General features: G+C 36.1%; 3 protein-coding genes and 2 long non-coding RNA genes across 5 annotated transcripts; 2 read left to right on the top strand and 3 right to left on the bottom strand.

Annotated features, from left to right (window-relative positions):
- Nucleotides 1–12,727: 12,727 nt before the first annotated feature.
- LOC131613738 (uncharacterized) lies at nt 12,728–16,347 on the top strand. The gene is made up of 7 exons (XM_058885386.1): nt 12,728–12,833; nt 15,083–15,219; nt 15,323–15,514; nt 15,601–15,711; nt 15,811–15,892; nt 15,985–16,080; nt 16,166–16,347. The coding sequence occupies exons 2-7, from the start codon at nt 15,107–15,109 to the stop codon at nt 16,268–16,270; spliced, it is 699 nt and encodes a 232-aa protein (XP_058741369.1). The 5' UTR covers nt 12,728–12,833; nt 15,083–15,106; the 3' UTR covers nt 16,271–16,347.
- A 12,551-nt stretch (nt 16,348–28,898) lies between these two features.
- Nucleotides 28,899–30,938, bottom strand: LOC131613733 (uncharacterized). Its single transcript, XR_009287617.1, has 3 exons — nt 30,514–30,938; nt 30,111–30,421; nt 28,899–29,565 (listed from the first exon to the last, which is right to left on the bottom strand). It is a non-coding gene; the product is annotated as an uncharacterized LOC131613733 (long non-coding RNA).
- A 5,378-nt stretch (nt 30,939–36,316) lies between these two features.
- On the bottom strand, nt 36,317–38,431 carry LOC131613729 (uncharacterized). The gene is made up of 3 exons (XR_009287616.1): nt 38,007–38,431; nt 37,604–37,914; nt 36,317–37,058 (listed from the first exon to the last, which is right to left on the bottom strand). It is a non-coding gene; the product is annotated as an uncharacterized LOC131613729 (long non-coding RNA).
- A 5,614-nt stretch (nt 38,432–44,045) lies between these two features.
- LOC131613722 (membrane protein PM19L-like) lies at nt 44,046–45,054 on the top strand. Its single transcript, XM_058885370.1, has 3 exons — nt 44,046–44,242; nt 44,337–44,514; nt 44,618–45,054. Exons 1-3 carry the CDS (start codon nt 44,116–44,118, stop codon nt 44,844–44,846), a joined length of 534 nt encoding a protein of 177 aa, XP_058741353.1. The 5' UTR covers nt 44,046–44,115; the 3' UTR covers nt 44,847–45,054.
- Nucleotides 45,055–65,035: 19,981 nt separating this feature from the next.
- On the bottom strand, nt 65,036–67,631 carry LOC131613712 (trihelix transcription factor ASR3-like). The gene is made up of 2 exons (XM_058885363.1): nt 66,547–67,631; nt 65,036–65,499 (listed from the first exon to the last, which is right to left on the bottom strand). Exons 1-2 carry the CDS (start codon nt 67,382–67,384, stop codon nt 65,171–65,173), a joined length of 1,167 nt encoding a protein of 388 aa, XP_058741346.1. The 5' UTR covers nt 67,385–67,631; the 3' UTR covers nt 65,036–65,170.
- Nucleotides 67,632–72,089: the final 4,458 nt, after the last annotated feature.

Here is a 72,089-nt window from a genome sequence, read left to right as displayed (position 1 = left end):
TTTTCCAAAGGTTTTGTTTGGGTATTTTGCTTGTGTGAAAGATTCTAACCCGAATCTCGAGATACCTTAAGTATGTGGCAATAGACCAAGGAAACTGTACGGCATGTACCGATACGGTTGATCTAGTAGTCACCGTTAGTGCGATACTTTGGTTTATACTGATGTCCCTTGAAAACGATCAAGGAGTATATTAGGCTTCTGAAATGTCATTAAACACTAATTTGTCTTAGAACCTTTTAGTTGAACTTGACTTGTGGCCTATTAAGTGGCTAGCTTTGAAATTGATCGAAGTTAGTTATCCTCGAGGAATATTTTTGATCGGTCGTCCGAGCGCCGTATTGAGATGTTGTCTCCAAGGATCATAGAACCCAAATACTATTCTAGGACAGGTTATAACCAACTCAACTTCAGTGTGGAGGGTATCACCTATGAACTTCATGCAAACCTTTAAACCTAAGGCTATTGTTTGATTTGTTTGTGTTTGCCACATGTTTGACATCATAATATCATAAGCATCATAAGCATATCATTTTCTCACTAATCATTTCAAGGATCAAAGAGTTTACCTTTGTTCTGTTATTGCAGGTAATGGCTCCCGCCACCAGAGATTACATCTGAATCAACATCTCAACGGTGTCATCTGAACTAAAAGACTTAGTATCAGAGTTTCCCAGGAATGCTCAATTCACCGAAAAGCACGGTCACCTACTTCATTTGGTTACCTCAAAGTTTGAAGAAGACATGATACGGGTCCTGGTCCAGTTCTTTGATCCCGAACATCATTGCTTTACCTTTCCTGATTACCAGTTAGTACCCACCTTGGAAGAGTTTTCTGAACTAATTGGATTACCTGTTCGAGATCAATTACCTTTCACTGGTTTAGAAAGGATTCCAAAACCTGAAATCATTGCTGCTACCTTACATTTGCGAAAGTCAGAAATCGAGTCCAATTGGGAAACAAAGAGCGGAATCCAGAGTTTGCTTGCTAAGTTCTTAATGGAAAAGGCTCGATTACTACTAGAAAACAAAAGTTATCCAGCTTTTGAGGAGGTTATAGCTCTTTTGATCTATGGGTTGGTTTTATTCCCTAATCCGACCAGTTCATAAGTGTGCACATCATCAACCTTTTCTTAACCCGTAACCCGGTACCAACCTTGCTGGGAGACATTCTATATTCTCTATACACTCGTACCATGAAGAAACGAGGAACTCTTATGTGTTGTATACCACTACTGGCTAGATGGTTTACATTTCATCTTCTCCGATCAGTGTTGAGAAATGAACAAAGAATGCAATGGTCTCGCAGGATTATGTCTTTGTCTCATTCAGATATCCGGTGGAACAACTTCTTTCAAAGAGACATTACTATGATTGACCATTGTGGAGAGTACCCTAATGTGCCACTACTTGGCATCAAGGGAGGCATCACTTACAACACCTCTCTAGCTTTACGCCAATTCGGATATGCACGGAGAAACGGTCCTCATGACATGATTATCCGTGGCATTGTGTTTGATTACGAGAATGATTCCCACAGACACCGACGAAGGTTCATACATGCGTGGGGCAGTGTCTATAGAATAGAAAGCAAAACTTTGGGGCAATGGAATTCTATCCCTATGGAACCTTACCTCAGATGGGTGCGTACTCATGCTCAGAAATTCATCATGCCATATCCCGCTATTCTACCTGTGACTATCGAGCCAGAAGTCGAAGGAGACGAACCTCAAGTTATTCTACATCCGGATATGCCAACTGACCTGGAAGAGTTGCAGAAATCTTGGGTTCAACTAAAAGAGGAAAGAGACACCTTCAAAGCACACTGTCAAGACTATGAGAGAAGATTATTGGAGCTCACCGGACAACTCCAAGAAGAACAGCAGATCAACACATTCCTGGGTGCAAAGAGAAAGCGTCCATGGGAGACCTGAGGGATCCTTCATTTTCTTTATTTATTTCTGTTTTGTAAGCCCGAATGAGGCAAAAGAAAAAAGAAAAAAAAAGAGAGAAAAAAGAAATAAACTATTTAACTAATAAATGTTTGTTTCTCCCTTGTTTTAACAAATCTAAATTCTAAGATCCTTGAAAACATTGCATATACATTTCATTCATTGCATATGCATTTCATTCATACACATTGCATAACAGGTTCTCATGACGGATTTCTCATCTCCTCGCTGTTTATTTCAGTTGGAAGAGATGGAATCTGAGACAAGCATCAAGAATCTCGAAGCACAGAACGCCCAAGTTCAAGTAGCAATTCTGGAACTGGCAAAGGGGCAACAAGAACTGAAAGCCCTGATAACCAAGAAGAAAAAGAAGCCCAAAGGATCTGTAGGCTTGATTCACCTGAAAAGGAAGATCAAAATCCCAGTCAAAAAGTCCAAAAAGCCACCGATCCCTGAAATAGTCGGTGATGGTGAACAAGGAGACAATCACAGCAGCCAGGGTTCTGCCAAACCCTCCCTCTCTTCTAATGAAGAAGATTATCATTCTGGAGACGAACAGGATGATGACAAATACCAGCAGTTGGAAGAACGCATGAAAGCTATGGAGATACAAAAAATACCTTGTTTAGATTTCGATGATCTGGGACTCGTCTCATATGTTGTTATCCCTCCAAAGTTCAAAGTTCATGTCTTTGCAAAGTATGATGGAGTTTCTTGTCCAAAACTACATCTGAAGTCCTATGTAAGGAAGATACAACCTCATACAGCAGATAACAAATTGTGGGTTCACTTCTTCCAAGAAAGCCTGTCGGGTACACAACTCGAGTGGTACTACCAGTTGGAAAGTACAAAAGTTCATACCTGGGAAGATTTAGCTGCTGCTTTTTACAAACAGTATCAATACAATGCTGATCTTGCACCAACCCGTACTCAACTAAGGGGCATGTCCATGGCACCAAAAGAAAGTTTCAAAGGATATGCACAAAAGTGGAGAGATATGGCTGGAAGGGTTCAACAACCCTTATCTGATCGCGAGCTAGTCGACATGTTCATGGGCACTCTAACTGGTCCTTTCTATAGTCATTTGCTGGGAAGCTCATCATCAGGTTTCACTGACCTGATATTGACTGGAGAACGTGTCGAAAGCGGCATTCAAAGTGGAAAAATTCAAATAGGCTCTTCCTCTGGTACTACAAAAAGGCCCATCAGTGGGAGGAATGAGGTTAATACAATGCAAAGTCTGAAAGGTCGCAAAAATGAGCATCACCAATCTGTAGGGGCAGTTCTGATCTCCGCATCTGCGCCTCAAAAAGATCAACCGCCAAAATATACGCGTCGACCAGATGCGCCAAGAAGAAATTTTACCAGAATCAATATGCCAATCTCTCAAGCATTGCAGCATTTGTTAAAAGCAGATCTGATCACATTAAAAGACCCTCCGAAGAATGTCAACACTTCCTCTCCGAGTTATCGCCCTGATGCAACATGTGCGTATCACTCCAACTGTCCAGGACATGACGCAGATCACTGTTGGGCCCTGAAAAATAAAATATAAGACATGATAGATGCTGGGGAAATTGAGTTCGATCCCCCAGAAACGCCAAATGTCATCACTGCACCAATGCCAAAGCACGACAAAACTGTTAATGCTATCCTGGACACTGTTTACATCTATGATGTGAGGGCATTGTCGACTCCGCTCCTTGAAGTCAAAAGAAAGCTAATCCAAGCTGGTTACTTTCCAGGTTGTGACCCTGATTGCTTTTATTGCACACACCTACCCAATGGTTGTGAAAATCTGAGAATGGGAATTCAAAAGTGGATGGATCGCCGTATCATTATGTTCGAGAGGCTACCTTCCATGGACGTTTTATGTGAAGTCTTTGCAAACGGGATGAGAATAGAGGACGTCTCAGTGGTTTCCAATATACCATTGAAAATCCCTAACAAAGCTCCTTTCAAAATTTCTGCTACACCCAAAGTGGCATCGGTAATCATTACCAGTCCAACTCCATTTCCATACTCCTCAGACAAAGTTGTCCCGTGGAGTTATGACACTAATGTTTATGTCCATGGAGTTAAACAGGATACCTTGACCGAAAAGGCCCTGAATTTTACTACTCCAACTGTTGATAATATTGTGGGTACCAGTAAAATTACGAGAAGTGGAAGGATGTTTTCACCAGAAATTTCTCCAAATGTGGTCACTAATCCAGTCCAGGTCCCAGTTCCTAATCAAGATGTCAACGCTCGAGGCAAAGAGCCACAAGTTGAACCAGTTCAAATACCGGTGGAAGTCACTGTTGAGGATCCATCAAAGCAAGAAATGGAGGAAATATTGAAAATTATCTGCAAGAGTGATTACAATATGGTCGAACAACTGGGGCATACTGCTTCAAAAATCTCAATGCTGTCTCTGCTAAAGTATTCAGAAGCTCATGCCAAAGCCCTGATGAAGTTCCTGAAAGCTGCGCATGTACCACAAGAGATTTCAATCGATCAATTTGAAAATTGTGTTGCCAGTCTAACAGTAAATAATGGCCTCGGTTTCTCTGATGTTGATCTAACCCCTGCTAGAAAGAATCACAATAAAGCCCTACACATCTCCATTGAATGTAATGGCACCACTCTATCTCATGTGCTGGTAGATAACGGTTCTTCTTTGAACGTATTACCAAAAACAGTACTAGAAAAGCTTGACTTCGAAGGAATTGTGTTACAACCAAGCGATGTTGTGGTAAGAGCCTTCGACGGGTCAACAAGAACAGTGTACGGAAAGGTGAATCTCCCAATCAAAGTGGCCTCTCAGATCTTTGATTCTACCTTTTATGTAATGGAAATTCACCCAGCATATTTCTGTTTACTAGGACGCCCTTGGATACATGGGGCAAATGTTGTAACTTCTACCCTGCATCAGAAGTTGAAATATCCAGTAAAAGGAAAGATTGTCACAGTTTATGGCGAAGAAAAATATTTGGTTAGTCACCTGAGTAACTCCAAGTATGTTGAGTTGGATGACGAATTCATCGAAACTCCCTGCCAATCTTTTGAGGTGGTCTCTCCAGATGTCTCTACTACCAAGCATATTTCTGCTACTCCAACTACAGCTATGGCTTCTCTCAAAGATGCCAAAACTGTGATCGAAAAAGGTGGTTGCACAATATGGGGACAACTCCTCGATGTACCTTACAAGTCCGACAAGTTAGGCCTGGGCTATGCTAATGGAAATCAAAAGAATGATCAAAGTCCTTGTTCTGGAGGATTAATGTCACATTTCATCAGCCAAGGAGTAAATGCTATTGAAGACGATGGAGTGTTCTTGAACCATATCATCCAGCCATACCCAAATGAAGTTCCACCTCTTCCCATGGGAGTTTGGGATACTTTGGGAGAACCAAGCGGCGGATATAATTTTCAGTATACCGCACCTCAGAGTTCTTTTATTGCTACAGAAGACATTACCCCAACTGGATGGGGCAATCAATTTGAAAATGGCAAAAGTTTCACAAGTTCCATCAATGAGCAATATCAAAATCCACCTAAAGAAGTTTGGGATACTTTAGGAGAGCCAAGTGGCAAATATGACTTTATGGTGAAATATTCCGCTCCTCCGAGCTCACAAGTCGCCATTGAAGACATTGTCCCAACTGGATGGGATGAACATTACGACGACAATTTCACTCTTGAAGAAGCCAGGGAAACACCAAATAACGAGGGTTATTTTCTGTCACAGTACACTACTCAGCAAAATGCACAAGTCTCCCTCAAAGACATCATCCCGACTGGATGGGACGGCCTTATCGAGTATCTCGCTCAGCCAACAGAGGTACCTCAACCTGGATCCTCATATCCAACAGATCATCCTACTTATCCTGAAAGATCACCGACTCATTTCCCCACCAATGAAATCAATGCTGTGGAAGATGAAGAAGACAACTGCAACTGGAATAGCTGGATACTCCCTGCTCACCACAATGGATTGAACAACTGGGAAGCTAAGGATGTGATCTCCTTTGATCAGGAGTAAATGCAATTCCCTGTTTTCGTTGTTTATATCGTGCAAAGATAAAAATGGTTCCTGTACTATCGAACCATGAACTTGAAAGCCGTGTGCCTTGCCCGAAGCACACTGGTCCTTTTATAAGGGTTTTTCATATCATGATCATGTTCATTCAATAAAATCATGGGACGTTTGCATATTCAAATTTTGTGATCCTTTTTTCCTTCTTTGCTTTTTCAAATAGCTATGTTTTCTTACACACACCCACATAAATAAATGCAGATTCACATTCACTTTGGATCCAGTTGATAACGACTCTGCTATTGCCCGTCATGACTTTGAAAATCCGATCTACCAAACTGAGGACGAAAGTGAGGAAGATTGTGGGGTACCAAGAGAGCTTGCAAGGCTGCTAGAACAAGAAGAAAAGACTATACAGCCACATGAAGAACCAATTGAGGTCATCAACTTGGGCAGCGACGAAGAAAAGAAAGAAGTCAAGATAGGGGCTGATCTAGAAAACAGTGTCAAGCAAAGACTGATTCAAATGTTGCAGGACTACGTCGAGATATTCGCCTGGTACTATAAAGATATGCCTGGCCTTGACACGGATATTGTGGTTCATCGCCTGCCAATCAAAGAAGGTAGCACTCCAGTTAAGCAGAAACTACGGAGGAGTAGGCCCGATATGTCAAAAAAGATCAAAGACGAGGTTGAAAAGCAATCCAATGCCGGCTTTCTGAAAGTTGTGAGTTATCCTCCTTGGATAGCTAACATAGTACCTGTGCCCAAAAAAGACGGGAAAGTCAGAATGTGTGTAGACTATAGAGATCTGAGCCGGGCAAGCCCCAAAGATGATTTCCCTTTACCTCACATTGATGTACTGGTTGACAATACCGCACAATGCAAGGTATTCTCCTTCATGGATGGATTCTCAGGGTACAATCAAATCAAGATGGCACCCGAAGATATGGAAAAAACAACTTTCACAACACCCTGGGGAACCTTTTGTTACAAAGTAATGCCCTTTGGTTTAAAGAATGCAGGAGCTACATATCAGCGTGCAATGGTAGCTTTGTTCCATGATATGATTCATCAGGAGATAGAGGTGTATGTCGATGATATGATTGAAAGGTCCAACACCGAAGAAGAACATCTGGGTCATCTACACAAGCTGTTTGACAGACTCAAGAAATACAGGTTGCGACTGAATCCGAACAAGTGTACCTTTGGAGTAAGATCCGGTAAACTCTTAGGTTTCATCGTCAGCAGCAAAGGTATTGAGGTTGATCCTGCCAAGGTCAAAGCCATTCAAGAAATGCCTATACCCCGTACTGAGAAACAAGTCAGAGGATTCTTGGGACGTCTGAATTACATAGCCAGATTTATTGCCCATATGACTACTACTTGTGTGCCGATCTTCAAACTATTAAAGAAAGATCAAGTGGAAAGATGGAATGACAAATGCCAATTAGCTTTTGACAAGATCAAAGAATATCTCCAAAAACCGCCAATCTTGTTACCACCAGTGGAAGGAAGACCTCTGATAATGTACCTTACTGTGTTAGAAGATTCAATGGGGTGTGTACTGGGGCAACATGACGAGTCCGGCCGAAAGGAGCATGCAATCTACATCTTAGCAAAAAGTTTACCGATTGTGAAACAAGATAGTCACTACTCAAAAAAACTTGCTGTGCCTTAGCATGGGCGGCTCGCCGACTAAGACAATATATGCTAAATCACACCACTTTCCTGATCTCCAAAATGGATCCTATCAAGTATGTGTTCGAAAAACCTGCTCTCTCTGGAAGAATAGCACGATGGCAAATGATCTTAACAGAATATGACATCCAGTACACTTTGCAATAAGCAATCAAAGGAAGTGTGGTAGCTGATCATCTGGCTCATCAAGCGGTGGATGATTATCAAGCATTAAACTTTGACTTCCTAGATGAAGACATTATGCTAGTCACTGACTACAAACAACCAGGACCGGAAGAAGGACCCGAGCCAGGATCCCGATGGACTATGGTTTTTGATGGAGCTTCTAATGCACTTGGCAATGGCATCGGAGCTGTGATCATTTCCCCTGCAGGAAGTTATACACCATTCACTGCCAGATTATGTTTCAACTGCACTAACAATATAGCCGAGTACGAAGCATGTATTCTAGGTCTCAAAGCTGCAATTGATCTAAGAATCAAATTCCTGAAGGTCTACGGAGACTCGGCGCTTGTGATTTATCAAGTCAAAGAAGAATGGGACACGAAGCACCCGAACCTAGTTCCATACAAAGAATATGTGCTGAGTTTGATTCCTTACTTTGAAGAGATCACTTTTGAACACGTCCTGCGCGAAGAAAATCAACTAGCTGATGCCTTAGCTACCATGTCATCCATGTTCAAAGTCAGGTGGGACAACGAGGCGCCAATGATCACCATTTACAGACAAGACGAACCAGCCTATTGCAATAAGATCGATGCCGAAGGAACGGAAGACAAACCATGGTTCCATGAAATAAAAAGGTATCTCGAAGCTCAGGAGTACCTTGAAGGGGCATCCATTAACGACAGAAAGTTTCTAAGAAGATTTGCTGCCAAATTCTTCCTAAGTAATGGAACCCTGTACAAACGCAACCATGACTCGACTTTACTTCGTTGTGTAAACAAGAAGGAAGCAGAACAGATTATGGAAGACATACACGATGGTGCCTTTGGTACTCATTCAAGTGGACATACAATGGCTAAAAAGATCCTAAGAGCAGGTTATTACTGGTCTACCATGGAGACAGACTGCCATCATCATTCCAGAACCTGTCACAAATGCCAGATATATGCCGACAAAGTACATGTACCTCCAGTCCCGCTAAACGTCCTGACGGCTCCTTGGCCTTTTGCAATGTGGGGTATTGATATGATTGGAGAAATCAAACCTACTGCCTCCAACGGACATCGCTTTATCCTGGTCGCTATTGATTACTTCACAAAATGGGTAGAAGCAGCTTCATTTGCTTCTGTCACCAAGAATGTTGTGGCCCGTTTTATCAAGCACAATCTCATTTATCGGTATAGCATCCCTGAAAGGATCATCACAGACAATGGCACAAATTTAAAAAACAGAATGATTACTGAACTCTGCACACAGTTCCAGATCAAACATCATAATTCCTCTCCATATCGACCAAAGATGAATGGCGCGGTGGAAGCTGCCAATAAGAACATCAAGAAAATCATACAAAAGATGACAGTAACCTACAAAGACTGGCATGAGATGTTACCTTTTGCTCTTCATGGTTATCGCACATCTGCGCGTACTTCAACAAGGGCAACTCCATTCTCCTTAGTCTACGGTATAGAGGCAGTTCTTCCAATTGAAATTCAGATTCCTTCCCTAAGGATTATGAAAGAAGCCGATCTAGACGAAGACGATTGGATTCAGACTCGATTGGACCCGATAAACTTGATTGATGAGAAGAGGCTCGCAGCTATTTGTCATGGCCAGTTGTACCAAAAGCGTATGATCAAAGCCTTCAACAAGAAAGTCAAAAGTCAGGCATACCAAACTGGTGGCTTGGTTGTCAAACGCATCATCCTACCACAAGGTGACCCCAGGGGCAAGTGGACTCCCACTTATGAGGGACCGTTTGTAATCAAGAAAATATTCTCCGGCGGAGCCATGTTGCTTACCACCATGGATGGCGAGGATTTTCCACACCCTGTGAATGCGGACATAGTCAAAAAGTACTTCGCTTAAAGAAAAGCTCGCTAAGTTGAAAACCTGAAAGGGCAACTTAGGCAAAAAATGAGCGTCTCGGTGGATTGAAAACCCGAAAGGGCGGTCCAGGCAAAAATTAGAGGCTAAATAAAATTATCCCGGTAGGCTGAAAACCTGAAAGGGCAGCCTAGGCAAAAGTTAGGGAATAAAGCGTACAACTATGTTCCGTTTATTTACCTACTAACCTTCAAGATTCAACACGTCAAAGACACCGATCAGTCCAATTACTTTCTTCCAACAAGTGAGGGATGAGATGCTCGAAGACAGATTGGCAATAGCAGAATTGAAACTCGACTGGATTGTTTTCACATAGCTATTTCTCTTTATAAATACTTTTCAAAACTTTATGACAATTTCCTACTACTAGGATTTTTGTCTCCTTGTACTAATCAGCCTATCATGGCTCTTTTTCAAAAAATCAATGCAGCTTAGGCTCAAAATCAACATTTTCACTTTTTCTGTTTTGAATACGTAAACGTCCCAATGATAGTTTTGAATGAACATGTGCATTTGAATATGATTGATGTTTACCAGGAAAAACAGGAATAGCATTCAAGTAATGTCCCAATCATTTGGACATCATCCTGAAACCAGCATCAGAAGAAAAATCCCCAACAGAGATGCATTTCTCGGCAAATTCCTCAATGAGATTTTTCTCTCCAACAAAGTGATTCGAGAAATCTTATTCCCCAGCAGGGCTGTTCCAGATTGCTATCCCCAGAAGGTGTGATCTCCACACCAGGACTTGGTTAAATAGTGCATCGGAGGATTATGCATCTTCCTCATTCCCACTTTAAAGGGCATCAAAATCAGAACTTTCAAATTACTTTTCATCCCCGAGCGGTAATCAAAAATTCTTCAACAGAGCACCATGGTTCTCAAAAAAGGTTCCCAGCCGAGGGTACTCAAACAAGACGACAAAAATCATCAACAATCACAATGCCTTCATTTCCAGATGGCTAGCAGGGATTTATTTTCCCAATCAGAAGCTTGATACGCTCAATACATCACACATCATACATCATACATCATACATCATACATATTCATACACAACATAACATGCATATTTCTCCTTTAGTTCGAGAATCTCATACATTACATACATCATAAACATTGCATATCACTAACTTGATTTTTTTCAGGCAGACGGATGTCTTCAGCAAAGATGTTCTCAATCACATGCAATGTTCCCCTTGAACTCTATTCAGAGATCTAAGCCGATGCCTCAGACGGTTCAAGAACGATCTACCATCGAAGATCTAAAGCTGATACCTCAGACGGTTCCAAAACGATCTACCATCGAAGATCTAAAGCTGATACCTCAGACGGTTCCAGAACGATCTACCATCGAAGATCTAAAGCTGATACCTCAGACGGTTCCAGAACGATCTACCATCAAAGATCTAAAGCTGATACCTCAGACGGTTCCACAACGATCAATTTTCAAAATCTAAAGCGGAAAAACTTTGGACAGTTCCGTAACGATCATCCTCCAAGACTTAAAGCGGTAACCTTGGACGGTTCCAAAACAGTCAACGCAGAGGTTTTCAAATCCTTCATCAAGATATAATCAATGGATTCATTCTGGTGAACAAACCATCAAATACATCTGCCAGATGGCATCTGAAAGCCCATCTCAGGTAATGTTTCAATCTGCCAACAACATTTCTCATACAACATTCAAATGCAATTTCCAACATCACGTCCAGTGGAGGTAAGTGCAAATTTTCAGGGCATCTAAAATATTCAATCATCTTCTACCTTCAGATTTCAAACAATTTCTTCAGGTTTAAGAAGATTGAATAGGGGCAACTGTTATACCCCAAAATTTGCCCGCATCTTTTTTCAAGAAAACTTCAATCTAAAAATTAAGAGTTTCATATAATCTTGGATTTTCATATCCTGATTTATGAATACTTGGTTTTTAGAATTTTTCTTATACGGTATTTTGGCTCGCTGTTGAATTTATTCTTACGCAAACGCCAATTACTGTTTATTACTTCACACACGCTATTTATTTGATATTTATTTACAGATAAATAGTACTGACGCAATTGGTACAGAGTTAAATCTTTTGCAGGCGCATAGTCCAGGGATTCAGACTGTACTGGTAACAAGTAAATTATTATTAATTTTTTGTTTCCCACTAATTTTTGTACTATATTCCATTATTTTCAAAATCTTTTCCTTTCTTTTCAAATCTCTTCTTTCAAAATCAAATCCTAACTTTATTTTATACATCTCTCTTTTTTCCAACACTATCATACACTTTTTTTCAAATATCACTTCCACTCAAATTTTCCTTTTGTACGGAATCACTTCATTCCCCAACGTCTCTATCCTTATTTTCATTCAATAAATACCTCTCATTTTTTCCATAAAATCTCACATCAAATTCTAACTCATCTCTCAAATTTCTACTTCATATTCATTCTCTCTTCTTCCCCCGGCAAAAATGGCGAAGCGGATAGAGACGTGTTTTCTTATCACTACGCCAAATTTGGCTTTTAGCAGCACCCCTACGAAAGCGCTTTTAGGAAAAGCGCTGGCATAGGCTTCGCTAAAGACAAAATTAAAAAACACGCTAAAAAAGCGCTCTAATAGTGGGGGGGTATGAAAGCGCTTTTAAGAAGCGCTCTGGTAGGGGGGGTTATGAGAGCGCTTTTCAAAAGCGCTCTGGTAGGGGGGGTACGAAAGCGCTTTACAAAAGCGCTCTGGTAGGTGGGGGGAACGTGGGGGGGAACGAAAGCGCTTTTCAAAAGCGCTCTGGTAGGGGTGTTTAATGAGAGCGCTTTTTGTCAAAAGCGCTGGTATAGCCCAGGCTATGAGAGCGCTTTCCAGAAGCGCTTTAGTAGCCTTATTACTAAAATTAAAACCAAAAACACGCTTCTACTGTTTCTCACTTTCTCTCTTTCTTTTTCTCTCTGCACGCGAACCAGAAACCCCACCCCTCACCGTCGTCGGTCCTCCGTCAACCTTATCGGTCCTCCGTCAACCTTATCGGTCCTCCGTCCACCACCATCGCGCGAACTTCTTCTCCTCCGTCCACCACCATCGTTTCGTCTCCGTCTCTTCTCCTCTGGTAGCAACTTGCTTTGCGCCACCCAGGTATCACACTTCTCATAGCTTTTAACAAAACCCTAGATGTATCAATGTATCCTTGTGATTCTGAATTTGATGGAATGCTCTTTTCTTAAGGCCTTTGATATATATATATATATATATATATACATAATATTTCTGTTAGCAATTGCCTAGTTCCAGAAACGTGTGATTTTAGGTGATAGGGTTTGTTCCAGAAACTTCTAAGTGATAGGGTTTTGAGTTCTGTTGAACTGTGAAATGGTGGCTGTTGGATTGTTTGGGGTCTGCTTGTATGGTTTTCACAAAATATAAATTTAACCTCTTCTTATCTTTTGAGTTCTGTTCCATAGAGAGGCTCTTATTCTTAATTTGTGGTCTCCATTTATGTCCTTAGCCTCTTCTTATCTTAGTACAATTGAAATTGTGAGTCTCTTGTTATCTTAGTAGAATTGAAATTGTGAGTAAAGTTTCTTGACTGTTGTATAAGATAGTGGAGGAGGTGCAATATTTCTCTACCAATGATGATATATGTAGTGGATTTTGAGGCATGTCGGTATATACATACGTGTAAAGTTATATAACTAGCTAGTGGCATAACCGATGCCCATCATATATTTGGGCATAAAACTGAATATAAATTAAATGATATAAAAATGAATATATAATAGTATCAGTATGAACATAATTAAAAATTAAACATCTCATGAAACAGAGACCAGCACTAAAATCATACCATTCCCTCCATATGCCATAAAACTCACATTACAGACAGTTTTTCATTCATTAGAATTCACATGAAGTTATCCTACAATATTTCTTAATTTAGTGAAAAGGTAGTTACTACGAAGTTTCTAAGAAATAGCGCAGTTTCTAACTGTTACTACGAACTATTTGATGAATACATATCTGGAAGTTTGAGATGGACAATACTGCACCAAACAGTATTATGCATATATATAAACTATATAATATATAATATATATTATATATTATATACTTTTATTTATATATAATAACAACAACAATAACCCTAGCTAGTACATACATAGCTATATAGATTTTGGAATTTGATAAAATATATATTATATACTTTTATTTAACTGCATCATGAGCTATTCACCCATTCTTATTATAATCATACATTGAATTGAATTTCTTGTATAGGTCTGACTGGATTGATAACTTTGGATCTCTTTGGAGCTCGTATCATTGACTCTGGTACTACATATTTAGGAGTATGTACACACATCAAACTATTGTTGATTTCCTTTGTTCAATCGATTTTGTCTTGGTGGTTACTAACTTTGTGAATTTGCTATAGGGGTAACTTGTGTATAGTGAAAGTTTGATCGTTTCCCAGCCTAGTTCGACGTTTGGCGTTTTCTTGAGTTCGGTAACATCCGAGGTAAATTTCTTTCTCAAATTACTGGTATTATGATGAATTTGTCTGAAATTGTGTGATTATATATGTTACGTTTTATTGCTTCGGATTCATTCCGTTTATACTTTGCGTTTTGACAGAAACACATTAGTTTTATGTGTTTAGAGAGTTAATATAGGAGGTACTTACTAACTTTGTGAATTGAATTCGCCATAGGGGTTACTTGTGAAGAGTGGAAGTTTGACCGTTGTTGTTTAGCTTAATTAAGACATGGATACCGAATTATCGACTAGTTGGCAAGGGAAAAGTGCACAACACTTCGGGAGATTTACTTCACCACAGACCGCTCCCGGATGGACACCTGAAAGTATCGGTGGATGTTGTATTAGATCGTGATGCGATTCTACCGGTACCTGACATGGTCTCAGAGACGACATTGCTGCGAGATGCAATAGGATCGTTTGTTGCATGGCCCTCGGAGCTCATTACCATTAGTGATGAGGTAAATTGAAAACGATTATGAATCATTTAGTTTTCGAATGTCAATTCTAAACCGTTTATTAATTATGTTTTACATTTTATTTTTAGACTGCTCCTATAAAACCCGCAATTAAGGGTAAAGGGATTTTACAGGAGGAGGAGTCTGTTGCATCGCTAAAAGAGGTACATTTAAAGTGTTAATATATAATCTGAATCAAAATATGCATGATTTTATATTTTACCTAACTTATATGATTTTTAGGCATCCGCTCGGGAGTCACAACAAGTGACGCAGCAGGTTCGTAGCGTACCACCCAGTGGTCCTCCGAAGCAAGCGGCAAGAAAAGGCGGTGCTTTTGTGCCTCGATACCGGGCGACACTCGCAACAATGGTTGATATGTCCGATATGAAGGATGGTGCTTTACGGGAAATCGATATGGATGAAAGTGTCTTCGGTATTGAGTTCAAGTCACATATTACAATTGACGACTTGCAAGAGATTTTTGACCAGGATCAACTAGGCGTCAGTAATATGCAATCATACATCCGGTAATATTCACTCATCCGATATATTATTTAATTAGTCCCACAATATAATTTATTTACACTTTTCAATAAAAAGAATCTAATGTTTATTATGTTTTTATTTAAGGTTGTTGTATGACAGAGTGTTGCGCGGGACTGCATTGTCTAACAGATTCCGGTTCGTGTCTTCCGCCCATTGCAGCGGAATGGAAATTGTTTCGGATCCGGAATCTGTTAGACAGCGCTTAGTCGATAGATTCATGTCCACCGGCAATACAGAATGTCTGCATCTTTGGGCGTATAATACCCGACCAGTAGGGTTAGTTTCTCATTCTTTATTCATCTAATCTCTGTTTCTTTAGTGTATAGCAATATTTTCATATAACCTATTGTTTTAATTTATAGAGCACACTGGTTGCTGCTTGCTATCAACCCGATAAGGGAAGTCGTGTATTATCTGAATTCGGTAAAGGGTGAATGGACCAATTATCCGGCCATGAAGGAAATCGTTGATTTGTAAGTGGGATCGTTCTAAATATATATTCGTGTATATTTATATATTTACTTATTTGTGGGATTGATCTAAACATATGCTTTTATATATTTGTTAATTAGATCAATACAAGTATTCCGTAGTCAACGGGACGCACAGGTATCCCGGACTAAATCAAACAACATCACCTGGATCGAAGTGCAGGTACATTACTTTTCACAAATTTGCTTATAATATTTATGCTACTTGGTAAAACAAGACAACTTATATAGAATCTTATTTGTTTTTCTATGTAGTGTCCGATACAGCGTAACAGTTCAGACTGCGGATACTTTGTATTGAGGTTTATGAAAGAAATCATTCAGGCGAATCAATTAGAGATTCCTCCCACGGTATAAAGTTATAACTTAAGATAATTTCATATAATTTATTACATTTACCTAAATATATTATTCATATTATGTTTTTGTTTTATAGTACCTTGACGAATTCCGTGCTGCTGGGTACTCGAAGCTAAAGTTAGAAGAAATCAAAGAGGAATTGTGTCAATTTTATATTAAGCAATTTTTCATGCAGATTTGAACTATAATATTGTTGATTTTGTAATGATGTATATATATAATTTTGTAATGATGTATATATATAATTTTGGATATTATAATGGTATATATTAGTATATATATTGTCTTACTGATGGCTGAAATAATATAGTCGAAAATATATTACAGGTCGAAAATATATTACAGGTCGAAAATATTACAGGTCGAAAACATTACAGGTCGACTGGGAGGATTAAATTATAGGCTGCACATAAAAATACCTCATTTAGCAACTACAGCGCTTCTAAAAAGCGCTCTTAAAGGTCCACATACTAGAGCGCTTCTTAGTAAAAGCGCTGGCAAAGACCAGTAAAAAAGCAAAAAAAACTAAAAAATTACGCAGCATACAAAAGCGCTTTGGGAAAAGCGCTCTGGTAGGCCCCCCTATGAGAGCGCTTTGTCTGGAAAAAGCGCTCTCATAGGGGGGCCTACCAGAGCGCTTTTCCAAAAGCGCTTTTGTATGCTGCGTAATTTTTTAATTTTTTTGCTTTTTTACTGGTCTTTGCCAGCGCTTTTACTAAGAAGCGCTCTTAAAGGGGGGTCTACCAGAGCGCTTTTTCCAGGAAAGCGCTCTTATAGGGGGTCCTACCAGAGCGCTTTTTCCAGGAAAGCGCTCTTAAAGGGGGGGTCTACCAGAGCGCTTTTAAAAGCGCTTTCGTAGCCTACGCCAGCGCTGGCTTTGGCAGCGCTTTAAAGCGCTGTTAAAGGCCAAAAAAAGCGCTGTGAAAGCCCTTGTACGGCGTAGTGTATGATCATCACCGTCGTGGTGGTAATCATGTCCTTCTTCTGTCTGCATAGCCCTGAAAAATGTGGACCTGGGATGTTGACACTCCCAATCATCTACAATTTATTGTTTGTAGCATGGGTTATTAATCGTCATTCTTAAAGTTTGCCGTATCTCTTATTTCTTAATGTACCGTTTACTCGTCGTACTGTTCATTATAGTATGTAATATTTGTACTGTCAGTATTAAATGTCGTACTATTTGTCATATTGTTGCTTGATTATCCAGATAATATTTTGTGTGTTTTCTTCCAGTTAAATATTTATTTTTCTGTGCATTAAATGATTTCCAGGGTCATTATCGGTAATTTTGCTCGCATACAGTATTTATTATTTATTTACTACGTCTGTGTTTTTCTAACAAGTCATGTAAATAAATTTTCATCATTAACACAAAAACAAAACAAAAACAAAACAAAAACAACAAAAATATTAACTTTGACTGTTGAATTTTCACTCTAAACAGTCAGTTGACAATCAAACCGCTGACAGTGCAATTCTCCGTGTTTTTGTACCATCAATCAAATCAAACTTTTGCATTTCAAAATTCCAAGATTTTTGTCCTAGAAGTCTTCTAAATATCACATGATTAGCAGAGACTCAGCACTGCACAAAAATCAGGTACGCTTAACTGTCTCCTACACAAACAGTCCCTAACTAGGGTTTCTTGTTTTTTTTCAGGAGAACAAGTTTTTGAGACCTCAAATGGATTTCATGGAACTCCATATATCTCAAAGTACCATCATAAAAATTTTCAAACTTCAATTCGCTCAGACGCACAGTCAGCAGCTCAAACAGTCAACAGACGACCCGTTTGACCAAAAAAATCAACAGACAGTCAAAAATGAAATTTTTTGTCAAAGTCCATAATTTGTCAAAGGATTCATCATTTGATCATTGGATGATCATAATTCATCAAGGAAAGATCAAAAATCAACAAAACCCTAAGTTTCAAAATTAGGGTTTTCTCCTAAAAAGTCAACTGAACTTTGACTGGTCATAACTCTCTCATCCTTCATCCAAAAAATTCAAACCAAAGCTTATTTTGAAGGAAATTCAATTATCTTTCAAATGCAATTGGTCCCATGGTCATTATATTCACCATTTGAAAAATATGAATCAAGACATTACAGGTCATTTTCAAAGTCAACAAAAAGTCACTTTTTTCAAAAGGACACACAAGGAGCATGGAAAATCATTTTGACATGAGACAAAAGACATTGGTTAGAGGACTCTTTGAGGTTTCCAAAAAGTGCAAGAACTCCTTCATATGACAAAAATTGAGGGATTTACACCTTGTTGAAGTTGGCTAAATTTTGGGAAAATGCATGAAATCAACATTGATCAAAAATGTTCTTCTTCCAAATGAGACCCAATTTCCATGATCCAAACATGTTTACCATGATGTAAAGGGCCTCCCACGACCAAGACAAAGCCCACATCATTTTTGTTCTTTTTTTGATTTAATTTTATCACATTTAAGATTAAATTTAAAAAGGAAAATGGAAGGATAATGCATATCTTAGTTTCTAAGCATGACTCATCAAGGAATCTTCAATTTTCTGCAGCAAAAGGAAGTACAAGGCAAGAGAAGTGAAGAAGAGCAAGACTTAGTCAAAGTTTCAAAGATTTTTAATATTTAAAAATCAAAGTTTCAACAAAGCTCATCAATGCTTCTAGCTTAGATTTTAAGCACCTCTTGGCTTATAAATGAAGCAGCATACTCCACAACAAAGAAACACACGAAAAATAGCCAAGAGATAGCAAAGAAACTTATCAAAATTCTCACAAAATACCAAACACTTTGTAATTTTCGTTTTGCTACTTCTAGCTTACTTCAATAAAAAATAATCATTCAAATCATCCTTTGAGGTCACATAGAGTAAGATTGATGCACTAAACAAGTCCCATAATGCTTTAAATACGTGTATCATCATCTTCATGTTCATAACTTCATAACTTTCGTTTTCCAAATTTTAACGTGTAATAACTTAATCTAATCTTTGATTTGAGTTCCTGACATCATTTAGAGTGGATCCAATGTAGCTCATGCAAGGAATCACTCCTCTAACACCTTCCACCATTGTTGGTTGTCCAAACTTGAACCACTTCGAGTTGCATCTTCCAGGAACTTTTAGCAAAAACTAATGCCACTAATGAACTCAGAGGGTCTTAATTAGGATATCTGGGTTGTTTGCTACCATTTATTTTCGTGTTTGTGCAGGTTTAAAGAAGGAAGAAATCGGAGACCAAAACCGTTGCCAAAACCCTTGAAAAAACCGTTGCCTTAGTTGTGAAGAAGATGATGAACAGTGACCGAGACTTGTTGACCTCCACGCGTGCGTCCCTGATTGGCTGGTCAACCTTCAGTGCTCTTTCCCTTGTTTCTATTCGTCCACGCATGCATAGTGGGACCCGCCTGACTTATTAAAAGTCTATATGATCCCACGTGACTGGTTAATACAGGTGTACCATGTTCTCATCAATTTGGGCCATAGATCTCCACTAAAAAATGAATCCAACGCACCAGAACAAGCAGTCCATACCATGGACTCACCAGCATAACACACCTGATTATTTTATTTTCTATTTTCTATTTTTATTTTAATTTCTTTACAAAATTAATTTAAATAGTTCTAAAAATCCAAAAAATACACAAAAAATATTTTTAAGTTGATAAAATAATACTTTATTTTCTGATATAAAAATATTTTATTTTTCTTCATAATTTAAATATTTTGCATAATTAATTAGTATATATTTATATATTTGCTTTTTAATTATTTCAACCAATCAAAAAATCATAAAAAAAAATTTGTTCTTTATATTAAATATAGTTTATATATTATAGGCTAATTTTGTACATATTTAGAATAATTTTCTCTTTAAGTTTAATTATTTGTATAATTATATGATTATTTAACTTAATAACTTCAAAATCTATTTCAAAAATTCAAAAAAATTAGTTTTATCTTAAAATTAATTGACAAACATTTTGAACATATTTTAAACTTAATTTTTAGGTTTAAATTTTATTTCCATCTTTTTCCTCATTTTAATTAAATTAATCATGCATTAATTATAATTAAAATCAATCATCAAAAATCCAAAAATATTTCTTTTATTTTCTTGCAATTTAAATTCATAGATCAAGTGTATAGGTTGTCAAATTCATGTAAATAGCGTAGTTTACATTTCCTGCACAATCGATGTAATAGCGTAGATTTACTTTCTGCATTTTACATTTCCGCATTTTAAATTCCGGCACATATAAAACTGCGTGTATGTCAAAGATAAAAATTGAATCGTTAGATCACTAACTTCAAAGATAAAATATCTGAATCAAAACACAATCACACTTGCACCTCTTAAGGTAATCCCTCTTTTACTCTCTTCAAAAATCAAGATCAAATTCAAATGCAAAATCGAACTTTTGTTTACATCCGGTAAAAGGATAGTTTTTTAAAGGAAATAGGATAAGACCTTATAACTTAGGGTAGACCTCCTAATTTGCTTGCTCAGATCAAAACAAACAAATCTCTCATATATCATTGTTATTTAAAATAAAACTTTCAAAAAGACAATACTTTGTATATATCCAAACGAGGATTATTACGAAGTTAAAGTTCTTTTTTTCAAAAACATATTTTGAAAGATAAAACACTTTGTATACATCCGCACAAGGATCATTACAAAGTCAATTTACAAAGGTATTTGAAACCACATACAAGCATTTCAAGGCAATAGAAAAGTGATTGAAAACAAGTGAGCTAAGCAAATTAAAGAGCCCATGGATAACCATGGATACAAAGGGTGCTAACACCTTCCCTTTGTATAACCTACCCCCTTACCCAGAATTTCTTAAAGGTCTTTTTCTGTTTCTTTTATAAACCTTTCCTTAATTGGATAAAATAAAAGTCGGTGGCGACTCTCTGATTTTCAAAAACACAAAAGCAGAAAGAAAAGAGTCAGTTCGCGTATCTCTCCGCGAGAGGTATGGTAAAAAACCGAGGGCGACAATATGCATGAGCATAAGCATTATCTCATACATCAAAACATCCAAGTCATTACTCTGGCGCTAAACCACATTGTCCACCTGCTTCCCGGTAACCTTACTGATGTCAGTAACCTTATTGTTTGTTTATTTCCAATCACCTGATTGACGCATCCCGGTAACCTTACCGATGACAGTAACCTTTCTGTTGGTTTATTTCCAATCACCTGATTGACGTATCCCGGTAACCTTACCGATGATAGTAACCTTATTGTTCGCTTATTTCCAATCACCTGATTGACGTACCCCGGTAACCTTACCGATGACAGTAACCTTATTGTTTGTTTATTTCCAATCACCTGATTGACGTATCCCGGTAACCTTACCGATGACGGTAACCTTACTGTTTGTTTATCCCCAACCACCTGATTGATGTATCCCGGTAACCTTACTGATGATAGCAACCTTGTTGTTCATTTCACTCATAAAACATATACATATGCATTAGCATATACATATCATCTAGCGCATTCACATACTACAAAAATCCCAGTTTCCAACCCTCGTGTTGTGATAGGTTTGTTTTTCGACCCTCGAGTCGTGAGTTTCCAACCCTCGTGTTGTGATAGGTTTGTTTTCCGACCCTCGAGTCGTGAGTTTCCAACCCTCGTGTTGTGATTGATTTGTTTCCCGACCCTCGAGTCGTTATTTTCCAACCCTCGTGTTGTGATTGGTTCATTTTTCGACCCTCGAGTCGTGAATGTCCGACCCTCGAGTCGTGAGTTTCTACACATATCATTTCCTTTCGAACCTCGAGTCGTGAATATTTGACATGCTTTTTTTCCGACCCTCGAGTCGTGAGTCTCCAAACAAGTGAATCTTTTTCATGCAGGCAAACGTGCTAGAACTATAGCAAACAATCTTCTATGCAGGTAAACTTGTCCGAACCGGGGCAAGTGGATCCCATTGGTGCAGGTGAGCTTGCTAGAGCTATAGCAAGTGATCCTTTTGGGATTACTCAAACTACGATAGTAAGTAGGTATGGCTAACTGCGACGACTTACTAGAACGATAGTAAGTGGGTCATACCATCTACGATAAGCTTACTCCAACCACGATAGTAAGTAGGTGTGACCAACTGCGATGACTTACCAGAGCTATGGTAAGTGGGCCACACCATCTACGATAAACTTACTCCAGCTACGATAGTGAGCAGGTATGGCTAACTGCGACGACTTACTAGAACAATAGTAAGTGGGTCATACCATCTACGATAAGATTACTCAAACTACGATAGTAAATAGGTATGGCTAACCGCGACGACTTACTAGAACAATAGTAAGTGGGCCACACCATCTACGATAAGCTTACTCCAACTACGATAGTAAACAGGTATGGCTAACTGCGACGACTTACTAGAACGATAGTAAGTGGGCCACACCATCTACGATAAGCTTACTCCAACCACGATAGTAAGTAGGTGTGACCAACTGCGACGACTTACCAGAGCTATGGTAAGTGGGCCACACCATCTATAATAAACTTACTCCAGCTATGATAGTGAGCAGGTATGGCTAACTGCGACGACTTACTAGAACAATAGTAAGTGGTTTATACCATCTACGATAAGCTTACTCAAACTACGATAGTAAGTAGGTATGACTAACCGCGACGACTTACTAGAACAATAGTAAGTGGGCCACACCATCTACAATAAGCTTACTCCAACTACGATAGTAAGCAGGTATGGCAAACTGCGACGACTTACTAGAACGATAGTAAGTGGGCCACACCATCTACGATAAGCTTACTCCAACTACGATAGCAAGTAAGTATGGCTAACTGCGACGACTTACTAGAACAACAGTAAGTGGGCCACACCATCTACGATAAGCTTGCTCCAACTACGATAGTAAGTAGGTATGGCTAACCACGACGACTTACTAGAACTATAGTAAGTGGGCCACACCATCTACGATAAACTTACTACGATAGTAAGCAGGTATGGCTAACCGCGACGACTTACTAGAACGATAGTAAGAGGGTCATACCATCTACGATAAGCTTACTCAAACAACGATAGGGAGTGGGTATACCAACCGCGACGACTTACTAGAATTATAGTAAGTGGATTACCTATTATGAACGGCAAACCCTTGCTAGCACCATAGCAAGCTAACTATTTTCTACACAGCAAACGGCGAACCCTCGCTATTGCTAGCTACGTTCATGCATCACGTTAGTCCCTCAGCAGTGATCTCTTCAAAACATCACCAATAATAAACAAGGTTCTATTTCTCTTTTCCAAATTTACTAACTTCAACTAGCATAACTAACGGTCATGCATCATTCAATTGCATACCTCATTCATACATAATGCATACACATACATCTCTCTCATTTATTTTGAGAAGCTCATTGCATCATACATCGCATGCATCATAACATTGCATAAAATTCAGGTTGCCTTTTCAGGCCATGCTACAATCAAAATACGTGGTTTCTTCCAAAAAAGCGTTTTCTTCACATTCAAAGAAAGAGGGGTATTTACCTTGGATGGCATCTTTAAGCCCATCTCCCACGGAATTTCTTCCCAACAAATGCAAATTTCAGGGCATTTCAGTGTTCAATCATCTTCTACCTTTAGATCACGATAGGCAGACGTGCCTATCTGACTCTTTAGGTTTAAGAAGATTGAACAGGGGCAGCTGTCATACCCCAAAATTTGCCCTCCTCATTTCATCTTTAATAGCCCAAGGGTCAAAGGTTTTCTCAAGTCACTCCCTCCTAATCCAAGATCTCCAAAACTAGGGTTTGCATTTTTATCAAAGGAATTTGAATCTCTAAGGTATCAAATAGATCTCAAGGTATTTCATATGTCTCAAGGTATCTCCATGTCAAAAGTCCAGCCTTAATTCCAAGGATTGCTCACTCAATGACTCAGATGATCGACAATCGACTATGTTGACCTAAAAGACAATTATAGTCAGAATACAGTCAAACTTCAAGACTTTTGGTCAACATCAAGTATTTGAAGTTATATCCATCATTTGATCAAAGGATTGACTATGATCCATTAATAAAAAAACTCAGAAATGAACAAAGTCAAAAGCTTCAAATTAGGGTTTTTTATAGGAAAAGTCAACTCAACTTTGACTGGTCATAACTTTCACATGGAGTATTAGAAATTTCTCACTCAAAGCCTGTTTTGAAGGAAATTGGATTCTCTACAACTTTATCTCTCACAAGCCAAGGCCAGAAATGCATCATTTGGGAGATCTGGTACAAGAGATTATAGGTCCTCAAAAAAGTCAATAAAAAACACCTTTTGGGTCAAAGCTCATAACTTGAGCATGGAAGCTCCAATGGAGATGAAACCAAAAGGAGTGTTTAGAGGACTCTTTGAGCTTTCCAAAAAGTCCTATAACTCTCCCATACAATAAAAATTGAGAGAGCTGTGAATTGTTGAAGTTGGCCAATTTTGGAGAAAGTACATGAAGCCAACATTGAGTAATCTTGATTATTTCTCAAATGGGCCTTAATGTTTAACTTATCCACGTGATTTAAGGCCCATAAAGAGTTCATTGCCCAAATATTATTATTTCTTGTAATATTATTTTATTTATATGAGATTTTAATTATTTAATTTCAAATAAAAATCAAATAAAATCATGGAATAATTATATGGTTCATGTTCTAATTTTTCCTTTGATTTAATCAAATCCTAGCTTGATCCAAGGGCCAAGAAAGAATTGAAAATTGCATGAAATAGATTAAGTTCAAAAATAGAAAGCTTTGAAGCAAATTTTCAAATCAAATTTTCTAAATTAAATCATTTGATTCTTTCCCATATTATTAGACCTAATCTATCCCATATATAAAGTGGAGGGATGCAGCCCCCAAGGGGACAAAAATCTGCCCTCAAAACCCTATTCAAGAACTTTCAAAAACTTTCCAAAATTAGGGCACGATCAAAGAAAGGTTTGATGTGAGCTTCAAGGTAAACTAGCTATCTCATTCTCTTTCTGAGGTATAGAAGGGTAAGGTTGGATCAATAGGTAAGTTGTACTAAGCCTGAAAAACCCGCATATCATAGTCATCTTTATCATGTATGTGTAATCTTCATAGCCTGCGTTTTACCGTGTTTTAATCTAATCTAACTGCATATTTGAGTTTTTTGTGTGATTTAGAAAAGATCTATACCGTTGGAACAAAGCTATAGTGCGTATAATGGAATTCACCATTGATAGGGCAATATGGAGCTCCTCGTCGGTTTCGTGTTTATAGACGCTTTCAGACCAAAACGAATTCACCATTGGACTCAGAAGACCTTGTTTAGTGGATCTGGGCCCTTTATGTTTCCGTTCATCGCGTGTTTGTAGGCGTGTTAAATTTGCATGAATTCGAAGGATGAAATTCGCAGGTAATATTGCAGCTAAAACTGAAGCTAAATCCGCAGGTATGGGGAAGGAGATGATGAACAGTCTCCTTGACCCCTTGACCGTAACGCGTGGATGTTTGGTGAGAGGTTATTGGATGGTCAGCATGATTCAGACTTTTCCCTCTCTCTCCAGACGCGTGGACGATACTGAGTGGCCAGTCAACATTATTGCAGTTTTCTCTCTCTTTTTCATTGGTGGTTCAACGCTGAGGAGGGGCCACGGTTGACTGCTAGTTTCAAGGTTGGATTGTTTTCTTTTTTTTATTTAATGCAATGTGTTACATTAACAGATGATGATAATAGCCTGGATGGTAAGCAAGGGCCACACGTGATTTAAAGGGAGGGGGTTTGAATCCCAGGTATTGTACCTTTCTCCTATAACTTTTTGTAAAGGGCTATCACATTATTTCCCAAGATCCAGCGCGTTGCTATTGTGCATACTCATGATGCACTCTCACCTGTGAGCCCTTGGATCTTAATCGAATCACATATGAAGGCTCAAGAATGCAGCAACATACCATGGATCTCCCAGATGCGCCACACAGGATTTCGCCACCAGGTTTCTTTATTTTATATATATATATTATTTATAATTGTTTAATTATCTTAATATATTAATATATATATATATATATATATATGATTTAATTTTTAAATTAGGATTAGGATGTGAATTAGGATTAGGGCCATAACTATATTCTCGATTATTTTTCCGATTAATTCGATTTAATTAATTTTAAATCAACTTTAATTATAAATCACAAAAACCCTGGATAGGTGATCAATGCATTAGGGTTTGCCCAATCTCACTGGCCATTTGGCCAAAGTATTAGGAAATTAATTTATTATTCGTTTCGACTGAATTAATCGGTCGCGGTGTGTAATAATTATTTAATCATTTAATTAAAGACACTTCAAATAACCTTATTTGGCTAAAGGGTTTCAACCATCTTATTGGTTGCGATGATTAGCCTATTTTTTTCTCTAAAATTCATTATTATTTGTAAGCGAATATATCGATTACGAGGGATAATGATAAAAATTAAATAATTAATTATATAAAACATATTCATTTGTTATTAGTGATAATTGAACCTATCAATTAGAATTGGTAATAATACACTACTAACCTATTAATTATGGTGATCAAATATATTGATCATTGCGATTAATAGTGCATATTAAAAATCAGGGTTGTACGCCCAACCTTAAAATACTTTCCAAAACATTTCAAAAACTACGATTTATCATAACTACGATAAGGCAACTCAAAAAGCCTTCAAACCATATCAGATCAAATTCAAAGGGCGTACAACCCTTGCCCCGAACTACGTTGACTCTGATTCTCCCTAAGGAGATACGTAGGCACTTGGCAACAAAGCGAGTCCCCTTCCCCAAAACCTCAATTCAGTTCAAATCTCACTTTTCGCCCTATTCACTTCCTTAGCTTTTAAACCTTAATATTTAGCCATAAATCTTTACTTTGAACATAAAACCTTAGGAAAGGGTTAAGGGTGCCTAACACCTTCCCTTGACCTGATTATAATAACTTACCCAGATTTCTTAACTGCGTAGGGTTTCCTATTTGCCCTGGTAGAATAGGTGGAGACTCTAAAAACCTTTATTTTTAGGGAAGGTTGCTACAATAAACACGACAAGAGACGCCTGTGTTTATCCACCAACCATCAGATCTATCAACCATGTTGATTACCACAGTTGAAACAAAAGGAAAACAACGTCATTTCTTGGAGGTGGTGGTTGTTGTCTAGTTGGAGCAACTAGGGCCATATAAGGGTTCCCATTCTTAATTCGGTTCACAATATTGCAGTTCTAATTCTATAACAATTTTCCATATGGCTTTAGAACCACACCGAATTTATTTTTGTTGTTTAAAACAACCAAGACTTTTCTATTTAATCATGTCTCTGATATTCTTCTTTAATGAGAATAATTAGTCTCTAAATAAAAAATTATTTATTTTCTAACAAAGCATAATTCATAAAAACTTTCAAACTAGGGGCAGTTTGTCAATAATAAAAGAAATTCACATTGCTTGTAAATACATACCTTCAGTGATGATCTTATGAGCAATATTTTGAAGCTCGTGACTTTGAGTTTCTATGGACCTTTCAACTACCATCTGATACTTCACGTAGCTGCTAAAATTATTCTTCTGTTCTCCAGCTTCTTCAATGTCATACTTGTTTTTCAGAGTCTCTTAAACATATTTTGAAGTATCACAATGTCATACCTTAAAATTTGTCCTCCTCATTTCAACTTCAATGGCTCAAGGCTCAAGGGTTTACTCAAGGCTTTCTCCTAAACAAGGACCTCCTGAACTAGGGTTTTGCATATTCTTAAGAAAAGTCATGAAACAAGATTCCCAACGGATTCCATATGGCTCATTATGTTTCAAAACATCTCCTTGTCAAAAGTCAAGCTTCAACTCCAAGGATTGCTCACTCAATGGCTCAGATGATCCACAGTCGACTAGTTTGACCTTAAAGTCAACTATGGTTAAAGTATGGTCAAAACTCCTGATTTTTGGTTAACAACAATACTATGAAGTTTAATTCATCATTTTATCAAATTTTGATCATGATTCATCAAGGAAAAGCTTCAAAATCAACAAAGGGCATAGTTACTAAATTAGGGTTTTAGCCCAAAAAGTCAACTATACTTTGACCAGGCATAACTTTCACATGGAACATCATAAATTTCTCACTCAAAGCCTACTTTGAAGGAAATTGGATTCTCTAAAACTTTGTCTCTCACATGCCAAGGCCAGAAATGCTTCATTTGGGAGATATGGTACGAAAGATTACAGGTCCTTTTCAAAAGTCAACCAAAAGTAGTTTTTTGTCAAAGGGCATATCATCAAGATACAATCCTCAAATGAAAAATACGTTCCAAAGTGGCTTGTAGAGGACATCTTGTGGTTTCCAAAAAGTCTTAGAACTCCTCCATATCATAAAAATTGAGGGAGATATGCCTTGTCAAAGTTGGGCAATTTTGAAGGAAAAATGTGAAGTAAAAGGGGTTCAAATTGGAGTTTCTTGCGAATGGGCCTAACGTTTTAAGATTTAATCTTGGTCCACAAGTTGTCCAAGCTATCAAATTCACTTGCCACGAATTATAGCATTTTTATTTGATTTTATATGATTTTATTTCATTTAAAAAGTGATTTAAAGTTGTATAATTCAAAGGAAAATCAAATATTGGATTCTAGGCCTTGTATTTATCAATTCCAATCAACATTTATTGCATATTTTCAATATAATTTCGTGCCTAAGTGATTGGAAAAATATTGGTACAAGATTGGACAAATTTAGAAGGTTTTCATTCAAGTTCCAAATCAAATATCAATCACATGAATTATGGAGATTGGGCTCAGTTTTTTTAACCTAATTAACTCCTCTATAAATATACAACACAAAGCATAGGACTAGGGGGCGAGATTCTAGAGAAAGGTGTCGCACCCCAAAATTTGCCCATCTAATTATTCCTAATTGGCTTATAGCTTCTCATTCATTTGCATTAGGTCATCAGCGCATTGCACATTCATTGGATCAATAATCAGGCATAGGATCAAGGCTATGGAAAAATCAGAGTTTCACTTAAAGGCTTGGGAAATTATGTTCAAAGAACGGAGGAATTTTCTTATCATTTGAAGAATAAGTCCATACGATTTTGTTCGCTAATCAAGCTTTGTCCATTCAAAGCGACACTTATATATTCATTCAAGACCCATACATAACCAAAAGGCCCGATTCATTACAAAAGTTGAAGTCGACATTACAAAAAAGGGGGGGGGGTCAACACCCACGTTCAGAAGGTACACTACAAGCTTCAATCATTACACCAAAAGAAATTACAAAACTGCAAAGAAAAAGCTTAAACTTTTGCTACAAGGGGCTAAACTCCACTAGTCTCCATTCATGATCAGTTGCTGTCCATAAACTTTTTCGAACTCTCCAAGCATTCTTTATGTCAATGCCCTGCAAATGTGCCATGCTGTACCCTGCACTTGACCTTCACAAATTGCTGAACTGGAGTCAGACCTGCACACAAAAATAGTTTAATTCAGCATAACCCGTGCATTCACCAAAATACCGCCTCCACATATATCAAGCCAAGACATCCTGCAACATTCATTGTACATAACTCAAACCAGGATTTCATCACATTCAGCCATAATAACAAGCATACTTCTAAGTTCTAACCACTTTTTAAACCAATTAACACTCAACCCTATAACAGAAATACTAACTGTTAACCAACTCATAACTGTCAAAAACAGAAAAATAACCAACTTATATCCATCTTAACCAACTCAATCTCACACCATCAATTCACCAACTAACCCCTAACCGAAAATCCAAACAAACTTCCCTAACTTCTCTAACAGAATTTTCACAAACCAAACAGAATCATAACAGAATAATAACTTCCAAAACCAACCTTTAACCAATCTGTAACAAACTCTAAAACAGTTGTAACAGAAATCCTTAACAGAATCCCTAACTATTAACTAACCTAACCAATTCTCAACAAACTTCTAACAGAAGCAACAGAATCAGAGAGTGAGAGAAAATCAAACACTAACCTGCACTCTATATAACTGAACATTGATCCAGTCTTCAGGGCTCTCTCCCTGAATTCATTCTTTCTCCATCATCATCTTCACTTCAATCCCTCTCCACACTCACCTCACCATCTCCACCATTTTCGATCCCTTCATTCACTCCACACAATTCACTTCAATCTCTCTTCACTTTAATCCTCCACCGTTCTCAGCATCTCAACATTGATCATCTTCACTTCTTCACGTCTTCACTCTGTTTCCCCGCCTCCACTCTCTTTCATCTTCACCATCTTCACTTCTTCATCACCAATAACCCTTCAACAATGATAAATCTGCAAAACAGAAAAAAGAAGAAGTTAGAATACATCTTCAAATCGCAAGAATCATCATAATCATCTTCAATTCTTCTCAGCAACGTCATCACCTTCCACCATCGATCTTCGATAAGATCTTCATGTTCTTCGATCTATATGCGTTCCACTCTTCATCTCTTCACGCATCAGTGCGAGCTTCATCTTTCCATCAACGTATCATCAACAGTGATTCAACGCATACGACATCATCATCTTGCGCCGCCTGTCAACTTCGAATCAAACCGAGAAAACGCACGAAGAAGAAGAAATCGGAAAGTGAGAGCTATTTGAGATCGATAGCAAAAAGAGTTTGAAAACTGATTCGAGATCGAGAGAGATGAGAGACGGGTTTCGAGTGTGTTTGTTTGGCGGTGGCGGGGGAAGAATCTTGGCCGGTGAAGATGATGAAGCCTTAGCGCCGTCGTGAGAAGGAGGAAGGAGAGAGTCTGAGAATTGGGAACGGCGCATCGAGGTAACCCTAGTCCCTCTTTCAATTGCTTTCTGATTATGTTTTTTTATTTTATTTTATTTTTATTTTTATTTGATAATAATTTCTGGATCAATACAATAAGTCCTTGGGCCTGATTTTCAACGCTACACCCCCTCTTTGCTGAGCCCAACGCCACCATTTTTGGGCACAAAAACCATAACAAAAAACCTTGGGCTAGAATTGCTGAGCGCACCTCCCTGAGGGCCCATGCTCACGTTTTTGGTTGGCTGGAAGCTGTAACAAAAAAGCTCCTGGGCTCATGCTTTTGGGCCCTGCGCCTCCTTTGGCTTTTCACCCCATATAATTCCTTTTGCACCCCCAGTTCCATTCATTCAATTTTAGAGTTAATTAGTTTTTTACTAATTTTTCTACTAATCATGTTTAGACTTAATCACTAATTTTGACATTAAAAAATGCATAAAAAAAATATATTAATTCCTTTACTTTTTAGTTGAAATTTTGTCTTAGACTTTTAATCAAATTTCCTTCATAAAAATGACATAAAAAAAGATATTAGTTTAGTCTAATTTTCCTTTTGATTTCTAACACACATTTTCTCAATAAAATCAACATAAAAAATAGTAGTTTCTAGGCTATTTGTTTTTAGTCTTTCTACTTGATTTCTAATACTTTCTTTTTCATAAAAAAGCCAATAAAAATAGTAGTATTTTTTAAGTCATTTTGTACTATATTTTTGGTTTAACATTCATGCTTGTATACCAATTTTGCACCATTATCATTCTCAATTTTGACTTCTAATTTTCGCCTTAATTTTCATGTATCTCTTTCTCCTAACCATAGGTAGAAACCATGACAACATTAGGTAGAAATTCCCTTCATACTTAGGCTAGTTTTCTTAGGCTAGTTCCTTTTCCTTTTCAACTTAAAAAACACTAATAAAAAAGTGGAAATTCTTAAAAAGGGAATGGAAGCTTGAACGTCCCTTGCTTTAGGGAACGTTCGAGTGCTTGGATCTCCCTTGCTTTAGGGTTCCATTCAGGCGTAAGTTCCCAACTTCTAAAAAAACACAAACCAAAGAGCAACTCGAGTCCCCCTTGCTTTAGGGTTCCACTTGAACGCTCAAACTCTTTTCTCTATCTCGCCTCCGAGGCATTCTTTAATCGGACACGTTATTTCCGCTCCATTCCCAGCTTAAGACTCCAGAGGTCGAGCAGCGGAGTGCGAACGTAACTGTCCACTAAAAAACACAAAAACAAACAAAACTAAAGAGCCGAACTACGGCGCTCTGATTCCCGAAAGGGATACGTAGGCATCAAGTCGCGGGGCTTGAACGAGCACAACTATTTAAAAACCTTATTTTCCCCGTGTTTCTTTTTCATTCATTTGCATGTGTTCCCTTAGTAATTTAGATTTATAGTACACACCCTTTAGATAGCAACAAACATAGGTGGATACCATCGAGTACGATGGGCGTGAGGGGTGCTAGCACCTTCCCCTTGCGTAACCGACTCCCGTACCCTATCTCTGGTCGAAAGACCTCGCTCTTATTCACCTTAGGTTTTCTGATATTCCTTTCCCTCTTTGGGATAAATATATTGGTGGCGACTCTGTTCATTTTCGCGAGCGTGCGACAGCTGGCGACTCTGCTGGGGATTACCTAAGCAAGTCGATCCTAGCCTTTGTTTGTTGTTTGTTTATTTGGGTGTTCATTTATTGATTTATTGCTTTATGGCTTTATTGCTTTTATTTTATGCTTGCATATCATGACTATTTACTGCTTGCATAACATGTTTATTTTCTCGCATCCTGGACTATATTATGGGTCCCCGTGGGGGCCACATATTTTTCTGCTTTGTTTTGCAGGTGGGGGGTTTGTATGAGGTAAAAGGCCCACTACCCAGGCCAAGTGACACATAGGATTAGCGTGGATGCTCATGTTGACTACCGTAGCGCTTGCTATGGATGAGTTCAATATGAGGTACCACAGCTGGGCGAGGTTCTTTCATGGGACACTGTGTCTGGCACGCTTGTTGCCTCAAACACTTTGTACCCCATGGGAACTGTAGACCCTAGTGACCATTAGGGACCACTTGTCCGTGTCTAGACTACATACCTGTGAGATTGGGGTGGGACAGGAAACTTAACCTTCATCATACCCGGATTTCTGCTATTCAATAAAAGGCGTCGAACTTTTGATCCTGGGACATTTGACTTATACAGAAGTTCTACATCAGTTATCTATCAACGTCGAACCTCTGAATCTGGAGGTTTGACCTTATTTGACTTATGCAAGGGTTATCTATCAGAATCAACGTCGAACCTCTGAATCTGGATGATTCGACCACCTTCGACTTATGCACAAGCTGTTTATCCAGAAAGCAACGTCGAACCTCTGAATCTGGAGGGTTCGGCCATATCTTATTGACCATGAGAAGTTGTTATCCAAGAAGCCTTGATCCTTGATCCTGATACATTTGCATCTTCATTAACATTTTGCATCCATGCATATGCATCCATGGTTACCAAGACTCTTACCATCTCCCTCTCCATCAGATCCGACAAGACGATTCCTCGACGCCAATATCTGACAAGAGCTCACCAACAAAGAATCATGGGGAATTACAAATAAGATCAAGCTACCATCAGAAGACTCCATGCCCCCTAAAGGGGGCACCTTCCACCAAAGGAGCCTGGAGACTTTGTGTTTGTCAGAGAACATCTTGTTTGCATCAGAATAAGGCCAATCTTGCCATTGTTTAGACTTCTCAAGCATTTTCAACTGTATTACTTTTATTGTTATCAAGTACTTCTCATTGTAAGAAACGCATTTTGTTTGAATAAATAAAAATAATGCAATATACATGTTTTTCTCAAAATCATTTCATCTTTGTCATTATGTTCATTGATACTTCGCTCATTTGTCTTAAGCAACTAAGAAAGGAGAATGATGAAAATCAAAAACACATGAACTACTAATTGTATGCTTTTGGAACAAAGATCCTGCTGACGATGTACAGGCATTGTTTCAATTCCCAAACACCGGAGTTATAAGGGAGTGAAACTTTCGTTAACCCTTTTGAGCCAAAGGAGAAGTAGTTTCTTTTTCAAAAAAAAAAATATAAAACCCTCAATCTTAACCAAGGGGCAGGGTAGTCTTCAGTTAGTGCGACCGAGCGCTCATCTTTCAGGTATTCCATCAGAGGATCAATCATATCTCATATCCCACAACAAAAGAGCACAACCCACAATGGATGTCTCTCATTCACTAAGTAGAGGGCAGTCACAACCTTTTCATCAAGTCAATCACAAAAGTCATACAACTTGTTCCCGAACAAGGCAAAAAGAGAATGAAAGAAAATATCAAATCATGATCAAAAAGAAAGAAGCAATAGCCCGCTAAGTCAAAAAGAAAGAAAAGCTTTGAAGCAAATGACTTAGGCAAAAAATTAGGGCATATCCCGCTGGACAACGAAAACCAAAGTCAAAAGAAACTTTTTGTCCAGGCAAAAGTTAAAAGCAAAAGAACAAAAATCCTCCAAGGAACAAGTTGTTGTGATCATCAACGAAAGCATCAAAGGGTGACTGCCACTTCAATCAAAGCTACAAAGGATCCTCATCCATCGCAATCCTTCCTGAAAGGCGAACACTCGTGTCAAACTAACTGAACGTAGGATTGGAGAACATCACGAAGAAGGGTGGGTTAAGTAGAACTTGAGCCTTTATCCTTTGTTTCTCAAACCGTGAACCCGGCCACGTTACAACCCCCAAAAGTCCTAATTGAAGCAGGGTTCGTTCCGAAAGCATACAAACTGTAAAATCATGTCAAAACTGACTCCTAATGTTGCTGTGTCACTTATGTTAGTATCATTACAACATATTGACAAATAAAACTTTTTCTTTGAGATTAACATGTGCATTGCATTCTCATTATCTTTTTCAAAACAGAATTGTCTCTAATCAGAAAGTAAGTACTTGATACCAAGGAAAGTTCAACATTGAAGTTCCGTCGAGTAATCTTACAAAGGCAAAGGTTGGCCACCCACAAAGCAAATCTCTGAAGCACCCGTCTGGTGGAAAAGTTCATTTCAATATGGGGCACTCATCCTTTCATCTACACTGGGGCAGGCCATTGCACATCTCCATGATTCAAGCATATCAAAGTTTTATCTCAAGAGATCCTACAAGCTGGGGCAAGCCAGAGACAATTCTTTCTTCCATCCCCAAGCGAGTGCCAGATATCAAGACAAGTGTCGAGGAGTCAAACTAAACACCTCACCTTCACAAGTGTTGTCCTTCAAGCAACAACCTTCCACAAGGGCATACTCCATCCACTCCTGGTATCTTGGAGACAATCATTGCACTCATAATCATACGATCATCATGCATATCATTGCATTTTCATTTCTCCCGCATGATCCAATCATCAACAAATCAGGGGCATCCACCCCATCTTGAATCAAGCAGAGTTCAGAACTCCACCTAATCTATTCCACATCAAAGCAGAAACCCCAATCAATCAGTACACTGCATATAGGATCCCTTGCATTGCATTTCCAGAAGTGCACAAATAAATCAAACATTTGCATGTGAAGCATAAGCCAAGTTACTCATCAGATGGGTTCTCTACAAGCAATCAATTGATATTCCACTGGGGCACTCAGAGTTACCATTGTGGTGTCATCTCCTCAAGTCAATCATGTTCATCTTGCTTCAACCCAGAGTTGGTGTCTTTTGTGTTCAACCCAGAGTTGACTTTCCTTTCGTCTTTTAACCCCGAGTTAATTATACTTTCCCCACTCAACCCAGAGTTGACGGTCACCTTTTATTCAACCCAGAGTTGATGTTTGTCTTTTATTCAACCCAGAGTTGATGCTTATCTTTTTCCCACTCAACCCAGAGTTGATGGTCGTCTTGTTTCTTTCCCACTCACTCAGAGTTGACGGTTACCTTGGTCATTTTTCCCTCTCACCCAGAGTTGACAGATACTTCTTATCTTTTCTCTTTCTCACTCAACCCAGAGTTGACGGTCCTCTTTTATTCAACCCAGAGTTGATTCGTTATTCCTCCCACTCAACCCAGAGTTGACGGATCTCATTTGTCTCTTCCCACTCAAGCCAGAGCTGACGGTTACCTTTTCTCCTTTCCCACTCAACCCAGAGCTGACGGTTACCTTTTTTCCCTCTCACCCAGAGTTGACGGATATTTCTATATCTTTTCTTTTTCCCACTCAACCCAGAGTTGACGGTTATCTTTTGTCCTTTCCCACTCAACCCAGAGTTGACGGTTATTTCTAATTGTTCATCTTCCCTTTATTCTTCGACCCAGAGTTGACCCACTTTTCTTCTTCAACCCGGAGTTGATGTTTATTCCATTTCTAACTCAGAGTTAATTTGATCAATCCAGAATTGATACCTTCTTCCTCAGTGGAGTTGACACCATCTTTTCCCCAGTGGATCATATCTCTCATAAGGCAAATTTTCAGGTTCACTTGGTATTTAATCTTCTTCTACCTTGAATGCTCGAAAGGCTAGCGCCAATCTCACTTTCAGGTTTAAGATGATTAAATAGGGGCAGCTGTCGCACCCCAAAATTTGCCCATCTAATTATTCCTAATTGGCTTATAGCTTCTCATTCATTTGCATTAGGTCATCAGCGCATTGCACATTCATTGGATCAATAATCAGGCATAGGATCAAGGCTATGGAAAAATCAGAGTTTCACTTAAAGGCTTGGGAAATTATGTTCAAAGAACGGAGGAATTTTCTTATCATTTGAAGAATAAGTCCATACGATTTTGTTCGCTAATCAAGCTTTGTCCATTCAAAGCGACACTTATATATTCATTCAAGACCCATACATAACCAAAAGGCCCGATTCATTACAAAAGTTGAAGTCGACATTACAAAAAAGGGGGGGGGGTCAACACCCACATTCAGAAGGTACACTACAAGCTTCAATCATTACACCAAAAGAAATTACAAAACTGCAAAGAAAAAGCTTAAACTTTTGCTACAAGGGGCTAAACTCCACTAGTCTCCATTCATGATCAGTTGCTGTCCATAAACTTTTTCGAACTCTCCAAGCATTCTTTATGTCAATGCCCTGCAAATGTGCCATGCTGTACCCTGCACTTGACCTTCACAAATTGCTGAACTGGAGTCAGACCTGCACACAAAAATAGTTTAATTCAGCATAACCCGTGCATTCACCAAAATACCGCCTCCACATATATCAAGCCAAGACATCCTGCAACATTCATTGTACATAACTCAAACCAGGATTTCATCACATTCAGCCATAATAACAAGCATACTTCTAAGTTCTAACCACTTTTTAAACCAATTAACACTCAACCCTATAACAGAAATACTAACTGTTAACCAACTCATAACTGTCAAAAACAGAAAAATAACCAACTTATATCCATCTTAACCAACTCAATCTCACACCATCAATTCACCAACTAACCCCTAACCGAAAATCCAAACAAACTTCCCTAACTTCTCTAACAGAATTTTCACAAACCAAACAGAATCATAACAGAATAATAACTTCCAAAACCAACCTTTAACCAATCTGTAACAAACTCTAAAACAGTTGTAACAGAAATCCTTAACAGAATCCCTAACTATTAACTAACCTAACCAATTCTCAACAAACTTCTAACAGAAGCAACAGAATCAGAGAGTGAGAGAAAATCAAACACTAACCTGCACTCTATATAACTGAACATTGATCCAGTCTTCAGGGCTCTCTCCCTGAATTCATTCTTTCTCCATCATCATCTTCACTTCAATCCCTCTCCACACTCACCTCACCATCTCCACCATTTTCGATCCCTTCATTCACTCCACACAATTCACTTCAATCTCTCTTCACTTTAATCCTCCACCGTTCTCAGCATCTCAACATTGATCATCTTCACTTCTTCACGTCTTCACTCTGTTTCCCCGCCTCCACTCTCTTTCATCTTCACCATCTTCACTTCTTCATCACCAATAACCCTTCAACAATGATAAATCTGCAAAACAGAAAAAAGAAGAAGTTAGAATACATCTTCAAATCGCAAGAATCATCATAATCATCTTCAATTCTTCTCAGCAACGTCATCACCTTCCACCATCGATCTTCGATAAGATCTTCATGTTCTTCGATCTATATGCGTTCCACTCTTCATCTCTTCACGCATCAGTGCGAGCTTCATCTTTCCATCAACGTATCATCAACAGTGATTCAACGCATACGACATCATCATCTTGCGCCGCCTGTCAACTTCGAATCAAACCGAGAAAACGCACGAAGAAGAAGAAATCGGAAAGTGAGAGCTATTTGAGATCGATAGCAAAAAGAGTTTGAAAACTGATTCGAGATCGAGAGAGATGAGAGACGGGTTTCGAGTGTGTTTGTTTGGCGGTGGCGGGGGAAGAATCTTGGCCGGTGAAGATGATGAAGCCTTAGCGCCGTCGTGAGAAGGAGGAAGGAGAGAGTCTGAGAATTGGGAACGGCGCATCGAGGTAACCCTAGTCCCTCTTTCAATTGCTTTCTGATTATGTTTTTTTATTTTATTTTATTTTTATTTTTATTTGATAATAATTTCTGGATCAATACAATAAGTCCTTGGGCCTGATTTTCAACGCTACACCCCCTCTTTGCTGAGCCCAACGCCACCATTTTTGGGCACAAAAACCATAACAAAAAACCTTGGGCTAGAATTGCTGAGCGCACCTCCCTGAGGGCCCATGCTCACGTTTTTGGTTGGCTGGAAGCTGTAACAAAAAAGCTCCTGGGCTCATGCTTTTGGGCCCTGCGCCTCCTTTGGCTTTTCACCCCATATAATTCCTTTTGCACCCCCAGTTCCATTCATTCAATTTTAGAGTTAATTAGTTTTTTACTAATTTTTCTACTAATCATGTTTAGACTTAATCACTAATTTTGACATTAAAAAATGCATAAAAAAAATATATTAATTCCTTTACTTTTTAGTTGAAATTTTGTCTTAGACTTTTAATCAAATTTCCTTCATAAAAATGACATAAAAAAAGATATTAGTTTAGTCTAATTTTCCTTTTGATTTCTAACACACATTTTCTCAATAAAATCAACATAAAAAATAGTAGTTTCTAGGCTATTTGTTTTTAGTCTTTCTACTTGATTTCTAATACTTTCTTTTTCATAAAAAAGCCAATAAAAATAGTAGTATTTTTTAAGTCATTTTGTACTATATTTTTGGTTTAACATTCATGCTTGTATACCAATTTTGCACCATTATCATTCTCAATTTTGACTTCTAATTTTCGCCTTAATTTTCATGTATCTCTTTCTCCTAACCATAGGTAGAAACCATGACAACATTAGGTAGAAATTCCCTTCATACTTAGGCTAGTTTTCTTAGGCTAGTTCCTTTTCCTTTTCAACTTAAAAAACACTAATAAAAAAGTGGAAATTCTTAAAAAGGGAATGGAAGCTTGAACGTCCCTTGCTTTAGGGAACGTTCGAGTGCTTGGATCTCCCTTGCTTTAGGGTTCCATTCAGGCGTAAGTTCCCAACTTCTAAAAAAACACAAACCAAAGAGCAACTCGAGTCCCCCTTGCTTTAGGGTTCCACTTGAACGCTCAAACTCTTTTCTCTATCTCGCCTCCGAGGCATTCTTTAATCGGACACGTTATTTCCGCTCCATTCCCAGCTTAAGACTCCAGAGGTCGAGCAGCGGAGTGCGAACGTAACTGTCCACTAAAAAACACAAAAACAAACAAAACTAAAGAGCCGAACTACGGCGCTCTGATTCCCGAAAGGGATACGTAGGCATCAAGTCGCGGGGCTTGAACGAGCACAACTATTTAAAAACCTTATTTTCCCCGTGTTTCTTTTTCATTCATTTGCATGTGTTCCCTTAGTAATTTAGATTTATAGTACACACCCTTTAGATAGCAACAAACATAGGTGGATACCATCGAGTACGATGGGCGTGAGGGGTGCTAGCACCTTCCCCTTGCGTAACCGACTCCCGTACCCTATCTCTGGTCGAAAGACCTCGCTCTTATTCACCTTAGGTTTTCTGATATTCCTTTCCCTCTTTGGGATAAATATATTGGTGGCGACTCTGTTCATTTTCGCGAGCGTGCGACAAAAGGAGCATATTCAAGAGTAAAAAAAAATCTTCAAGAACTCAAGATCGGTTTTGGATATTGAAGGTGTTTCAAAGGATTCTGAGCATTGCTACACGTTCATTGGTGTTTGCTGAAGTTATCTGGATACTTACACGACCTCAGCACCCCCAGAACAATCTCCGAAAGCTCACGGTATGTCGCAAAAAACTTGAGTTCGGGTACCACGAATCATGCATTCTATGTGAATTTTATTTGTGTATTATTGCTTAGGGTGGTGTATGATTAATTCTGGACGTTTAATTGGGTTTTTGTACGTGTTTGCCCTTAATTGCCATGTTAGGGTTTTTGGTAGAAATTTTAGGGTTATGTGATTTGGCACGAATTAAGGTCTAAAATAGGCATAATTGAAGTCGTCTGTACAAGACGAAGCGAACCGGGGTTTTAATTTTGATTTTGATGTATGTTTGGGGGGTTTTCGTGATAGGTAGGTGTAATAGACACAGGTTTTTACAGCTTGCTTGTAAAAGCGCTGTAAAAGAGTATTTACAGGGTTTTGTTGAAGAAGATGATGAGGTGGCATGATACGGTTGGCCCATTTAAATTTTCGCGCTTGTTTTCCTGGCTACCTGGCAATGACCATATATTTTTCTTGTCATCCATGTTATGAACAACTAACCATGTTAGTTGAAGTGGTGAGTCGCGCGTTGTGTTTATCCAAGGGTCCAGGGTTCGATCCCTGACCCTTTCTATATTTTTTTACAAATTGTCTCCTCTGATCCCATGCGCGCACAACCACAGGATTCACCATGTGCCCACATGATCCAGCCATAGGATCATCCTTCATCCTAGATCAAACGCCCCATATTTGGTCCCCATACAATAAACCTTTAGTCCAACCACACTGAATCAAATTCTCTAATTCCTAGTTTATTTTAATTATTTAACTATAATTATTTAATTAACTTTTTAATGTTTATTTATATTTATAATCTAATTTTTTAATTATATTAAAATATAATAAACATTAAAATTAAATTTATTATTCGTTTCGGTTAAATTTATTGATCGCGATGGGTAATAATCGATTATCTAATTATCTAATTGATTAATTTCAAATGGGATTTTATTTTGCTAAAAGGTTTTAACCATCTTATTGGTTACGATGATTAGCATATTTCTCTTTATCGAATTCGTTATTATTTTTAATCAAATCTATTGATTACGAGAGGTAACGATAAAATTAATAATTTAATTTTTAAAATACACTTATTTGCTATTAGTGATAATCGAATCTATCGATTAGAATTGTTAGCAATCCTTTACTAACCTATTAATTATGGTGATCAAACCCATTGATCATTGCGATTAATAGTGCATATTTAAAACCAGGGTTGTACGCCAAACTTTAAAACACTTTTCATCTTCAAGACTACAGATTTTCAACACTTCGATAGGGTAACTCAAAATACCTTCAAATATATTCATATCAATTCTAAGGCGTACAACCCTGCCCCGAACTACGTTGACTCTGATCCTCCATAAGGAGGTACGTAGGCACTTGGCAACAAGGCGAGTCCCCTTCCCCAAAATCTCACTTTTCACCCTATTCATTTCCTTAGCTATAAACCTTAACACATATAGCCATAAACCTTTGCCTTAAACTCAAAACCTTAGGAAAGGGGTAAGGGTGCCTAACACCTTCCCTTAACCCGAATATAATAACTTACCCAGAATTCTCTAAAACTTCGTAGGGTTTCCTATTCGCCCTGGTAGAATAGGTGGCGACTCTAAAATCTATATTTTTAGGGCAGGTTGCTACACACAATTACTGCAATATTCATTGTTCTGGACCGACCCAATTTATCTAATTGGGCCAATCCAGCCTTCGGCCCAAGACACTTTAGACCACGCGTGTCAAGTTCCGCCCGATCGCTCCGGGAAAACTCATAAGACAGCCGACCACGAGGGACCCTCGTGCCCGACAAACAACCAGTTCGCGTGTCACCTAAATATCCGCCTCAGAAGCAGGAGTCGAATCCGCACAAGAACATCTTATAAATAGCCCTCTCCACACAGAGGGCAAGGTAATCTTTTCCACCCCCAAATTCTCTCACTTTGTTGTACCTTGTGAAATACATACTTACTTTGGCATCGGAGTGCCTTGCAGGTACAACCCATTTTTTCCATCAATCATCCCGAACTTCAAGCCTTCATTGTTGTTGGCCATCTGATCTGCTCGGTAAGATCAGTCATAAAGATCATTTGTGATTCTACTCCGAGTGTTATAATCATTCTTTCTATAAGGTGATTTCTTTCCTAAGCTGTAAATTGTTCGCTTTAATCTGTGCAGCAGATTCAACTTCAACAATATTACGTGTTCCTTTTGATCCTCAAATTTCTTACCGTCAGTATGTTCGGTTGATCCAAAAGGAGCAACAAAATGTCCTCGGTCAAAATGTTAGCTATCTTTTTCAACATTAAGAAGAAAATCATCATTTGTTGCCAACATTTGAAGTGACATCTCTCAAACATGAACGGTTTATCAAAGAAAGTATCTGCATAACTACCAATAATTTCTTCAGTAGCCATGGCAATTCGAAACGTCTTAAAATTGTTGGATCACAATTTTAACAAGTTTGCCACTAAAGAAATTACCGGGTCGAGTCGCGGATTGGTACGTTTTCTTTAAGACGTTTCGCGGTACTGCCAAAATTATGCAAAGCAGCTCTTAATAATCACTACGCCTCCAGGATAAAACAGCTCAGTTCTATACTATACAATTACCACTTGCACGGTAGATAATCGATCTAGAAATACACCCTCAGATGGTACTAGGACCATTCAAATACGGTATAAATACCATCTTAGTATCTGGTTTGACCAGTCGTAGTAATTTCTCAAACCAAGAGAAATTCAAATAATTCTCTAAATAGAATCCAAGAAAAATTTATACTTGAAAATTTCTCAACTCAAACGAGGAGAAATTAACATTATTCTCTAAGGAGAATTCAAGAAAATACTCAGAAAATTCAACGAATAGAAAGAAAGGAGGAGAAGTTGGCGCTTCAACAATTCGAAAGACGCATAGTTAGGAGAATGAGGAAGGAAAAACTCAAAATAAGTTTTTGGTGTGTTTTGAAAAGAAACAAGTGACTTCATTATATAATGAAATAAACTAGCCAAAATTTTTAATCTAAACAATGTGGGACTAAGGAGTTTTTGCAACTAACATACAATGTGGAACTTGACTTAATAAACTTTTTTAATTCATCTCATGTAATACATACACAATATTCCAACAAAATATAATATGTCTATCTCAACATGACATAACAAAACAATTTGATATTGATTGATATTTCACTATAAAAAATTGAATATCAATGAACAGAGGCACGTTAAGTAAACTCATTAAATTTAAATTCATCTCTACTAAGATCATGCATTCTCCTGTTATAAAATACATCTTTTATATAAGCATTAAAAAGTTTAAAACTTAAAGATAAAAGTGAATGTTTTGGGGTCTCATTATTAGGTCTGAAACGGTGAACGACACCTCAAAAATAAGACTTGAATTCTCATTATTATATTTGTCCAAATGGATAAGTATAACTTTAATATCTCTCTGAAACAAAACATCTATACAAGTGTTCAACCAATAGATATGCTATTCTTCAACTTGTCGACATACCAAAACCATGAGAATATTACATTTAATATGAACACAATAAAAATGATTTCAAATAGTGAAGAAGAAAATTAAAGTACCCACCGATAACAATCTTGCAAGTCCAAACTCCAAAGTACTAGTTCCGAAGCATTGGTTGATTATTATATTTTTCTTTCCATCTATAAGGCACCGTTTTATTAAACTTAAAGGTATACGATTTGTTAAGAACATTGTGACAAAAATGACAAGTGTCCTACCACCTGTACAAGAAAGCACACATGCTACACCTTGTTAACTGACACGTGTCTGCAAAATTCTAACCATCTTTCGAAATCTCTATTTATAGCTTCACAATGTCACATTCAAGCTCACAAAACAAAAATACTGTAAAGTTGGATTCGGTGCAAAAGCAAATAAAGAAAGAGATTCTACAAGCTTCTCAAGTATGGCTTCTGTGGGGAGAAATGTTCTAGCTCCATTGCTGTTTCTGAACTTGCTCATGTATTTGATTGTTCTTGGTTTTGCTAGTTGGTGTCTCAATAGGCTCATCAATGGCCAAACTTATCACCCAAGTAAGTACACTAAAAAACGACTCATTTTGTTCATGTGTCTAGACAGTAGTAGCTTGATTTGAGTTCATTTTGTGTATGTTGTTTTATGTTTCAGGTTTTGGTGGAAATGGTGCTACCTCGTTCTTCTTGATCTTTTCCGTATTAGCTTCTGTTCTTGGTATTGTGTCGAAATTCATAGGTGGAAATCACATCAGGGCATGGAGGAGTGACAGTTTAGCATCTGCTGGAGCTACTTCAGTTGTTGCTTGGGCTGTTACTGCTCTAGCCATGGGGTATATTACTAAACCTTTCTCAATATTTTGAAATACTGACACAGATACCAGATACGACGTCTGACACCAGACGCTAACACCAGATACTGTGTGTTGTGAATAGGTTGGCTTGCAAGGAGATACACATAGGAGGACACAGAGGGTGGAGGCTGAAGATGGTGGAAGCTTTCATAATCATACTGACATTCACACAATTGTTGTATTTGTTGCTGATCCATGCAGGGCTATATAATACCAGATATGGTCCGGGTTATCGTGACACTGACTATGGTGTTGGAGGAGGAACTACTGGTGATCCTATGCATAAGGGTGTTCCTGCTACTCGTGTTTAATAATCAACATTATAATCTATAGTTACAAGTTTGTTTCTTGTTTAGTTTTAATAATGTTGTAGTTTCCTAGTCTGGACTATGTTCCTGTTTTATGTTTATTTTGGATGGATCAGTTGTTCCTTGTATGAAGGAGTGTCAGTTTGTAGCATTGCATTGTGTATACTGAGGGCTGCAATTTATTAGTATGTATTTCCTTCTTTTTTTGTTATGTATTTCCTTCTTTTTTTGTTATTCTTTTTATGGTTAAAAAATAAATTAGTAAATGATTGAATCACTATTAATGAATGAAGTAATATAACAGGAGGAGAAAAAAAAAAAGAAAATTCTTAGGAAGATACATAGATTCAATTAAAAAAAATTAAAATTTAAATAATTAGATTTTTTTTCTTTCTTATTGGTTTCTACTAGGTATATTGGTTTCTACTAAGAATATGGAATTTGGATTTAGGTTTTTAGGAACTTGGATTTAGATTTTTAAAAAAATAGAAAAATGGTGATCGTGGCCAAAGAAATGAACTACTTCAATTTTGTCCATTAGAGCAGGGCGGGTCCAACCATTTTAGAGGCTTAATGAGGTCTAAATAAAAAAAAATAGGTCTTTTTTAAACCCAAATTTTTGAGCTCGGCCATTGGGCCGGCCCTGCATTAGAGTTGTCCATTAGAGAATGTGTGTTGCTTTACAATCATAAAGCAATCAAGAGACTTATTTGTGATTGAATGTGATATATTTTTAAAATCAAACTTTATAATAATAATAATACCTTCATATTAACAAGTAATAATAATATAATAATAATAAGATTAACTTCATATTATTAAGTAATAATAATAGTAAATATTATGGTAAGGTAAGGTGTGTATAGATTGTGCAGATAAATATTCTTACCGTCTATGTTAAAAGATAAATTCAACTATCTTAATTGTGCAGTATTTTATTGTATCTTATATTGTAAGGATAAGTATTCTTAGGATTTATTTGACATTTTTTGAAAAATAATTTTATATAGAATTATATTTTATATTTTTTGAAAAAATATTTTTGTATTTTTAATTATTAATTTTTAGAATACTATAAAACTTTTGTAGTTTTTTAAAAAATTTCAATACTCTCTTTTTGAGTTTCTTTTAAATTAGGAAATTCCGATGTTATACAAAAAAAATCTATAATTTTTCTAACCAAAATTTTTATATTCTTTTTATTTAATCTTTCCTATTTTTTTTAAAGTACTTCTATGCATTTTTCTTCAACTTTCAAAAGATAAATTTTAGAATTGCAAGAGAAATATAGATGAACGAAAATTTTAGTTATAAGGGAGTACAATCCCTTATAAAGGGAAATCACACAAGCTGTATAGCAAACTAATGTATAACTAACTAACGGACACATCACAATTCACAAGAGACATGAATCTAGTGTAAGATTGTCTTTTAAAACCATAACATATCATTACTTGTACCCTTCATAGCATAGTCTTTTAAAACCATCACATATGTACACCGCATAGCATAATCTTTGAGTTTCACAGGTGAGCTGGTGATATACGTTTGGCTTAGTGTTTACTGGCCAAATTTCATCAATCTTATTGGGCTCATATAAGCGGTTCCTGATAAAGAGTGGTTATTAAATATTAGTTAGATATTTAGTTAGTATTTTAATATAATAATTAGTATTATTTAAGTTAGTTTATTAGTGGTACTTTTATTATATTTTAGTTGGACTTTTCAATTATCAATTAAGTGGGCTTTTAGTGTTTAGGCTTTTTGTTAGATTATTCATTTGTGACATTATATAATGTAGTGTCTTTGACACATTTGAGATATCAAAGAAATGAAATGAAGTTTAATTTTTCTAGTTAGTTTTTATCTTCTTTTATTTTACAGCTTTTATTAGTCTTTCTCAAATTTTGTTAGGGTTTAGAGTTAACTTCCTAACAGTTCCTCTCTAGTAAACAAAGGGGATGTATGTAACCATACCATTAAAGTTATTCCACGAGAGGGGTGATTGTCGACTGAATCAAAGGGTAGAAGATTAATTTCGGTCGACTAAATCGAAGGGTAGAAGATCATTTTCTGTTGGATCGAGTCCTAGATGCAATTTAAGGACAGAGCAATGAAAAACAGTGAATTTTTATAACTTCAAGGGAGTTCTACTAACTTATAAGCTACCTCGCTGATATTTTAACACACCATAGAAAAGCTTGATGGCTTACTATTGGTCACAAGTTGGAAGCTTGATAATCAGGTTGTGGGCAAAAGGGTCTCTTCGGACCACTATCCCGTGTGGTTGAAATCTAGTGGGTGTGACTGGGAGCCTAAACCTTTTAGGTTTAATAATGGGTGGTACAAACACGAAGCCTTTGATTTATTTGTGAAGAAGGAATGGAGTTTGTTATCTGTTAAAGGGAAAGGAGACTTTGTGTTGTATGAGAAATTAAAAAGACTAAAGTTGAAGCTAAAAGGGTGGAACAGAGAAGTTTTTGAAGGTGGACTACGAGAAAGCCTATGATTGCGTTAGTTGGGACTATTTAAGATTCGTCATGAAGAAGATGGGCTTTGGTAATAAGTGGATTAAATGGATGGAGGCAAGTGTCTTTGCGAACTCTATGGTTGTCATTGTGAACGGGAGTTGTACGAAAGACTTCAAGGTTGAATGTGGCTTACGGCAAGGAGATCCTCTTTCTCCCTTGTTGTTCGTTATCGTTATGGAAGGTTTAACAAGAGTGTTGGAGAGAGCATCGGAGCTAGGCGAGTATAATGGATTTCAGTTCGGAGATAACAATAATGTAGACATCCTTCATTTTATGGACGACACCCTAATCTTTGGCGATGGAGGTGTTCAGAATTTGTGGAGTTTGAAGGCAATATTCAGGGGGTTCGAACTTATGTTCGGCCTTAAAGTTAATTTTTGTAAGAGTAACATTTATGGAATTAATTTGAGTGATAGAATCCTTCAGATGTCGTCGTCTTTTTTGACTTGTGGTATAGGTGTGTTATCGTTCAAACTTTTGGGCGTTATGGTGGGAGATAGTCAGGGAAGGTGGGTATGTGGAAAGAAATCGTAAAAGATGTGAGGAGAAGGCTAGATAAATGGATAGGGAGGTTTCTGTCTATAGGAGGGGGAGTGGTTTTGATTAATTCAACTCTAAATGCCATTCCCCTATATTGGCTCTTGTTTTATCTTGCCCCTAAGAAGGTTTTAAACGAGATCATAAGTATCCAAAGAAGGTTCTTGTCGAGGGGGTGGAAGGAGGTAGGTGTATCAATTCGGTTAGTTGGCGTAACATGTGTAAACCGAAATAAGAATAAGGGTTGTGTACTAGAGATGTTGAGAGTATGAATGTTTCGCTCCTAATGAAATGGAAGTGGAGAATTTTATCAGAGGAAAACGCGATTTGGTCAAATTTGCTAAAGCATAGATATTGTAATCCGGCTGTTAAGATGCTTGTTAAAGATAAGAGAGTTATAGCAAAGGGTGATTCGATATGGCGGCGTGATTTAATAATGATTAATGACAGTGAAGGTTCGAAGGGCCCTTTTGTATCCCATTTGTTTCAGTGCAGGGTCAAAATGGAGAATTAATGTCCTTCTGGTTCAGTAGGTGGGCGGGAAATTGATCGGTAAAATAGCAAGTGTACTATTTTCACCGATGTAGTTATAATAAGTTTACCCCAAGTATCGATCTCGAGGAATCCGTAGGAAATACAAGTTATTATAATGCGTCAATTAAACAAAAGAGAATAGGGGTGTTGTTTTAATGATCAATAAAATAAGTTGAAGTAATACAAATATTGCTGAAATTAAAGTTGAGCTTTTTATAATATGAGAATAATGCCAAGGTAAGGTGTGTGATTTACTCTATAACTCCTCTGGATTAAGATCTCTTTAACAAGTTCATGGCATTCAATTATTTATTCTTAAGGATGTTTTCCTAAGTCCTTAGTGAAAACCTTTTGGTTTATAATCCTATTACCTAAGTCCTTAGAGACATAGGAGAAAACCAAATCTGAGATTAATCAAGAATTTCTAAATAACCTTACGGTATCCCTAATCCTAGGTGATAACTATAAGGTTCAATTGTATACAAACCTTAACAATCGTAGTCCTACAAATTGTTAACCACAAAACAATCCTTATTGATCCAATAAAGAAAGCATTAAAAACATTATACAATCGAATTGAATACTACGAACATTTTATTAACGACATACCAAATCCAGAGTTATCACAGATCAAATCAGGGACACCCCCTAGCATTGGGGGGTTTAGCCTCTCATAATATTCAAGAAACACAAAGCAAAGAATTTAGACATTACAAAGATAATTGGAAACTTTGATCTTCAATGGTTTCCACCGTTGAATCTCTCCGTCTCCGAAACCCTTGATGAAGCTATCTTCTCCTCTTTCTGGAATTCTATCGTATGATGAAAAAAGTACCCTACTCCCCTTTCACAGCTTTGTTTAAGTAGTTTCAGTATTAGTCTCAGCACAAAGTCTAAAATTCCCTTAATGACCGGAAAGCTGGCAAAAGATCACAAAATAGAAGTTTTCTACGTAACCATCTACACGAGCTGTGTAGATTCACACGGGTACCCGTGTAGATCTCCTGACTTTAGTGGTTGTAACTTCTTGCTCCAGACACATCAACACGGGCCATGTTAATTTACACGGGCGGCCGTGTTGATTCACTGAATTGGCTCTTTTTGACTTCCCTCCTTAAGCCTTCAACACGGGCCGTGTTAACTTACACGGGTGCCCGTGTTAACCTTCTGATTCTTCACAAACTCCCATCTTTTGGCCTTCCAGCATCCCCACAGTCTGACTATTATTTCCTTGCTCCACGGCATCAATCTGAAACACTAACAATACCACACGCAGGCATAAAAAGGGTCTTTTGACAAAATCATCACCAAAATGCAATGAAATACTATGAATTAATAATTAAAGTAAACTTAACTTAAAAGCAATAAAAACAACCAACTGTGTTATCGAATTGATGAATTTTCGCCGGATGAAGGACCGAAACTTACATAGAAATGGTGACCGATCAAAAATCAAGCTATTTCGAAAGCATAATTGGAGTTGTATGCTAAAGCCTTTTTGCCGTACATGTTTGTTGCGAAGGCAGGTTTTTGGGAAGGTTCGGATTGGGTGTGGGACGTTAACAATTGGTTGACAGAGGCAGGGGTTTGAAGATCACGACTTGCTGCGAACCTTAACAGATGAGATTCAGCAGTTCAAACCAGAGCAATTCGTCAAGGACGTATGTTATTGGGTCGCGGATGAAGAAAAAGGCTTCTCTGTTAAAGGGTGTGCTGCAGAATTTAGAAGAGCAACGGTTGTGTGTTTTGTTTTAATACTATAGAGAATTCCAATCACCTGTTCGAATCGTGTCCATTCACGAGAAGGATTTGGAACAAAGTTGGAGAGTGTGGATAGGGGTCACGGTTCCTTTGGCGAATGTTGAGTTGAGGAATTTTTTGGATTGTTTTGACAAAATTAAGGCGGTAGACGAAAGATTAACTGTATGGGTAATTTGGCTAGAGGTTTTCTGGAACTTGTGGGTGATGAGAAATGCTATCTTGTGCAGAGGTAATATTTTTAACTTTGACGAGTATTTTAGCGCTATTGTGCTCGTTTTTTGGAAGTTGTTTAGGTCAGTTAATGCTTCATCTGTGCCTTATAATTTTCACTATTAGAATATTTTACCTCTCTCTTGTATTAAGAGGTAAATGTGTGAACCGTTGTATCTTTTTGTGATTAATACCATTACTTATTGAAGAAAAAAACTATACTTTTTTCCACAATATATGTCTATATGGTTAAGACATTGACCTTCATTCCCATCTCTACACCTAGGGTTGGCCCAAAACATTTTGAGGCCAAAGTAAAATAAATTTAAAATATTTTTAAAATAATATTTTGTATAACGGGTGTGGGCGTGGGTGTTGTTTTGCCACCCGAATAAATTTTGGGTTTGGATTTAGGTGGTGATTTCAAATGCGAATTTGAGTAGTGTGAAACTCGCACCCAACCCTACTCGTTGTCATCCCTAAATCACACATGTTGATATTTTGTGTAACTAATGTGTGTTATATAAACACTTAAACTTACTTCAACCCAAGCAATTTGGGACTTCTTTCCTCAATCTTGAAGCATGCACCATCATCTTTCTCAATTTCTTTTCCTTTCTGCACCATCATGTTGAACCTTGTTGATCCAAGGTTTGGGGGAAGGTATCCAAAAGAAGTTTGTTTTCTATCACTCTGGCCTAAGTACCTTTTTCTGTGAAAGCATTTCTGGGACAACTATTTTCTCTGAAGATCTTCATGAAGGACGGTGAATGTTGTTTAAAATGCAAGCTAACTGCAAACCTGCACACAATCCAAAGGATTTTGCATAATAATCTAGAGATCTTTTCTTTCTCAAGGCCAAAAGTGGATAGAACCATAGTCGGTTGGATTTTCATGCAATTAAGGTTAAAAGGCTTTGTTACTGGTTGGGTAGGAAATGGATTCTTCTGCTATCATTTTTTCCATCCTGCACGGCATAGGAGAATCCAGCGCACAACAACCTCGGGCAGCTGCCCAGGCTCCCCATCTTCTCACCTTTCATTTTCACTCACCTTCTTTTCTCTAAAACTCTTCCATTTTCACTCACCTTCTTCTCTTCCCCTTTCACCCTTTTCTTTTATCATGCCTCCCAAATCAAAGGTACTTAAAATCATTTCAAACCCTTTTCTTAATGTTTTATGGAATATTTTGTTATTTAATGAAGAGTTTCAAAAATTTATAAAAATTGGGTTAGAAAGAGACAAATGGTATGATGTTAAGGTTTACAAAAGGACAAATGCTAGAGACATGTAAGAATTGGGTTGATGATTGTTGTTGTTGCAAGTTGTGGTTTATAAATCGGTATCAAATTGTTGTCGTTACCATCATTTTGTAACTTGCATACTAAGTGTTTGTTAAATTGCTTCAACCAAGTTTCTTTTCCTTTTTCGCTTCTGTTTCTAATTGAATTGTTGTTATTGATTGATTCACTTGCTGAACTTGTGAAGGAAGGAAGAAATTATTGAAGCAAGCTCTTTTATTCTGGAGTCATATCTGCCATGTGATAGTGTCGAGATTTTGAAGCAAGCTCTTTTAAACAACAAAGTGAGTTACAACTTACAAGCTCTACCTTGCTCAGCTTGTTGTTTAGTTGAACTTAGTAAATATGTGTGATATGCTCTGGTTTATTATGAACTTGTGATATGTTTTGTTGCAATGATTTACTAGGTTGATGCGTATTATTACCACAGTTTGATTCTTGACGAGGGAAATACAGAAAAATCACACGGGATGGTGGTGGCTGCATTGCAAGCAGCAGATGAAGACTTAAAAGAAAGCAATAAGTTATGTGAGGCATTCAATGTGGCTCCTCCATTTTTAAGGTTATCTATTGTCTTCCTTTTTACATGATGATATGCTTATCGCGCACACGAAAGCTGTGTGATTGTGTTTATAACAAGCTTACAATATTTTAGCAATATCTTATGGTATACTTGTAGAGAAAGACACATGTTTCAAGAACTTGTGATCCTTACTTATTTTTTGCAAGAGCCTTTAATAATTTTTTAAGAACGTTTATCTGTTACGGTTCATCAAAAAAATATTATATCAAATACTGTCTTGGTATAAAATTATGAATCCGATGAAAACTTGCCCAAACTTCATAATTTTTCTGGTTTCGCCAGTGCTCCACGGTAAACCTCACTCCTATTCTCCGCTAAGGGACGGTGGTTCCATTTGGATAAAAGTTTATACATATGTGCATTGTAGTTTGTTACCTTTTTTCAAAGACGGGCTTAAAAAAATATTTAATTTTAACTAGACAAAAAAAATATGTGTACACAAAAGGGAATGACACACTTTCATTGCCATGCTTTCGTTGCAGTTTCTCAATCATACAATATTGGAGGTATTTGTTTCAATTTTAACAGCATCAACAAACTCATGGCAATAGTTATATATTTAAAGTCCCACATTGATTGTTCTATAAAAAAAACTTTAGTCTTTATATAGCTTTTAAAAAGACAATTCAATAAACACTTGTAGTTGGAGACCAAAGCACTTAGAGGTTGTAGCATTGGGTCCAAATCATTAGCCCATAATTTTTTTTAAATAATTTTTAAATAATTTTTAAAATATATTCATAAAAGCTTTAATTTAATTAAATAAATATTAAATAATAAATTATCCTAGTCATAATTGCCAACTCATTAAAATATTTTTTTAACTTAATAATCACTGTCACGTATACAAAAATTGGAGGAGGACAGGAAAATTCCAAGTGAGGTAAAGTTTAGGAATTTAAAAGTTAGCTTTTAAAATAGAAGGTTTAAAACTTAAAAATTTTAAAAATAGGGGGACCAAAAGTGTATTTAAGACATTTTTTAAAATATGGCATAATGTAAAAAACGTGGAGCATCAGAATAAAAACTCATGTTGAGTCAGTTGCAGGTCACGTTCTTCACCACTCAGTCACCATATTTTTTTGTAATGTTTTTTTTAAATGTTTTTTTGTAAATTATGGCATCTGAAATCGCCATAATCACACTTCTTGAACCGCCACACACTACTACAAAATATACCTATTATAACATGTTATTACCTCTATTATTCAATCGAACGAAGTAATAGTTGTTATTTAGGCGTTTGCATTTTATTTTATTTATTAGAAGACATATCACTACGGTCCACAATAATAACCATGGTGATATGTTAAGGCTTACAGATTTCGAACATTTTTTCATTTTTCTATTTTTTCTATAAAAAACAAAAAGGTGTGTCCCTTAATTTCTATAGTTATTTATTTAAAAATTGAAAAACTTTTTCACCACGGTTGTATTAATCAACTATGATTATATGTTCCCTAAAATTAATTTGTTTCACTACGGTTGATCTTTTCAACCGTGGTGAAATGTGTTTCTTTAAAATTAAAACATATCAGGTTTAGTTTATTTCGTTCATAACACAAGTGTTCTAGCGAAGACACGTGAAAGTGATAGTGAAACAAACAAAATCTTTATCATTTCTTGGAACATCCAAACTTTATCACCTCTCATTCATTTCTTGGAACATCCAAACTCCAAGAAGCTAGCGTACACGAAAATCATTTCTTGGTATCTTCCTCTTCTTAAATTTATGGCATGTTCTCTATTTCATCACCTTTATCACCATTCATGTTAAGTTTTAGGTTTTGATGTTGTTAAATGAAAGTCAATAACAAAGCCATATTAGTATGTAGTGTGTGTATGAACCTCTAGTATGTTGAGGAATGTAAGTAGCTGCAAGCATATGTGAGAGTGTTGTTGTATATACGTGTATCCATCATATAACCATATTATTATGTTGTGTGTGTAGCATTGGTGTGCCATTCACATTAGTGTTGTTGTGATTGAGTGGTTTGAGTTTGTTTTTATTACTACTACAAAAAACACATATAATGACGGACGCGAAATGCGTTTGATGTCGGTTATGGAAGCGAGGTAAACAAGGGTGTCATAAAAGGTTACCTCTTATCACCTCGGTTATTAAAATTTCGAGGGGTTAAGTTAACTGCATGAGGTTTTGATTCCCAACGTCAACATTTTTATTGTTTTCATAACTAGGTAGCACACCCAATATTAACACTCGGTGTTTTCAAGAACCGAGGTAATATATCAATATTCTTATATCGGTTTATTTTAGAAACCGAGGGGTTATGGTTTTTTTCTACTATCGTCTGCACTTGAATTACAGAACCATATTACAGAATACAGAATCATATTTTGCAGATTCCTAAAACATAGACATTGTACACTTTACCTGTTCCTCAATTTGAAACAGAAATATTCATTGATTAACTCCAAATGCAAACCCAAAATGGCACACACTTTATAATTTTACATCAAAACTAAAACAAATGATTAAGAAACAAAATCAAAAAAGCATTTACTTACTAATTTTCTCATATGCCTTTTCATGATCACAACGAATAGCATGTACGTCATCTAAATCATTTTTTTCAGATGATTGACTTACACGTGTTGCTAAATAAGGAGTCTCATAGTTAAAATATTGATTTTCATCAGTACTATCAGGAAGATGTTTTCCCTAAAGAACAATTAACCATCTAGTCTTAGATGGATCAGTGACATAAAAAACTTTTTTTGCTTGGTTTAAAATGATGAATGGTTCGTTCTTGTAAGTTTCCTTTCGAAGATTAACCTTTGTGAATCCTAATTCATCGGTTTCTACACCAGTTTTACTGTCAATTCACCTGCACTTAAATAAAGGCACTTTAAAAGAAACATAGTCAATCTCCAAAATCTCCTCAATGATCCTAAAGGAAGCTCTAGATGTTAGGACGAGATTGTTATCTTTGGAACTAGAAAAGTACATGGATTCATCCTCAACCATAACACCACTATTTTGCATTGTACTAAGATCATCCTTTGATTTTGTACAGAACGAATATTTTCTAATGTCGTATGCACTCCAATTAATTACATTAAACTTAGGCATATGTGACAACCATTTACAATTATCTGATGCACCGCTCACATTAGAAATACTTTCATTAAACCAATCTATGAAAGTTCTGTTATGCTTCGTCAACAACCATTTTTCATTCATCCGGGGTATTTTTCCTTTATAAGAGCTTTGTGTGCGGTCAAGTAAGGATCAACTTCACTAAGGTTATTCAATATATACAAATGTTCTTGAAGAACTACTTTTCGACTAAATGTGTTAACATTTAAACCTTGAATATTTCTACCATCATAAAACCCTTCATGACGAGACTCGAAAACTCCTATAAGGTTCTCATCTGACAAATAGTTTGTACAAAACTCAATAGCTTCTTCTATGATGTACCTTTCTACGATCGAAGCTACAGGACAGTGATAATTCTTTGTATACCCTTTGAAAATCTTCATGTAACGCTCTACCGGATACATCAACCGCAAATAAATTGGACCACAAATCTCCCTTACTAGATGAACATCTCTATTTGGCACAAGATAATTGCAGCTTCGTGTTCCAATTCATCTAAATTTTCAGGTTCTAAAGCTTTACTATATATAACGTTGAAGAATAAGCACAATCTGATTATAGTCATCCTTAAATTTCTTGGTAAGATGCCACGGATAGCCACTGGCAAAAGTTGTTGCATCAAGATATGACAATCTTGAGATTTTAATCCAATAATTTTTTATCATTCTCTGACACAAGTTTCTTCACATTTGATGAGTACCATTGGGGAATTTCGATACCCTGCAAACAATCGCAAAAACTTTTTTTTCTTTTTTAGACAGAGTGTGACATGCTGGGGGCAAATAAGTTATATTAGTTTCCTACTTCTATTAGGGCTAATTCTTGCTGTATACCCATCACAGCCATATCTTCGCGATATTTCTTAGTATCTTGTGTCTTACCTTTAATATTGAGAAGTGTTCCAATAAAACTATCACATACATTTTTCTCCACGTGCGTCACATCAAGACAATGTCTTACATCAAGACTAGAACAATATGGAAGATCAAAGAACACCGACCTCTTTTTCCAAGAATTTTTCTCTACAGGATTTTTTTTGTTTCTTTCCAAAGACAGCTTTAATGTGTTTTTATCTTCTATAAACTTCCTTCCCGGTTAAGGGTTTTGGAGCGATAACAAACTTCTGCTCTCCATTAAAAGTCTTGTGCAATCTATGATATAGATGATTAGGTCTTAGAAATCTTCGATGCATGAGATAAATTATCTTTTTTCCTTTTGATAATTGGTGGTGACATGTATCAACTTCACATATAGGACACACTTTATGACCCTTGACTGTACCCAGACAAATTACCATATACAGGAAAGTCATTGATTATGAAAAACAACATGGTACGCAACTTAAAGTTATCACATGTATATGCACCATCAACATCAACACCTTCCTCCCACAAAAGTCTTAAATCTTCAATCAATGGTGAAAAATAAACATCGATGTCGTTCCCTGGTTGTTTTGGATTCGAGATCATCATCGATAGCATCATATACTTGTGCCTCATGCACAACAATGGATATGGGTTGTAAATTAAGAAAAAAAATAGGCCATGACATATGGTTAGTATTCAAATTACCAAAAGGGTTCATTCCATTGGTGGCAAGTCCAATCATAAGGTTCCTCGGTTCAATAGCAAAATTTGGAAATAAGGAATCAATTTTCTTCCATTGCAATGAATCAGTTACATGGAGAATTTTTCCATCACTCATTTTTTCATCTGCATGCCATCTAGTATTCTTTGTGTCACTGACATTTGCAAATAATCTCTTGAACCTTGGAATTATCGGTAGGTACCATATCACCTTGACAGAAACACCCTTGCTGGTTGCATCATAATTGTTATCAACGCCATTGTCCTTCTGTTTGTAGCGTGGCATCCCACACCTCGGGCACTCGTTCAAGTTTTCAAACTCTTTCCTATATAAAATGCAATCATTACAACAAGCATGTATTTTGACATAGTCCAAATCCATTGGACACAATATCTTCTTGGCCTCATAAGTACTGGCAACGTGTTACCTTCAGGAAGCATTTCTTTCAAAAATTCAAGTAATCCATTGAAACTTTTATTCATCCACCCACCTCTTGCCTTAAGATTAAATAGTCTTAGCACGGTTGACAATCTTATAAAACCTTTAAATCCCGAGTACAATGAATCTTCCATGCCTCTTCGCAAAGTATCTACCATATTAGCTTTTTTAAAAGCATCGACTCCAATATCATGAATGATGTCTTCTAGACTATCAGTCATACATTCATCATCTTCATCTGTTTGTGACAAAGGTCTCTTTTTTGTCCCTTCACCATGCCTTACCCATTTTCGTGTAATTTTGAATAATTCCATCACAACCACAATGATTGAATATAACATCCCTTGGATGTTTTTTTCGTATTATAGCAATTCGTACAAGGACACCAAAAAATCCCATTGTTGTTAGGAAAGTTTTTTTCAGCGAAATCAAGAAATTATAACAATCATTTCTCATACTCGCTACTTAATCTATTGGCTTTCATCCAACTACGATCCATAATCAAATAAAGCTTCTGAAAATAAAATAAAAAAGAGTACAAAAATATAGCTTCTCAACAACAACAACAACAACGATAAAACAATGTGCGAAGAACAACAAGAACAACAGTAATAGAGAACAACAAGAACAACAGCATTGGAGAACAACAAGAATAACAAGAACGTACCACAAAGCTTCTTGGAGATGAAATGTTGTTTCCTTGGCTAGGCTCCTTGGAGAAGAAGTTTTCTTTCGTTGGCTAAGCTCCAGAAGAAGTGTTCTTTCGTTAGAGCTCGAAAACTGAATTAGATGGACACAGGAGTCAAAATTAAAAGAAACTTTATCTCGGTTAAACTTAAAAACTGAGGTAGATTAGCTGACGTAAAATATATAAAAAAAATGCGCCTTTTTGGTCGCAAAAAGAATAAAAAATTAGGGAGTGTCTATCTTGGTTTAAAAAAAAACGAGGTAACATATCATACATAAAATCTAGGAAACATAATTACACCTTTTTGGTTCCATATATAATATTAAATATCAAGAATTGGGAATCGAACCTCAAACCCTTAGCATATATTTATAACGGATTTATAAATATCCGAGGTAACTGTTTTATTAATATATTTTTTAAAATAAAACAATTCGCTTCATTCACATGTACCTGCGGTTTTGTTTTGTGCGTTGTGAAAGTTTCGTCATAAAAAGTGTTATTTGTTGTAGTGTATGTTGTTAAGAATGTTATATATTATTGTGATTGAGTGATATCAAGATTATTTTATTCTTATTGTTTTTTATATTGTTAAATGATTATACAAGCTTTTGATATAAATTTCAAATTTTATGATGGATCGTTGTTGGATGGAAGTTGATAGATTATGTCCGGTGTATGAGAAGGAGATCTTGAATTCCTTGAATACGTGAAACAAATTCTTCCCAACAGTAATGGTTTCTTTTATTGTCCTTGTGTTAATTATGGAAATATTAAAAAATTTCAAAGAAAGAATATTCCATCACATATGTTGTAATAGAATTTATTAAAATTATACAATATGGACGTAGCATGATGAAGTGGATAAAAATCAAAATGAAATGTCACAAAGACATGAAGTTAATGAAGATATGGAGGATCGACTAGAAGATATGATTTGTGGTATTGTAGAATCTTCTTTAAGGAAACCCCGTATTTATGATACTTTATGTAGTAATAAGGATATATATATATATATAAGGGGTGCACAAGTTGTACACGATTGTCGGTAGTGTTAAAATTATTTAATCTGAAGGAAAAAATGGATGAACGGATAAAAGTTTCACGAAATTTCTTGATTTGCTGAGACAAATGCAACCATAAGATAACAATTTGTCAGATTATTGTTATGAGGCCAAGAAGATATTGTGTCCAATGATTTTAGAGTATATCAAAGTACATGCATGTTGTAACGATTGCATATTATATAAGAAAGAGTATGAAAAATTGGAGCAATGTCCGTAATATGGTGAGTCGCAATACAAGGTGAAGGACAATAGTGGCGATGACTATGACGATGTTAGAAAGAAGCATCCTCCTGCTAAATTGTTATGGTACTTGCCAATAATTTCAAGGTTCAGGAGATTTTTTGTTAATGCGAATGACGCAAAGAATATTAGATGGCATGCAGAGGAAAGAAAATGTGATTGAAACATTCGTCGTGTAGTTGATTCTTTGCAATGAAAGAAAATTGATCTGTTGATTTTGGATTTTGGCCTTGAGCCAAGAAAATTCAGGCTTAAGCTTGCTACGGATATAATGAACCACTTACTAATCATACCAAAGGGGTTTAGAGTATATCAAAGTACATGCATGTCTTAATGATTGCATATTATACATGAAAGAGTATGAAAAATTGGATCAATGTTCGTAATGTGGTGAGTCACGCTGCAAGATGAAAGACAATAGTAGTGATGACTATGACAATGTTAGCAAGAAGCACCCTCCTGCTAAAATGTTATGGTATTTGCCAATAATACCAAGGTTCAAGAGACTTTTTGCTAATGCGAATGATGCAAAGAATATTAGATGGAATGCAGAGGAAAGAAAATGTGATTGAAAATTCTCCATGTAGTTGATTCTTTGTAATGAAAGAAAATTGATTTGTCGTTTCCGGATTTTGGCCTTGAGCCAAGAAACCTTAGGCTTGGATTTTCTAAGGATGGAATGAACCCCTTTGGTAATATGAATATTAATCATACTTCGTGGCTTGTTCTTCTCACAATTTACAATCTATCTCCTTGGTTGTGCATGAAGCACAAATATATGTTGTTATATATGATGATTTTTAGACCAAAACAACCTAGAAACGACATAGATATTTATCTAAGTCCATTAATTGAATATTTAAGAATTTGGTGGGAGGAAGGCGTTGATGTTGATGACGCGTATTCAAGTGAAAAGTTTAAGATGTGTGTCGTATTATTTTGCACAATCAATAACTTTCATGCATATGGTAATTTGGTTGGATACAATGTCAATGGACATAAATCATGTCCTATATGTGAATCTAATGCCTATTTTCACCAAATCCAGTTTGGAAAATAAGACTGTTTACCTTTAGCATCCGAAATTTCTAAAATCCAATCATCCTTATCGTAAATTGCAAAAGGCTTTTAACGGAGAGCAGAAGTTTGATATTTCTCCTAAACACATTCTTCATTGTGATGAAAATCATGATTTAAATTTTGATATTCCTTTGGCTCCTTCTTACGCAACACAAGTGCCTGCTTTATATGAAAAAGTTGATAAAGATGATGAGCATGCTATTCGTAATGATCATGAAGAAGGCATAAGGAAAAAATTAAAAAGTAAATATTTTTTTATTATTTATTCATAATTTATTGTATGTTATAATGTTTAAGGTTATTCTATAACAAGTATTATTATTTGAAAATATAGGTGTTTAAAGTCAAGACACCAAGAGACAAGACACGTTTTTCATGTTGTAGATATTATTTGATATAATGATGTGTAAATTGTATGTTGTTTTGTGACATTTTAGTTTTGATGTAATACAATTTTTGAGCCATTTTCGTTTCCAGCTATGGGTGTGGTTTACAAATGGTTTATGTTGTTGTTTCTGGTCTACTTACGATTCACAAAAATGCAGGTTAAAAAATTGGAAATTTGGTAAAATCAAAAAAATTTATATTAAAAAAACAAATCATTTCACCACGGTTGGTTCTTTTAACCATTGTTATATATATCGCATTATCCAGATTAATAAACGCCAAAAAATTCATTGTTGGGCAACAAACCTAGGACCTTTTAGTTTTTCACTACAGCTGTTTATTACAATCGTGGTTATATGTAACGTGCTTTCCAGTTTATTACCATAGTCAATAGATCGTGGTTGTAAATATCCCACTTACAATCACACGCTACTTTTCCATGGGTCATCAATCGTGGTTATATCTCTTTCTTAACCGTTGTGAAATGTGTTATTCGTGGTATTGACAATTTTCTTAAGTTTGTGGCAATTGATTGCTTCATTTGTGCAATCAATTGCATGATGGTTATGCCAGAAAAATTTGAATGTTGCAAAGGTGACAATCAATTGCATCATTCAAACAATCAATTGCACCCTGTGAATTTTTGAAAATTTATGAATCAATGCTATTTCAAACCAATGCAATTCATCATGAACTTTCCCCAAACATTACAACTAATCAAAGAGGATTGAAAGCCAAATATATCAGATTTTCAAATCACTTCTTTCACATGATTTCATACAAATTCAAATCTTTTTTCAAGTGTTCTTACAACATTAACAATAAAACTTTGTGCATAACTTTCATATCATTCAAAGAGTTTCATTCAAACTTTTTGAACACTTAAGGTTATTATATTTGAACTATACATTGAAATAGAAGATCAATTTATTGTATTGGAATTGATTCAAAAACATTTCATATATTTCAGATCTGTTTTGATCACCAATTGTGTGGTGACAATTATTTGTAACAGAAAGTGACGTGCTTTCTAAAAAGTGTTTTTCTTAAAAGTGGTGTGCTTTTTAAGTATTGTAAATTGAAAGTAGTGTACTTTCTGATTTATGTGAATAAAAAGTGGTGTGCTTTTTAATTGTTGTAAGCAGAAAGTAGTGTACTTTATGGTTTATGTGAGAATCATAGTGTTTGATTATTTTGGAAAAGGTTCTTTGATTTGGGGAGATTAAAAGTCCACCATAAGTTTGGTGTTTATGTTAGAAGATTGTAAGAGAGGTTTTGGTGTGAGGCTTGTACAAAGATCTAACACAATACAATGTAAAAGTATTAGATATATCATTGGTTATAAGGAGAACTAAGGCATATGCTTGTGTCATTTACATTTTTGTTATTTATATTTCTACACTTTTATTTAAAATTCATCAACATATATTCCAAAAAAATAAAAAAACGAACACTTGCATAATAAGAAGAAAAATCTATAAAACCTAATTTTAAAAACCACACACACTTTCTCCCTTATATTTCACTTTGTATATTAAGTATGTGTTTTATTTGTTTGCGTTACTCAACTAAAAATGTATAAAAATGCAAGATAAATTAAGATTATGTAGATTTATGGAACATAACGAAACGGAATGGAATAGAGCATAACAAAGTAAAATACAGTAGAGAAAAATTAATATAGATCCTACTCCATTATTTAGATATTTTGTTTAAAATATCTCATTCCATTACATACATCTCAAATTTGATGGAACAACAAATAAAGGATTAAATAAAATTAATTTCATTATATTTTATTCTACTCCATCCATTATTTACGAATCTAAATAATGAAATTTCATTATTAATCACTCTATTTTATTTCATTTCATCTCATACCATCCATTCAAACATATTGATGCATTCTTACATATTGATGCATTCTTGCCACTCTTTCATAGCTTCAGGTGTCACCATTAACACATACGCTAAGACAAAACAACAACAAAAATAAAATATATAAAATAATTTGTTTGATTGCTTGTGTGATAAAAAATTTACAAGTCTAATATTTATATATAAACATTGTGTTTGGATATTAATTCTAATAAAATTGAGTTTGGTAGAATTGATTTTAATATATTTGAGTTTAGAAAAATTGATTTATGTTTGGATACATTTATTTAAAAATGAGTTGAACAGAAAATTTCAGTGTAACACTCATCTAAAATCAATTCTAGAGGTAGAAGCTACAAATTCTAACTTTAGTTTTAAGTAAATCAATTCTAGAGGCTGAATCAATTATTCTTTTAATAAAACAAACATCTCAAAATCACTCCGAATCAATTTTTCTAAAAACTAATTCAAACATGCTAATAATTATTCTATTAATCAAAACAACATGGTCAGCAAAATTTAGTTTTGCTCAATTATTTCTGCAATGGTGGTGTGAGATTTCTTATTACTGAAAGTATTTGTCACTCCATTTTTGGATTGATGTAGTTTGTTGCTCTTATCTTTCTTCAATTAATGACACTAAACATAAAGTACAAGCAAATTGTTCAAATATCAAGTTCTATTAAATTTTAGTGTATGTTTGGATTGGCTTCTACAAGTCCCAAAAGCACTTCTAGCCCACTTTAACTTGAAAATTGATTATTTTTCTTGTTTGGATACTTTTCCAAAATCAATTCTCCTCCTCCAAAAGCAATTCTACTAGAAGCTACAATTCCTAGCTTTTGAGTTTAGTAGAATCAATTCTATATTTATTATATATTATTTATTACCACTCTTTTAAATTTTCCTTCTTTACCCTCTTTAATTTTCATCAATTACTTCTTTTCTTTTTGATTTGTATTAGAATCTATTACCATTTTGGTAATTATACAATTCAAAATCAATTTTGCTAAAACTATCCAAACAACATTAATCGATAACAATCACTTCTATATCATTGTATCCAAACATAAATCAATTCTTCTAAACTCAATTCTATTAAAATCAATTCTATCAAACTCAATTCTCTCAGAATCAATTCTGTCCACCGCCAATCCAAACACACCTTTAATTGATTCCAACACTTCTAAAAAGACCTCAATATAGTACTATTTAAGTTGTGTTTACTCTCTAATAATCTTTTATCAACTAAAAAAACATTATATGATACTAAATCAGTTATCTGTCTATCTCAATGTGATAAATTATTTATTTTCAAGCATTAACAAACAAACAAACAAACATTAGTTTGTACTTTCTCATCACGAGTATGTCTTACACCCAGATGACATTATTATATATAATTTAGCATGTTTAAAACAAAACAAAAAACAAATACAGTATTAGTTATTAATGGAACTGAGAAAGGGAAACTAATATAGCGTCAGTGATAAAGCAAGTAGCTAGGGAGAAGGCTTGGTGAGTTAAAGATGCCTGGAAAGGCAAGCTGTAGATTGAGAGAGATGGGACGATGAGTTAGGGACATTTTGGGAAGTGCAATTTATCATTGAGAAGAGTCTATCATTGTTTTGGCGTATATGAGAGGTAGAAGTGAAAAAAGTGGTGGGGTTAGTTAATGTCCTATATGGTCAAAAGAAATATTATTGACTCTTACACACCCTTTGACTGTCCCTTTGTGAATGGAGGACTCTGTCTCACTTGTCAGCAACACCTTTCCCTCTTCTCTCCCTGCTACTCCCAATATTCCATTCCCAAATTACCCATCCCCTTCTTCATTATTCATCCATACATAAACATAATGTTTTTTTATAAGCAAAATAATACTATATACTGATATTTGATTCTATAGTGATTGATGCTAAACTTTTTTTAAAAATTTTAGAATTCAGTCTTGCGACTGACTAATTTAAGATGATCAATTTCATCGTCCATTAGTGAAGATTCCGTTTAAAACCATAGCAGAATTCTGCATGGACTGGTCCAACACAAAGATTGTTAGCCCTTTATAAGATTGAAACTGAGGACCTTAATTGGCGCTAAACTCAATAGGTCTGAATGGCTAAAACCACTTGATGTCAGAACCGAAATTCAAACCAGACTATAGATTAATGGCTGGAAAACCAAATAATGTAACACATTCATTTAATTAATTTATATTGGTTTTTATACACAATATCAATACTCTTTACTACGTCTTAATCAACAATGAATACAAGGAATAATAATGGATGGATCAATTGGTGAAAGTGACTCAAATAAACTAAACTCCAATTGAATTTCAAGACAGCGAAAGAATGAATAATCGATAACCTAGCATATTAATTATCTTCGACCATGGTGCTCGGAGTTAATGAATGAGTGAATGGCGCCGGAAAGGTTACTAACGGCGGCGACAATGGTGGCGATACCTTGCCGGTGAACCTCGTTCCGTGCTTCCTCCATTTGAATCCGTTTTTGTTCAATCTCAATCAATTCACGGTGTCTTCTGTCCTTCTTCTCCTCGCATCTTCTCAGAGCTCGTGCTAACACTGATGCACTTCGCATTATGCTTGAACCAAGGTTCTTTACTTTCCGACGTTTCGATTCCGAGCCACCACCGTCGTCATCTTCATCTTCCTCGCTCTTCTCTGAATCTGATGATTCTGTTCTCTCTACAATCAAACAAAAAAAAAAAAGTTCCACAATCACAGAATTCGGAAAATAATTAATCACATTGTTCATTTTTAGAGTTACATTACTACATAACATAAAATGATACAATAAATACTCTCTAATTATTTAATTTATTAAAAAATAAATTGTCTAGAAATAAAAAATATTAAAATAACCTAATATAATCGTCATAAATTAACTCAAATGATAATTATGCAGAAACACTAACCTGGAACATCTTGCTTATTCTAGTTTAGTAGAATATTAGAAAAAAAACGTAGACATAAAAAAACAAAAAATGATCCCCATAAAATGTCAATACAAATTAATGAGAGTATTTAATTTGCATGAGTTTGGTTATGATTCATGAGAAGGACAATAGCTACGTGGACAAACATTTTCTTAATAAAATACTACTAATTTATAGTAAGATTTGAGATTTTGTTAGGATTAAGGATTATGTTGATGATTACACCCAGAGGGATTAAGCAAGTGAGAATCTATATTCTTGGATAGCCCACAAAATCCATGACAATCATGAGGTGGTACCCTCTCACACACTACACTGCATGATTGTACTGTATAACCATTTATTTTCATTTTTTATCATTTTCACAATATTTTAAACAAAAATTAATCAAAAACAAAACAAAATTTCCTAGTTTGTTTAACAGGAAGCAGAATCTTCTCATCAATCTTTGTTTCATCAAACGGTCAGAAAACTTTAACAGATTGCAACAGTATTATATAACCATGGAACTGATTGTATTATATAGTACGTGCCATAATATGAAGAGAAAAAATAATTTTAAAAATTTTAAAAATAATAAAAAGATGAGAAATGGGTCCCATTCAGTGTGGCAGAGTTTACAGAACCTGCAAGTTTGACCGATAATAACCCACACACAACACAGCATCCAAAAATTGTTCAAAAAAAATTAATAAATAAATAATAAATAAAGTGTTTGAAACTGAGAGAGTGATGAGCTGTGTAGCAGTATCACATTGACGAGTATGATTGATGATGGCACTACAATCTACATTACCTGAAACTGCTGGAGTAGTGGAGCTTGCCGGAGCATGCGGTGGTGGAGGTGGTTGTTGTAGTGGAAGTGGAGGAGGAAGTGGTTGTGGTTGTGGTGGTGGTGGAGGAAGAAGCTGTGGTTGAATTTGCAGTGGTAGTGCTGGTAATGAAGAAGAAGACACTAATGTAACTAAACCTTGTTGTTGTTGTTGTTGTGGGGTGGTGATTATTCTTTGTGTTTGTTTTCTTTGAAGAACTTCAGATATAGCTTGATAAATTTCAAAGACCATATTAGAAGGAAGATTCTGTTCTTTGCGTTGTTGTTTATTGAGAATCCAATAAGAAGGAAAATGATCTTTGGGTGATGATTCTGATTTGGACTCATAATCACGAACTTTTTTGTAATCACGAAGCAAGTTATCCCATTTATCATTACATTGATTCTGGCTTCTCAAACAGCCATGACTCCAGCAATAGTTCTCAACCCATTTCCATCTCAGTTCGCCGCTGTTCCTGCTGGTTGAGCTGCTGCTAGGACTTGCAATGCCGGTGAGACATGCAGTGTTGGTTGGTCTGTTGGGGTCTTGTGAGGATGATGATGGGGTTGTGGAAGTTGAAGGGTTTTTTAGTCTGCGTTCATCGTCTAGTTTCTTGGCTGTGATGAGGATGAGTGTTTCTTGGATGGTCCAGTTGCCTTTGCGGTATTCTCTGGTGGAGGAAGGTGGATGTGGTGGTGGTTGTTGTTGATGTGCGGTGGTGGTGGTGGTGGTGATGTTGTGGATGAGGTGTAGGTTGTGTTGTTGGTCGGGGTGGATTGATGGATGTTGTAATGGGGTGGTGGAAGTTGAAGGATCAGACATGTTTTTGATTTGGCATGAGTTAATTTTGTGTGATTGTTGAAGATGTTATGAGGGGTGAAAATGAGTGAGATTTGTTTTATTTTGTTGGAATGGAAAATTGAGAGAGAGTTTTTTCTATGTTTGATGTATGGTAAAAAGTAGTAGTAGGTGAATGATTTACAGCAATGGTGACACGTGAGTAGTGTGGTGAAGGAAAGACTGGTTGCACGTGGCTAGACTGTAATTTGGATGAGTAGTACTCTTGTTTGGAAAGATGAATCATTTCATTTATGATCCGTTTTAAGGAGATTTTAGCTTTTTGGATGGAGGGATGGAAAATGAAATTATGATAGTGAAGCATGGAGTAAGGGAACTCATATCATAATTTGCAACATAGTAAAGCAATATTGATTAATAAGATACAATGATTGTATATTTTAGGCATTAAAACTAATTATAACATTCATTATTTAAAAGATGTTTAATATAATGTGGTATTTTTAGTGATATCTCTCAAAATTATTTAGAGATATGGTCACCTTAGATAAATTACAGACAATTTCATTTGTTTGCTTTCAAATAAACTAAACACTAGAGTTGTTATAACAATTTTCTACAATGATTAATAATGTCTCTAAATTCTTTGAGATTGTGTTTAGATGATAGAAAACTATCAACTATAATTCTAGTATGTAACTCAAAATCAACAAGACCATATTATATTCATGAATCCAAATGAGTGTCGAAGTAACCAAGAGTTTGACTTACACGAACATTTGACAAGGAACAGATTCACTTAATTTTAGTTAATACCAAAACACCATTCTGATCTCTGATATAAATATTAATTCCTACTCTATTGTAGGTATGAGAAAAATATCTATTCACATTATATTTAATTCTATTAGTCGATGGCTTGTTCCATTTATTACATGGTCATGCCTGAGGAGAATCAGATTGAATGTCTTTCAGCTTCTTAGCCGCTTTTCAAGAATGAAGTAAGTCATCGACTCTAAGAAGGACATCCCCATATTATTCAATAATATTTTTTTAAATTTTGATATTTCATTTCTTCCAAATACTCCAAATAGTAGTTGAAAAAAAAAAGAACAACAATCTTCATTAGAAAGACTCTAAAAATTGTTGAAAATAACTGTAGCGACATTATGGCCATTGACTACTGCTTAACAAATTACCCAATAAAAAGATGTATAAAGCTAAATATTCCATCATATCATCACACAAAGCAATACTTATGGAACAACTGATCCCCTTGTACAATAAACTTTAACGAGTAGGAAGGAAATTTCAACAAATCCTCCCTATCATATTCTTAATATTTGAAGGTGCGCGACTCTTTCATAAGAGGGATCAATTCTCAGGCCATCTAAGAAAATTTGTATTTATAATCTCATGAATAGTCAACTGATAAGAACTTTGTACCGAGTACTCTCTAGTAGTCTCAGAGCTCTAATCATATTTGTTAAATACAACTAAATCAAAAAAGAAATGTGTTAGAATTTTGCCATCACTCATTGGATCAAAAAATAGTGTTGATTAACAGGGTGTTCCACTTCATTATTATCCATTAAGAGGACAGATACATAAAATTTGTCTTCAGTAATGTATAGAGTGACATGAAGGCGTAATGGTGGTTCCATAACTAAGCCCATTTTTCATTCCAAACGGAGATGTTCGCGTCATTTCCTATGCATTATCTACTTCCTTCTCTTGAAATGAATTGTGTGCATCAGATTCTACTCCATACAAAACTTGGATTGTGTCCCACCTTTGAGAAAAAATATATGTAAAGGAAAAATAATGAGCTTTGAATAGTCTTGAATGGAACTTTGTTGATCAGTCAGAATACGCTGGCCAGGTTTACCAAGTGAGGCAAGATTGAAAGCAGTAAGTTTTTAAAGCCCATACATCCATCATTCTAGTATATTTAAAGGAATAGTTATTAATAAGATAAAATGATTTTTTTTTAGGTAGTAAAAGTAATTATAACATTTTTTCAATACAATATCGTATTTTTACCAATATCTGGAAAAAATTATAGGTGTGGTCGCTACACTATGGATAACTTCATCTTCTTGTCTTCAAATAAATTAAACATTATAGTTGTTATAACAAGTATAGAATAACTTTATACAATAATTAATAATGTCTTCAAATTCTTTGAGATTATTTTTAGAAGATAGAAAATTGTTCACTATAATTTTAGTATCTAACTCAGAATAAATATGACCATATAAAGTTCATAAACTCAATTAAGAATCAAAGTGAATCAAGAGCTTCAACCGCAGGAACATCAAATAAGGAAGAGGTTCACCAGATTTCAATTAAAACAAAAAACACTATTTTCATCTCTAATACAAACTTCAATTTCTACTCTACTGTTAGTAAGATAAAAAGACGCGTTCACATTATATTTAATTATAATAATCGATGACTTGCTCCATTTAGGACAAGTTTGTGCCTAAGGAGAATGAGATGAGTGTTTTTCACCGCTATGGCCTCTTTTTAAGAATGAAATAAGTCACCTGCACTAAGAAGGACATCCTCATCATATTGTTTGTTGACATTGTTCTAAATTTTGTTATTTCTTTTCTTCCAAATACTAAAAATAATAGTAGAAAAAAAGAGAAAAATCTTCATTAGAAAGCATATGAAAATTTTTGAAAATAACTATTGTGCCTAAGTTATCATGATAAAACAATCGTTAAGTAATACAGAGTTAGCGTGTGTTTGGTAACCCGTTTGAAAGGTATTTCTCGCGTTCTTATGCAAAGAAAACGTGAAAAGTAAGAAGCTTCAATTTGGAGCATTGGCCAGACGTGCGTCTTTTGGCCTCTTGGACGCGGAAACAAACATAGGCTTAATCTTGGAACTGCCCCCGATAAAATGAGACAACAATAACACCATAAATCTCACTAAGAATTTGGTATTTCATTCTCATACGAAGCATGTTGATATAAGGCACCATTTCATTATGGATCATGTCGAAAATGGGCATTATGTAATTGAGTTAGTGTCTTCATCTAAATAACTGATAGATATTATTACAAAACCCCTTCCAATTTTTTTTTTAATTTTTAAAATAATCGAGTACGAAATATTGAATTATCCATACATGAATTAATTTTCTAAAGTACTTATTCTCCTTATTCTTATTCCCCTTATCAATGTGATAATTATGTTCTATGTGATATTTGTTTATTACCTTTATATATCTTTCCTATTTTTTTAGCATGATAAAGGGGAAGAAATATACTTTCAAGAGGAGTAAAATATACTCTCTTTATCTATGAGAGAGAGCTTAACGATTCCAAATTTTTTCGTATATATCTTTTTGTTTTCACTTCTCTAAAAGATGTGTTGTCGTCATAAAAAAGGAGAAGAATATGATTCTATATCTTGTTCAGGTTAATTTATTATAAATATTTTTATGATGAAAAAAGAATAATAATGATTGTATCATAAGCATTATCATTCAGGAAGAAAACATAACATAAATTGTTCAAAGTTCCAATTTAAAGAGCTAAACATTGTTAAATCAAGAGGGATTGAAGTTTAAAAGTGCAGTCACAGTATCGTATGGTATCCTTTATTTGTTTTGATGTTTTTGTCAATTTGATATAGATTATTTAGTACTTGCGTATTTGTAATTAGATTCTATAATCGTGTGCTTGTACTTTATTCGTTTTGTATTTCATTTGTAACCGCTCGGCTATCATGTTAGTGTATCACTAAGAACCTGACCTCCCTACTCATTTAATAAGTGTTTTTGATCCTTGATAGTATTTTTTTAGCCTAGCTAGTTGCTAATTTGTTATTTCATCAGGCGTAGCTTGAGTCACAAGTTAGAACTCTTAAATTTGAACTTTTAGTCATTTGATTCAAATCAAGTGTAATGTATGATTCAAATTAGAAGTTGTGTGAAAAATGGGATTTGCCTCTGGAGCATTTGATTTGCATCACAAATTGAACATGATTAGAATCACATCCTCATGTGATCCGAATCAAATGCAAAAATTGATTTGAATCAACTGATTTCTTAAAACTATATTTTGGCTCTGCTCAAATTGATTTGAATCACAGTTTTCACTTAATCTAAATCAAAGTTTCAAGACCCATTTTTCATCCTTGATTTAAATAGTTGTTTCTTTGATGAAAGTAACAAGTGAATGAAACCTATGGGAGAAACCCATAGATACAAAGAGTGATTTTGGCTTCTCTTCTTAGTGTGTCAATATCCACCACCATGATTCTTTCTCTTCTTCTCTAGAACAACTTCTTGATTATGAATTCATGTCAAATTCATTCTCTCTCTTTTTTTTTTGCATATTATACTTGTGCAATTTGTTGTTGTGTTGAGTGAATTAGAGAGAGAGAGAGAGAGAGTTGATTAATCTTGATGTGTTGTTCATGATTAATTAATCTCTTGATAACAACCAAAACCAAGACCCATTTACCCAGAAACTTGAAAGAACCTTGTATGTGTGTTCTTCATTCACATTCATCTAAACCCTTAACTAACACCCCGTGTCTTTAGAGTAATTGTGAGATATTGTGGCATTGTTCAACATCTTCATCCTTAGTCTTTTTCTATTGTTAAGGACCTTCATCTCTAAAGATTGAGTGTTAAGGGAGACTAGTGGTACATTATGGTATTAATATTTTTGTGTATAGTTTGTTGATTGTTACAGGTGCACATATCATT

Source organism: Vicia villosa, linkage group LG1, assembly GCF_029867415.1.
Source record: "Vicia villosa cultivar HV-30 ecotype Madison, WI linkage group LG1, Vvil1.0, whole genome shotgun sequence".
In the NCBI taxonomy this organism is placed as follows: Eukaryota; Viridiplantae; Streptophyta; class Magnoliopsida; order Fabales; family Fabaceae; genus Vicia; species Vicia villosa.
This window is presented reverse-complemented; position numbering and strand designations above follow the sequence as displayed.

Bases quoted from the DNA above. Each gene is read 5' to 3' on its own strand.
- LOC131613712 (XM_058885363.1), bottom strand. From the start codon at position 67,384: ATGTCTGATCCTTCAACTTCCACCACCCCATTACAACATCCATCAATC. The intron at 65,500-66,546 runs GTAATGTAGATT...GTTTGATTGTAG, and splicing joins CACTACTCCAGCAGTTTCAG to AGAGAACAGAATCATCAGAT.
- LOC131613738 (XM_058885386.1), top strand. From the start codon at position 15,107: ATGGATGAAAGTGTCTTCGGTATTGAGTTCAAGTCACATATTACAATT. The intron at 15,515-15,600 runs GTTAGTTTCTCA...TTTAATTTATAG, and splicing joins TATAATACCCGACCAGTAGG to AGCACACTGGTTGCTGCTTG. The intron at 16,081-16,165 runs GTATAAAGTTAT...TTTGTTTTATAG, and splicing joins AATTAGAGATTCCTCCCACG to TACCTTGACGAATTCCGTGC.
- LOC131613722 (XM_058885370.1), top strand. From the start codon at position 44,116: ATGGCTTCTGTGGGGAGAAATGTTCTAGCTCCATTGCTGTTTCTGAAC. The intron at 44,243-44,336 runs GTAAGTACACTA...TTTATGTTTCAG, and splicing joins TGGCCAAACTTATCACCCAA to GTTTTGGTGGAAATGGTGCT. The intron at 44,515-44,617 runs GTATATTACTAA...TGTTGTGAATAG, and splicing joins GTTACTGCTCTAGCCATGGG to GTTGGCTTGCAAGGAGATAC.